The following is a 62,073-nucleotide window of genomic DNA, read 5'->3' on the forward strand; positions in this document are numbered from 1 at the left end:
CTCAGAAAGACAACTTAAAAGAGGAAAAGTTTTTTCAGATCACGATTTTAGAGGCTTCAGTAGCCCAAAGGGTAGATGACCCCATCACTGTGGTCCTGAGACAAGATGGGGAAGATGTGCCAGAGCAGAAGTGTTTACCTCCTGATGATGGCTGCTAAGCAGTGCCCCCCTCCTTGCCCTTCCACCCTCAAGGTGCATGATGGGTAGGGAGGAACAAGATACTCTTATTGCTTCCTCCAACTAGGCTTCATCTCTCACTACCCACTGCAATACTATCAGTAGCTTAGTCCCCAACAAGAACTAGATGGCAAGACCCTGTCGCTGTAGATACCATGTACTTTGGTTGTAAGACATGGTGAAATCAAACTGGAACCGAGTTGGAAGCTTCCTCCCCAACAGCTGCTTCCATAGTGCTGGAAGGTGCTATTCAGGCTGCCGAGGGAGAGAACCCATCTCCCTAGTCTTACGTATCTGCGAGCCCTTTGAACTGTAATGCCAGTCTACCCAGCAAGATGTACCTGTCGGTGTGACGGTGGCATGACTGTTATGAAGATAACCAATTGTTTTCCAATTAGATTTGAGACCTGCCCCACAGAAGGGAGTTCATAACTGGTACTGTAAACCTGGTCAAAAGCCCGTGGATGAGGAGATCACAGGCCCTAGAGGGAACCTACTACTGATGCTTCGCTAAATGGATGTATTATCAAAATGTCTCTTAAGTATTTGAACCTATAGATTAGGAGCTTTTGGCAGTTAATGGTGGCTAAGGAGGGAGAAGTCACTTTTTCTCCAGTGGTAAAGCTACTGGTGAGTTGCCCACGCTCCAGGAAATAACCCCATACCTATGCTCATGGAAGCAACCCTAATTGAAATTAGTGAGTCATTAAAAAAACAACAAAGCATAAAGATAGGAAAAAGACCTTTTGGAAAAAAAAAAGGGGCGGGGGGGGGCGCGGGGGGGGGTGGTGGTCCAGAGGAAATAGGAAGCAGATAAGAGAAGGTAATATGGATGTGTGTAAATATAATTGAAATACATTATATATATATATATATATATATATATATACATGTATGAAATTACCTAATAATAAATAAGTCATTAAAAAAGGTTAATAAATTGATTAGATTAGAGTCATCATGATCCAATCACCTCTCAATGATTGGCTCTACCAGCTGGGGACTAAGTTTTCAACATATGAGTCTTTTTGGAGGGTTTTTCATACTCAAACCATAACAGGCACAGTCATGACTTGCACTCAGGCCGGCAGATGGGCAGTTAGAGGCAGGATAAAGCTTAGTACATCTGTCTTCCTCTTGTATCTGTCTTTTACTTTGAGTCAGATTCCTATTCAACGCTGCATATAGGCATGTTCACCTCTTAAGCAGTGCTTGGATAAAGGCTGGTAATACAGCTTGATTAACCTCCATTATTATTTTTATTTATTTTTCTTGATTAGCCTCAAATTTATCCAATCTGCCTCACCTTTCAAGACTGAAGTGATCAAAATAAAAGGAACTAAGGCATTTTACTGCTAGCTTTTACAAAATCTACTCTAGACCTCTGAAAACGTGTCTGAAAGTTTTTGATGTTGCTCTGAATCCACAGTCGTGTTGGATTCTGGGAACAGTGGCATCTTGGAGGCAGATTACCCCATGATGAGAGTGTTCCCAACAAACTAGGACACGCCCTGTGTCCTGATGAGGAAGCCTCTTTTTAAGGAAAAACTCTGCCTCTCTCCCTCTCCCTTCCTCTCCCTCTGTCTGTCTCTCTCCCCCTCCCTCCGTCCCTCCACTCCCACGAGGTGTACATTTCTCGACCCCCCTCTCTCTCCCCCTCCTTCTCTCTCTTTCCCAACTTCTCTTTGTCTATTATAATAAACCATTTCCATGTGGATGTAGCTTCTGGGATGTGAATGTCCACCCGCTGCCTCACCACCATGGATGGAGTGGCTCCCCTGCCAGCCCGCCACTGCATCTGCCAAACATGCCAGCATGTTTCTCTGCATGCGTGGGATATCCTCAGGGTCCCATGTAACATATCATAACACTGGGATGCTTTGATTTATTTTCTAAATATATTGATAACGTTCCTATTTATTACTTTTTCTTTTTGGCTTCTGGAGTGAGTGGGCAGACCTAATTTGTTGGGATTTCCCGAAGTCAGGCCCTTTATCGCCTAGGACTTTGGTAACAGCTGGAATACATCTTACGTCTACTGTGACCTGACACTTTACACATATGAAACAGAAGGTTATTTCTCCCGTGGAATATACTTTTGGTTCTTCCAAGTCTCCTCCGCTGGGGGCTTTTAACTCTGATATTATAACTCTTATCTGGCTTGCTGTTCTTTAACTGCAGCTCTCTGGATTGAACTCTTCCTAGTCTTCGTGGACTTCCATGGAGTGGCGAGCTTCCAAACTAATTCCACCTAGGAGTGCTTATGCTGATCTGTAAGAACACTAGTGTGTGCCCGTCCTACTGTAGGTGGATGGTCACCCTCTTCTCTGCTCCGTGCTCTCAAGCACATTTGTCTCAGTCTCTCTCCTACTGTCCATACTCGGGGGCCGTGTGCCTCTCTGAAGGATCCACTCATTTTTCCACGGAAGCCTGTCGATTGACTTGACATGATGGGAGTTTCCTTTCCCCTTAGGGAAGAGGAGCAGAACACAATATTCCAATATATCCTGCTAAAGAAATCTTTCTTCACGGCTCCTCAACTTCAGTTCCCGAAGTCGGTGATGTGCTGACAGCCACAACACCAGCTTTGGTTGTATCCTTTAAATAAGTGCCCAAGCTTTGTACTTCAGGGAAAATGTATAGTTGAGAGTTTTGTTTTTGGAGCACCAGTTGAAACGAAATGAAAAAGAATCTCATTTAAAATTTCATTTGCACCTGGACTATCCCATTTAATCATTTAGGTATGTTGGTATTATTTTGCACACAGGGAAGATGAGACTTGTAGAGGTTAGGTGGCTTGTTTGAGATCACATGGATAGTAACGGGCACGAACAGAGCTTGAACCCAGGTCCCTCTGATTTCAGAGTTAGAGCTGCTCTTCTTCTCTTGAGAACCATACATTGATGCCTATGGAGTCCTGGACCTGGAGTCTTGGGTTCATGTTCTAAATTGGCATAAACAGTCTTAAACTGGAGCCTCTGACTCAGTGTTGTCTTCTTAGTCTGTTCACCTCTGTGTCTAAGTTTTCCTTTTTGTAAGATGTGTGGAACATTAGAATAATACTTAAAAAAATCTCTTTCCTAATAGAACTGCATTGATGATGAGGTCTGGGGGTGGGTAAAGAGGAAAAAACTTAGTAAAACTAAAATTAATTGAGCATCTATAATTATGTGTCAGGCAAGCTCTGTGATACATTATTTACATATAAAACTTAATTTATTCAGAGTTAATAACACCTGCAGCTGGCACAGTATAGTCCTTGGCAATTAGGATGGTACTGACCACTAAGGGTAGTGGCCTATCCTAACAGTAGCGCTCTGCTGATGAAAACTGCTGGGATAGGCCAGGTGCCTTACACAAGGCTAGACAGCTAGTGAGGAAGGCCAGCATTTATTCTTAGAGCCATCCCACAACTAAGTCTGCCCTTTTGCTGATTACTTGCACACTTTAGAAAAAGTAGCCACACACAGGCCAGCTATCATTATCCTCAGAGGCAGTAATACTTGTTATAGTTGGATAAGGAGACACCAGGCTAAGAAGTTTCATCTTTATGGTTACCCTTGCAAAAGACCTCTGGTTTTTTTCTTAAAAAAAAAAAAATAAAATAAAAATAAAGACAACACAACTTTATTTCTCAGGCTTCTAGTAGACTAGAGTTCAGTGAGAAGATTCAAAATCTTCATCTTGAAGGTTTATTTTCTGCCAGACTTGGGAGCATACGCCTTTAATCCCAGCACTGGGGATGCAGAGGCAAGTGCATTTCTGAATTCAAGGCCAACCTGGTCTGCACAGGGAGTTCCAGGACAGTCACAACTGTATAGAGAGACCCTGCCTCAAAACAAAACAAAGAAGTTTTACTTCCTGTCTTGGAGATAGCGTTCCTAGTCTAAGTGCCTTTAAATCCATGAAAACAACACTTAAGTAGGAAAGACGGGAGAGAAAAAGAAGATGATTAAGAGGAGAGGAGAGATGGAGGGAGGGAAGTGGGCGGGGGCGAAGAACACACACACACACACACACACACACACACACACACACACACACACACACGAGCAGGGCTGGGTTTGGAACGTGTATCTACCTGTCTAATCGAGTCAGGTTCACCATGCCTGGAAAATTTGCAAATTCAGAAGTCATTTCTGGCTTCCTAACCGTTTTCAACATCAAAGGCTCTGGGGGCCTCGGTAGACTCACCACTCAACAGTTGAGCTGCGAAAATCATGACGGGGAGGGGAGGAAAGGGTGAGAGGCAGGCTCGGCAAGTGCTTGAGGAACAGCCAAGGACAAACAGGAAGCACTGAGAAGGAAATGACTCACAAAGGAGGGGAAGGGGTGCTCTCTCACTTTTATTAACACCCCTCACACACAGAGAGGAGAGTTTCCACTAGCTTTGTTTTCAAAGCTTTCCTTCAACAGGACAAAGCTTCCCAGATCCCTTCTGCGAGGGAGCTTCACCTTTTCCAAAGATGACACACACACACCCACTTCCTGAACTTGTCTTTCAGTTTGACCTCTTGTGAGCCGTCTTCGTTCTGAATGTTTTATTTGGTATTTATTGCTATTGATGAAGACAGCGGATGAGCCAAAGATTTGTTAATAGGTTATTTAGAAACTGATCATAGTTGCTAAACTTTGTTTAAGAAGTAGAAGGCTCTTGACCTTGGGAAAGTCTCAGTGGGCTGCTTTTCTTCAGATGTAGGCCCCAGAGCCTGTTCTGAAATGGGAACAGCTGTTTAATGAAGTGCTGAAATTGGTCCGAATTACAGAGTAATGAGTATGTTTTAGTTTTCCATAGTGGGTAGTGGAGTAATGTGCTGATAAAAAACAAACAAACAAACAAACAAACAACCAAACCCAATTTTGGTTCATAGCAGTTGTCAATTTCTGTGGAAGTATTTGTACTAAGTTACTAGGAAAAGATGTGCACCAGTATATAGTATTTCATTATAAGCCAAGTAGATATGAATAACTTCAAGAACAGCAGTGGGCTCCAAGGAAGGATGCTTTCAGGAGCTTAGAAAAATGATACACAATAAGAATGTCCCTGTGCAGAAATGCAGGAATGACCAAAAACTCTGAAAACAGTGACTTAAAGCACTTAATTTTAATGTTTCCTATTATGTAAAAAAATTGAATCTTCTTCCTTCCTTCCTTCCTTCCTTCCTTCCTTCCTTCCTTCCTTCCTTTCTTCCTTCCTTCCTTCTTTCTTTCTTTTTCTTCCTTCCTTTCTTCTTTCTTTCTTTTTCCTTCCTTCCTTCCTTCCTTCCTCCCTCCCTCCCTCTTTCCCTCCTTCCTTCCTTTCTTTCTTTTTTGGGGCCAGAGGTCAATGTTGGGTGTCTTACTTTATCATACACTTCATTTTTTTTTTAAGATGGGGTTTCTTCCCAAGTCTGGAGCTCAATAACTGATTAGACTGGCTAGCCAATAAGCTCTGGCTACCGGTCTGTCTCCCCTCTGTTCCCAGCATCAGGGTTACAGATGCACCTATGCTATATCCTGCCTGGATGATGGGGCTCTGAGCTCAAGTCCTCATGTTGGTTTGTCAGGAACTTTACCTACTGAGCGATCTCCCCAGCCCTATGCTCCCTATTCTGTATGGTGCTTTAGATTCCTGCCCTTGTCCAGAAATCTTCAAGTGAAAGTGAGGAAGACACACAGACTTGTATTGGTGGTCCTTGGAGGGGCACAGTCCGTGTTTGAGATGGAATAGCATGGTGAGAACACCTGCAGAAGGTAAAATGCCTTCAGGGATTGGAAAGTCTATAGGCACAGACATTTGGCGAGGACACAAAGTGAACATAAGCATCATCTCTTCCCAATGCTTCCGAAATGCAGATTCCCAGTGGAAATGCAGGTTCCCAGTGGAGTACACAAAGGCACTGAGATATTTTATTTAGATGTTAGATGAAAGAATAACCTTAAAAGGCAGAAGACATGGAAACATTTGGCTTATCTATTTAAGAAATATTTTATATTAACATGGCTTAAATAAACAAGTGTGACCTAAAAAGATTTGGGTCATTATTGTCATTGGATGTTAGGAGTTGGTTCTCTCCTTCCACCACGTGGGTTCTAGGGATGGAACTCAGGTCATCCAACTTGGTGGAAGGTGCCTTAACCTACTGAGCCGCCTTACCTATCCTGTCATGATTAGGTAAATGAAGAATTGTGCTAATTTGGAAGTGTGTGTGTATGCCTGTGCCACTTTTCCACTCTGAACTGTAAGGATGGCATGGTGTGTGTATGGACAGGAGGACCCAAAACCTATGCCTGTAAAATTATTGCATAGACACCCTCGGACTTCGAGAAATGTTAAGAAGAGCTTAGCTGTGAAGAAGACTACCATTGTGACTACTCCGTGTTGCATCTCTAGCTAGATATTTCCATTTAATGCTCTGTTCTTATCTCGTTCTCATCTTATTTATAACCAAAGCACAGGAAGACTACTAGAAAAAGACTGCTACTCTGCAGGGGAGGTTCTTGGGTCATCTCTCAGCCCTTCCTTCATGAAGAATCAGTGGTAACTGTGTTCTTAGAACACAGCAAAAATAAAATGGCTGGCTAGAAGGTGGTACTGGAGTTATGAGAGGCTCTTATAAAAGAAGTAATTAGTATTCTCTTGATAGGGCAGGGTCTTCTAGAGAAATCTGATAAAGTGTAGTAATTAATAGCCACAGTGACAAGCATGATTCACCAGGAAATGGTGAAATGATAGTCTATTGAAGGTTTTCATCAAAATGTTTATTACAAGAAGTTGCTTGAAGAGGTTCTGTATGAATCAGTCACATTGTTTCTTAATGGCACTGTATAAAGGCAGACAGGTCTATTCATCTTTACATTTGAGTTCTGAAACACCCCTGTAACCACTCTCTTAATTTTCCAGATTTGTTTATATTATTATCTTTTATATTAACTAAAACATCTCCGTGTTGCATCTCTAGCTAGATATTTCCATTTAATGCTCTGTTCTTATCTCGTTCTCATCTTATTTATAACCAAAGCACAGGAAGTCTACTTCCTGTTTATTATTCTGAGCCTCTGTTTCTGTATCACAGTTCTCAAGTGAGATGTCTTGGATTAATCTTCAAAAGCGTTCCCATTCTCGTGCACAGTCAGTTTAAAGTCCTGCTGAAGGTTCATTGATTGGCTGCTCTGTCCCTTTGTGTTTTCTTCTTTGATTCCTGCTCCCAAACCCTGGTGACTGCCTAATTATACTTTCTGGGCTTTTGAGTTCTATAGACATCTAACTTAAACATGGCCATACACTATCTATCTATCTATCTATCTATCTATCTATCTATCTAAATTAAACAATGTACATCTATGTAGCCCCAGCTGGCTTGGAACTCATGTAATCTAGCTGACTTCACATTCACAGTCTCCTGCCTCAATTTTCTAAGGGCTGGAACCACAGGCATGCACGCAGCATAGTTAGCTATTTATCTTTTTGTGCCTGTGTTAATCCACTCAACAATGTAGCATCTGTATTGTAGCATGCGAAAGAATTCCTTTAATTAGGGCTAGATATGTACTAACTTTCTAATTTCAATGACTACATGCTCATCAATGAACATAAATTTTGTAAATTATTGCTCTTTGTTTTATCTTGTTTCATTTTTTTTTTTTTTGAGACAAAGTTTCTCTGTGTGGCCCTGGCTGTCCTGGAACTCACAGAGATTCCCCTGCCTCTACCTCCTGAGTGCTGGGATTAAAGGCATGCACTACCATGCCTGGCTTTATTTAAATGTTTTTTGTCTGTATGTGTGTGGGTGTGATGTGCCACAGTGTGTGCATGTGGAGGTCAGAGGACAACCTGCAGGAGTCTTTCCTGCTATGCAGATTCTGGGACTTGAGCCCAAGTCATGAGGCTGGAAGCAAGTGCCTTAACCCACTGAGCCACCTTGCTATGTCACAGAGTTTGAGACCCCTAGGAAAAGGCCACAGACTCAATCTGGATTATAATTAGCTAAATTCACTAAAACTGCTAGCAGGATAACAATCTTTGAGCCACACTTGAGACTGCCATGAGAAGGGGGCATTTTTAAAGGTGAAAACCTCAAGAAGACCTTAAAGTCTCTGTATAAGCAAGGTGAGAGCTGCTCTGCTCTGCCAAGGTTAAGTAGTCAAGGCAACCTCAAAACAGCCCTTGAATGTCTGCATAAGCAGGGTACAGAAGCCAAAAGAGCAGTTAGTCATATTGTACCAAGGCAGATGGTCACAGCTGTTCATTTTTGTGTGGAGGTCACTGAGTCAGGGTTACTGGGAACTTATCATCCAGGGGCTGGAGTCGGAGACAAATGGCTAGTGGGGACCAAGAGGGATGCCTAGCACAACATGGAGTTTCTTTAGCCACCACAGCTGGCCCTATTTATGCTTTTAATTTACTTTTTCTTTTCTTTTCTTTTCTTTTCTTTTCTTTTCTTTTCTTTTCTTTTCTTTTCTTTCCTTTTCCCTTCTTTCCTTCCTTCCTTCCTTCCTTCCTTCCTTCCTTCCTTCCTTCTTTTTCATAGGGCCTTGCTATGTACCTGAGGCTGGCTTTGAACTCATGACCCTCTTGCCTCAGCTTTCTAAGTGTTGGGATTGTAGATGTGTACCACCATACCCAGCATATTTAAATAATTTTCACATAAATATTTTATATTTAAGTGAAGGTTGTCAACTTATTATTTTAAGTGCTCAGGGACTTTAGCTTTCCTTTCATTAGTATGCTTTTACTCATCAAGACTTCATATGTGTGCTTTGAAATTTGCTTTGTTTTGTTTTCTTGTGAGACTCTCTGGTGGTCTCAATTTGGGGACTCTCTTTTCTAAGCACGTGAAGCATATGTGAGTGAGTGAGAAAGGAATACCACCAACCAAGGCCAACTCTGGTGTCGGTGTCTTGAGTTGAAGAGGGCTCCAGGGTTGAGTGGTATGAACTTGAACCCTAAACCTAATAGAAGACAGACTTCTGGTTTTTGAATCCTCAGGTTCTCAGACAAGCCTTTGTTTCCTCCACTCACAGTGCAGGCAGACAGACAAACCTCAGCGTCATTCCCTAATTCAGACAGATGGCTTTTCCCTTTAATCTACCAGATCATGCATGGGATGATGCTAACTTTATGGGACTTTCTGTGTTTCATCTCTCGACTTTGAAAGGTTTCAAAACTTAGTTTCCCTTTTGTAAGTGTACATTAAGTCCCAAGACCTGGGTGTGGGTTCCTCAGACTGGCCAAACAATCATTGTTGAGGTTAGGTGTTTACATGGTGAGATAAAGCTCCCAAGTCTGCCCAAGGGTTGTGAGCTCTAAGGAACATGCAAGAATAGAATTGCTGGAGCCTTGAAATAATTGACAGATTTGGAGACTGAAGTCAGGCAGAGACAAGCAGAACTAAGAGATGAAGGTTCTTATTATGTTATTTGAATTGTGGATCCTCCTGGGCTGGAAGCCACTTCTATCTTAGATTTTTTTCCAGCTATGTGAGCCAATCAATCCCCACCTCTTTTTCATTACACTGTTATATTAGCTACCTTCTTGTTGTGATGACCAAATACCAGAGCAACATAAGGAAAAGAAGGTTTTATTTTGGCTTGCAGTTCAATGAAATTCAGTCTATCATGGCATAGGAGTTACTGCTGCAGGTCCACGAGGTAGCTGGTCACATGGGCTCAGCAGCCAGGAAGCTGGGACAGAAAGCAAACAAGAAGTGGGAGGGAGGAAGGAAAGAAGGAAGGAAAGAAAGAAACAAGCTGTGCCCGGTGTCTCAGTTTACTTCCTGTTGCCTGCGGATCAAGATGTAGGACTCTCAGCTCCTTCCCCAGCACCATGTCTGCCTGCATGCCATCATTCCTTCCAGGATGATAATGGACTAAACCTCTGAACTAAAAGCCACCCTAATTAAATGTTTTTCCTTTGTAAGAGTTGTCATGGTCATGGTGTTTCTTCACAGCAACAGAAACCATAAATAAGACAAAAGTTGCTGGGTAGTGGTGGTGCACGCCTGTAATCCCAGCACTTGGGAGGCAGAGGCAGGTGGATCTCTGTGAGTTCGAGGCCAGCCTGGTCTACAGAGCTAGTCCAGGACAGGTTCCAAAGCTACAGAGAAACCCTGTCTCGAAAAACCAAAAAAAAAAAAAAAAAAAAAAAAAAAAAAAAAAGACAAAAGTTGTTACCAGAAAGTAAGGTATTGCTGTGATAGGCCTGGCCATGCTATTGTTTGAAGGTATATAGACCTTGGGACTGTGGATTAGAAAAACAATGGAATGCTTTAATTACTTCTTAAGGGGCATATTAGTAGTAACATGGAAAACAGTGGTGTTGAGTCTGATTTGATGAATTGTGGGGGCCTGGCTCAAGAGGTTTCAGAGAAGAATTTTAGTATGTTACCTAGAGATTGTTATTGTGATATTTGGGTGAAGAGTGTGGCTGTTTTTTGCCCTTGTCTGAGGCTAAAGTGAAGAGTTTTGGATTAATTCCATTGGTAGAGGAAATCTCAAAACAGCGTAATATAGACTTTGTCATGTGGTTATTAATGTTAACTCTAATGAAGATTCATAATGAATAGGAGCAAGCTGAGCTAGGAAAAATGCAAAATGTACAATTTGAGGAGAAAAGGAGCACCAGGAAGTGGAATGGATCTAAGTCCTGTGTTCAAGGAGATAAACAGATTAAGAAATGGAATAAAGAGAGTTGTGACCTCTGGGCAAGATCTCACCCCGCTAAGTTTCCAACTTGTAAAAAGGAATTAAAGAAAAGCTTAGAGCTGGGTGTGGTAGTGCACACCTTTAATCTCAGCACTGGGAAGGCAGAGGCAGGCGGATCTCTGAGTTTGAGACCAGCCTGGTCTACAGAGCAAGTTCCAGAACAGCCAATCTTAGGCAGTGAAGGTAACCATTGAAAACAGAAATCTGGTGAAGATATAACTGAACAAAGGGAGCATGCTCTAGCCCCAGCAAGTAGTAGAACCTGGCATCTTCGGCCACGTGGTTCTGGCTTTAGAGTCAAGGATAGAAGAAAGGGGTTATGGAATCTAATTCCATGACTAAAGAAAGCCAATGAAGCCAGGCATGTGTCAGGGGTGTCCATGCAAGGAGGCCTAGAGAGGCCATTGTATAAAGCTGTGAAGGAGAATCCTGGATTGCCTTGGAGGTCCTAAGATGTTGGAGATGCCAGAGTCATGGGATACCTGCCAAGGAAAGCTGCTAACAAGGAATGGAACCAGTCCAAGAGAAAGAAGTATATTGCAGTCAACAAACCTGAAAAGAGTTGGAGATCTGAAGTGTTTTGACATCAGACATGGAGATGCAGAGTTTGGAGTTTGTCCAGCTGGTTTTTGGTCTTGCTTTGGTCCAGTATTTCCTCACTATGCTTCCTTCCCTATGTTTTGAAATGGTAATGTATATCCTGTGCCATTATATGTTGGATGTACATGATCGGTTTTTTTATTTTGACTTTATAAGGGATTACAGTTAAGAGACTGCATGAATCTCAGTAGAGACTTGACCTTTGGACTTTTAAACATTGTTGAGACTGTGAGATGCTATGGGGGCTTTTGAAGTTGGACTAAATGCATCTTGCATTATGATATTGTTACAAGCTTATGGGGACCAGGGAGTGGAATGTGGTAGTCTGAATGTAATTGGCCTCCATAAGCTCATAGGAAGTGGCACTATTAGGAGGTGTGGCCTTGTTGGAGGAAAATGTGTCTCTGTGGGGGCAGACTTTGAGGTCTCCCTTGCTCAAGTTACGCTCAGTGTCTCAGACCAATTCCTGTTGCCTGTGGGTCAAGATGTAAGAACTCTGAGCTCCTTCTTCAACACCATGTCTGCCTGCCTACATGCTGCCTTGCTTCCTACCGCCCTGGTGGTAATGGACTAAACCTCTGAATTGTAAGTGAGCCACCCCAAAGAAATGTTTTCCTTTATAAGAGTTGCTGTGGTCATGGTGTCTCTTCACAGCAATACAAACCCTAACTAAGATGTTGTTTTTCTGTTGGCTTAGGGGCTGAAGCTGGATCTACTGATATTTTAACTACCAGATGCACCCACAGCCCCACAGTCAGCACCCTGCTGCTCCGACCTCACCCGGTGTGACTTCCAGTCTTGCCAGCTCCGTCGGCTCAGTCACAGCCACCAAATATAGGTTTTAACTAAGTCTCTATCACTCTCTTTACCAATACAGACTTGGGATTCAGATTTGGGGGTGAAAAACTGCTAGATCAGAGAAGCTGAGAAGCAACCAGTTTATCTTCCTTTTTGCTTGGAGACCCAGCAAGAGAAGCGTCTTTTCACACATCCTGTGTGTCTCTCTATTCATATTCCTGGCTTCTCCAAGGCTAATACAGGTCAGCTAGTCACTGGCTCTGTGCCCTGATTCAAGGTTGACACAATCTCAGGGTGTCACAGTGCAATCAAATATCCTGCAACACTAAGACACCAAGATCTAGAAGAATTGTACCAGACTTTGTCGCCCAGGTCTTACAAGCAGGCCTGAAGTGTCTCCTCCAGTATTTCCTCACTCTGCTCCCTTCCTTATGTTTTGGAATGGTAATTCAATCTGTGCCATTATATGTTTGGAGTATGCAATCTGTCTTCTGACTTTGATTTTATAGGGGATTACAGGTAAGAGATTGCATCAATCTCAGAAGAGACTTTGAATTTTTAAACATTGTTGAGACCCTTGAAGTTGGACTGAACACAGTTTTGCATTATGATATTGTTACAAGCATATAGGGGCCAGGGAGTGGAATGTGGTGGTCAGGACAGGGAGGACCTGGCCAGTTTTTTAGGAGTTCTAGTTTTTGAACAGAATGAGTCAAACAACCCATACCTGAGGTCACAATGCTTTGTTTCTTTCTCTTCTCAGTCGGGCTCCAGCGACTATGTAGAGCTTTGCAGGATTAGAAGTCAAGCTGCATCAGGAACATTGAAGAAATAAGAAAGGGAAGATGTGGGGAATAGATGAAGTTTTGAGTGAATGTATATTGTTGACATAGGTACTGACATGTCAAAGACCCCGATGCCTCAGACCATGGAAATGGCAAAGCCTTCCCCTGGTCTGAGCATGCGTGCTGAGAGAGTCTACAGAAAGTATCAACCACAGCTTCCTCCTCCCAGAAAACTACAGCCTGAGACAGCTCACTCCTCTATGGAGTTGGGCTAATCCATCTCCTTATCAGCTGTAATAAACCCACCTCCGTGTTCAGCCATACATACATACATAATAAATCTGCTGAGTTTCCAGGTTGTGGTTGGTGTGTCTCCATTAGAGATGGCATGGCCCACTCAATCCCAGCTTTTGTATATGTGTGTGTGTCTGTTCTTTCTTGGTTCCCTCATTACCCCAGTCAGGTCAGCTTCAATGTACAGCTCCATCAGCTGTGCAGATCATGGGGATTTTCAAACCTATGGTATGTCTTATTGGCTAGAAGCATGTTGTGTGGCTTCTTCCAGCTGCAGAGGAGCTAGGGATGGAATGCTTTAAATTTCATTGTCCCCTTTTTAGAGGTAAGCAAAGGGAAAATGTAGAGATGGAAAAACTCAAGTTAGTAACTTGGATTATATATCACTTCCCCTTCACTTATGAGCCGTCAGGTACCTGTTACTTGTACAGATCTTTCCATATTTTAACGCTGAGTGTTGGATAAAGGGTACAAACTTGGGGACAATGAAGCCTCTACAAATCAGTAGAATTTAATATTATTTAGGCACATAGAACTATTCTAAGCTTTATTGTTTCCTCCTCTTATTTACTTACTGCAAATCTTTTAAAATAATTTAAAATTTTGTTCATTTATTTGTGTGTGTGTGTGTGTGTGTGTGTGTGTGTGTGTGTGTGTGTGTGTGTTTGTGATGTTCATATCCCATAAAATATGTGTGGAGGTCAGAGGACAACTTTCAGGAGTCAGTTCTTTCTTTCTACTGGGTGGATCCTGGGTATAGAACTCAGGTTATCAGGCTTGGCAGCAAGTGTCTTTCCCTGATGAGCCATCTGGATGATCCTATTGTAAATATTTAACCTCAATTATCTTCTGTAATTCTGCTCCTTATAGCCCTTTCACTCTCAATAGACTACAGACTGCTGAGAAAATTGAGACTAGAGTATATGAAATTCCTCAACATCTTCCCTTACTCTCTCTCTGTTTCCCTTGAGTTTAAAGAGTTGGACTCAGTTGTGGTCTTTACCTCATTCCCATTCATTATGCTAAAAGCTGCTTTATGTTGATTTTACTCTTGGTATCTATCATTTGACTTCATGTGGAAGTGGGCATACCATAAGTATTAACTGGACATTTATTGATACCCCTTTGCAGGACTTAGACACATCAGTTATTCCTTCTTCTGAATATTTTTTTTCACCTCCAACTTTTAGTTTATACTTACTCAAACGTGTATTTTTAAAATGTTTATTTATTCATATGTAGGTATGTATGTATGTATGTATGTATGTATGTATGCATGTCCATGTATGCAAGCCACAGCATGCACGTGGAAGTCAGAGGACAACTTGCAGAAGTTGGTTCTCTCTTTCCACTATGAGAGGTCCTAGAGATCAAACATAGGTGCTCAGGCTTGGCGACAAACACCTTTGCCTGCTGAGCTACCTTGCCCATCTTCAAATTTGTATTTTTTTTATTTTTTATTTTTTGAGACAGGGTTTCTCTGTGTAACAGTCCTGGCTATCCTGGAACTCACTTTGTAAACCAGGCTGGCCTTGAACTCACTGAGATCCACCTATCTCTGCTTTCCAAGTGCTGGGATAAAAGGCATGCACCACCACTGCCTGGTTCAAACTTGTATCTTTAAAACAGATTTATTTATTGTGTATAAAAGTGTGTGGGAGAGGGAGAGAGAGAGGGAGAGAGAGAGAGAGAGAGGAGAGAGAGAGAAGAAGAAGGAGGAGGAGGAGGAGGAGGAGGAGGAGAGGGGAAGGAGGGAGTGGGGGAGAAAGAGAGAGAGAGACTGGGTAGTGTGTGTATGGGTGCTTGTAGAGACCAGAAGAGGGTATTGGATCCCCTGGAGCTGGAGTTGCAGAATCATACCTGGGCCCACAAAACTGTCTCCGAAGACCCTCGAATTTGTATTTTTACATGAAACCACAAAAGACAGAAACCCCCCACACAAACCCCTTCCTCATGTGAGTTGAGTTTGCAGTTCTCTTCCTTGCTACCAGCTGCTCTCCCGCTGAGACAGGCAAGTCTTCTCTGCTGAGCTCAGCTTCTGAGAAAACAGTCTCCAGTTTTAGTTTTTACTTCCATTTCTTCCTGATATTTCTCAAGTCCTTACTTTCCAGCTTCGATGCTGACTTCCTCCTGCTCACCAAACTCAGAAGAATTTACTGGCGCATTCCTTGTTCCTTGGAACTCTCTCCTTCCTTGCATTTTGTGAAGCTAGGTTCTTCGGGTTCTTCTATCAACTCCCCTTTTCCACCCTGTTGGGATCCCTGTCACTAAATGCTCTTACCACGGGCTCTGTATGTGATCACCTTTCCACATCTATCCACACACTCCTGGCCCAGTCTCAAGTAGCACCGTGGCTCCAGCTTTCACTCCAATAAACATGGTTCCCAAATGTGTACCTCCCCAACCATATCCCTAAAAGAGGTGAGGAGAAAGAAGAAACCACGTGACTGTCTGGAAGACTATCTAGGGAGCAGGAATGGAGACTTTGGAGGTATGAGTTACTTATTATATGCAAAGAATGACAAGGAAGTCAGTGAGGATGGAGCTGGAAGTTTGGGAGGAAATTAGCAGCAAATGAGGGCAGAGACACAGTCATGAGGGGTCAAGTCATGTAGACCTTATGGAACATTTTAAGGACTCTGACTTCTAGTGAGAAGAAAAAACTTGGAGGGGTGGAGTAGAGAGTGTTACATTCTATTGAAAGCAAAGTATAAAGAGTAAGACAGGAATTAGAGCAGCCCAGTAGAGAACTAGCACAGGAACGGATGGCGTCTGGACCAGGGGAGCAGCTGAGTGCCGTTCTGCTTAGGGAGAGAACTAACAGCAGGTGACCACAGGCTGGATGGGAGAGTGCGAGGGAAGGAGGACACCAAGGTTTTTGTCTAAGCAACTGGAAAGATGGAGTTGCAACTTACTGAGCTGGGTAACACCGTGGCAAAGACAAGTTGTGGGAAGAAAAGGAAGATCTGCCTGGACTGATTCATTCATTCATTCATTCATTCATTCATTCATTCATTCATTCTCTCTCCCTCCCTTTTCTTTCTTTCTTTCTTTCTTTCTTTCTTTCTTTCTTTCTTTCTTTCTTTCTTTCTTTCTTTCTTTCTTTCTTTCTTCCTTTCTTCCTTTCTTCCTTCCTTCCTTCCTTTCTCTTTCCTTCCTTCCTTCCTTCCTTCCTTCCTTCCTTCCTTCCTTCCTTCCTTCCTTCCTTCCTTCTTCCTTCCTTTCTTTCTCTCTGTTGCTGGAGGGCTTCTCTCCAGGTTCCACCAAGCCCCGCAGTCCCACAATCCACGTATAAAATAATCACTCAGACGCTTATATTATTTATAAACTGTATGGCTGTGGCAGGCTTCTTGCTAACTGTTCTTATATCTTAAATTAACCCAATTCTATAAATCTATACCTTGTCACGGGGCTGGTGGCTTACCGGCGTCTTTAAATGCTGCTTGTCCTGGCGGTGGCTGCAGTCTCTCTCCTCCTTCTTCCTGTTTCCCCAATTCTCCTCTCTCTTTGTCCCGCCTATACTTCCTGCCTGGTCACTGGCCATCAGTGTTTTATTTATATAGAACGATATCCACAGCACTCTCTTTCTTTTTTAACTTCTTTATTGACTCTTTGGGAGTTTCACATCATGCACCCCAATTCTGCTCACCTCCCGGTCCCCCATATCTTCCCCTCATCCCTGCTGCATCCTCCACAAAAGAAAACAAAACAAAGTAAGCAAGCAAACAAAGCCAAAAACACCCCCCCCCAAAAAAAACCAAACAAAAACAAAAATCACAACAACAACAGAAGAATTTCTTTGCTTCTCCTTCTCTGCCTCTCCATCACTTCTTCATCCGTCCTGGGGGCAGTGGAGGCTTCGGTGTGTCACACAGTGTACCCCTTTGTCCCATCAGCTTTACTGGCAAATGCTCATTGCAATGAGTCACTGGTCTGGTTCAAGGCCTCTGGTTTCTGGTACATCATCCTCACTCGATCCTCACCAGAACTCTTCTGGGATATCCTGTGGCCACCTAGGGTCTTGGAGATCTTTCAGATATTGTACCACAGGACCAGTCCCTTCACGAGCTCTAGCAAATCCTAGATAGGGTAGATGCTATGGTGGGTCAACCCAAGGCCTGGCTGTGGGCCTGAGTGGTGGCCAAGTTGGTCAGACAGAACCACTGGGGCCATCCACCTCAGGCAAGGAGGCAGAGTCAGCTTCCCTACATAACTGCCCTCAGGGTTGGTTCACCCTCACCTGTGGTAAGGTGTGGGGGCCATCTCTCCTGAATACAAGGGCCACTCTCTTGCTGTAGTGTCCAGTGAGAAGCAAGGCCAGGTTTCCCAGCCGGTTCAGCATGGTCCTCTGATTTCATCTCTCATGGTTCCGAAGGCCTTCTTAGGTGACACAGGTCACAGACCTCAACACAGACCCCAGTTGCAGCTGGACCACGGACCCAGACATGGCCCTTGGCGGCAGCTTGGGCCCGGACGAAGACATCCTGGCTCTGGAAGTGGAAGGAATGGCCACTCAGGTGGGAATGGTTCTGGTGGCTGTGTGGCCGACGGACACCACCAAGGCCTCAGGTTGTGGCCCCACCTTAGACCTCTATGTGACCTTTGGTGGCAATATGGGACTCAGCCTTCAGCAGAGACCCCAGCTGCAGGAGGACCAAGGACCCAGACATGGTCCTCGGCAGCAGCTGGGTCTGAAGGTCACCACTGCCCCAGTGGTAGTATGGCCTTGAGATGCCAACATGGCCCTTGATCTTGGGTGTTTGCCTTTGATGGTAACAGGAGCATCAGTCATCAGCACAGACCCTGGCTGCAGTAGGGCCCAGAACCCTGACATGGCCCTCAGCTGCAGCTCTGGCCCAGACGCCATCACGACATTGAGTAGCAGCTTAGGCCACTCAGATCTAGATGATAGAGGACTACATCCTGGTCCTCCGAGACACCAACCTGGACTCAGGTGGCTGATCTGACCCTGGGCTTCTTCATGGCACTTGGTGGCAACAGAAGTCACATACATCTATCTGGATACTGGCTGCTATAGGGCCACGGACCCAGACAAGGTCCTCAGCAGCAGCCTTGGCCTGGATGACACCATGGCCCTAGGTGGTAGGTAGCACAGGCTACCCATATCTGTATGGCCCCTGCTGTGGTGTGGCCTCCAGACTCCAACCAAGCCACAGGGTTCTGTATGGGCCCTAGTGGCAACCTAGGCTGCAGACTTCAACACAGACCCCAGATGCAGACCCAGACATGGCCTCAGGCAGCGGCTCCTCTTGATCGACATCCTAGTTCCAAGTGGTAGCCTCGGCTACTCAGATCAGGATGACTCTGGCAGCTGCACTGATTAATTTATTAAAGAGATTTAAGTGTAGAAGCCTTGGGGCAGTTGGATAAAGAATGGAGTGTAGGAGGAAAATGATAACCCAAGGGGCATGAAAGAGAATGGATTAAAAAAATGGCTAAAGGGTCACTGGAGGGCAGGGTCACTGGAGGCGAGGCCAAAGAACCATTAGGAAGGCGTGGTAAAGAACATTGAGAGTCAGCCGGGGCTAAACACTTCAATTGATAGGGAGTAGTGGCCACAACAGGAAGAGCAGGGTGGGTCCGTCTGAAACCATTCACCTTAGAGCCATGCATGATTTCCTTCTTACTAAAATTTTATCTCAAGTCTTCTTTAGAATTACTCATCACTTCCCCTTTTCTCTTATTCTTCCTTTTTTCATTCTCTTTTCTTTTCTTCTTGTTCTTGTTTTTGTTCTTTTTCCTTTCTTTTTCTCTGTCTTTTCTTTTCTCTCTCTCTCTCTCTCTCTCTCTCTCTCTCTCTCTCTCTCTCTCTCTTTCTTTCTTTCTTTTTTTTTTTTTGAGACAGGGTTTCTCTGTGTAGCCCTGGCTGTCCTGGAACTCACTCTGTAGCCCAGGCTGGCCTTGAACCCACTGAGATCTGCCTAACTCTGCTTCCCGAGTGTTGGGATTAAAGGTGTGCTCCACCACCACCGGGCTCTTTTCTTTCATTCTTTGCTTTCACCCTTCCTTCTTTTTAATTTCTTCTTAAAAAAATTAAAAATAAGATTTTGTTAGATAGCCCTGGCTGGCCTTGAACTTATAAGTCTTCCTACCTCAGTGAGTGCTGGGATTGTGGGTTGTGTCTGTATGTGACTAATCCTGGATAGCACTTCCACCTTCAATTATTTATATTTTCTTGAAATGTTACAGTCCTGGCAACCATTTGTTCTCCTACCTTTTGGGTCAATTCCTTTTTTTTTTTTTTCATCTTGTAAACTTTTCTGCTCAGTGGGGTTACCCAGTGTTCTCCACATGTTCTCTCTTCTCATTGCATGTGTACTTCCTGGGTGATTTTACGAATCTGATGACTTCAGCTGCTGCCCAAATGCATCTGACCTCCAAATCTTTATCTCTAGCCTCAGCTGAGCTCCTTTGTTCCTGTACTGCATTTCTGAGTCTTGCTTAGCAGCCTTCAGATGTCCTCCTGGCAGCTTAAGTTGGGTCTGAGTTATCTTCTCTAGTTTCCTTCCCTTCATTTTAAAATTTCAGTCATCCACAAAGATGTTTTGACTTACAAGTCTATTCTTTCTTATCTCCCATATATACTCAGCCACCAATTCCTATGGATTTAATTTTTTCTTTGTGTGTGTGTGTGTGTGTGTGTGTGTGTGTGTGTGTTTGCATGTTATGTATGAGTTTGGGTACACATATGACATGTTGAATGTATGGAGGCTAGAAGACAATCGAAGGTGTTGATCCTTGCCTTCCACCTTGTTTTAGACAGGTTCGAGAGATGGCCCAGTGCTTAAGAGTGCTTGCTGCTCTTCCAGAGATCCAAGTTTGATCCCCACATCCGGCAACTCATAACCTCCTATAACTTCAGCTCTAGGAAACCTGATGCCCTCTTCTGGCCTCCATAGGTACTCCCATACACATGCTTGTGCATACACACACACACACACACACACACACACACACACACACACACAAATAAAAAATAAATTTAGATAGGGCCTCACTCGGTGTTATATACATTAGGCTAGGTGGCCCACAAACTTCTGGGGACTCCTCTGCCTTTCCTTCATCTCTCTACAGGATGCTGGGGTGGCAGATGTGCATTCCTGCTCCTGGCTTTGTCTTGGTTTCTGGGGATTTAAACTCAAATCTTTATGCTTGTACAGAAGGTACTTCTCCCAGTAAGCCTTGTGGATTACATTTGAGAAATACAAATTCTATTTCTGAAATGTCAATACTCATTGAATCTAACCCCTTTCCTCCATTAAATCTGTATCAGTAAAAAAAAAAAAAAAAAAAAAAAAAGTCAAAGAAGGTCAGGGAGGCATTTACCTAGCTTCATGGAAATCTAGGAAATACAGTTTGTTCTATTTCTGCAGCACAATGAAATTAGGCATGGTGGCACTTGGGAGGCTGAGACAGGAGGATGTTGAGTTGAGGCTACCTTGAGGCTAGCAAAACCCTGTCTCATAAAATTCAAAATAAGATATAGGTACATAGATATTACATACATGTTGAATATCAACCCTCTATAATCTATGATCCAGATATGTAGCTCCCTAAAAGAGGGCATGTTATAGTTTGAATCCAAATGAGATGAAAAGTTTTAGTTGTAGTTTACCATTGCAAATAAAAAATGGAAACAATAAAAAAGTCACTACCTCAGAGAAGCATTCCCTGATCACTCTATCCCCATAGACTTCTTTGTAGTATTAATTGTGCCTTTATTAGTTTATAGATATTGAGATATCTGTCTTGAATCACATATCCTGTGTTCTAGGAATGTAGCAGTGATAAAAAATTTTGTTTTTCTTGAACTTAGAGAAAAGTGGGTGTATCAGTTACTTATCTTGTTATGGTGACAAAATCTGACAAGAAGCAATTTAAGGAAAGAACAATTTATCCTGGCTTACAGTTTGAGGGGAGACAGTCCACCATGGTGGGAAGGTGTGGTAGTGGGAATAGGAGGCTGGCTCATCACTGCGGCCAGGAAACAGAGGGCATTGCGTGTGTTCAGTTTGCTTTCTCCTCTTTATCAGTCTGGAAATCCAGCCCATGAAATGATGCCACACAGATTTTGGATGAGTCTCCCCTCCTCAATAATCCTAATCTAGACAGTTTCTCACAGACTTGCCCAGAGATTTGTTTCCATGGTGATTTTAGATTCCATCAAGTTGACAATCAGGAATATGCATCACAGTGGGGGAAACAGGTAAGAAGCTCTACAGAAACAAACAGTGTGCCTGAGGATGTAGCTCAATGGTACAGTTCTTGCCCAACATTATGGAAACCCTGAGCTGCTTCCTCTATACCATGTAAACTACATAAATAAAATTCATATCCTTGGAGAAAAAAAATAAACACAATGTATTTTCCAGTAGTGGTCGGAGCTGTGAAAAAAACAAAGGCCAAGAATGAATGGGGTGGGTGAGGTAAGGAATCATTTAAGTTGATATATCATGGCCTTTTTATAAGGATGAAGTTTTTAGTATGTGAGCCATGAAAACTAGCCATAAAAGTAGAGCAGCCAGCAGGAAGGTCCAAGGTAGTGCAACCTTGTCATGGGCAAAGGTATTATCAGTATTGCTGAAGTATTCCTAGGATTTTTTAGGAGTAATTATCTGTTTGCTTTTTGTTTATCTACTTAGAGCTATTACATACTAGTTTTATTTTGTCCTGGAATTCACTGTGTAACCCAGGTTGGCCTCAAATTCATGGCAGTTCTTCTGCCTTAGCCTCCTAAGTACTAGGATTATAGGCATAAGCCACCAAGCATAGTTTGCATATTTGTTTATTGTCTGTTATTCCTAAGATCCCTGATGACTGGGGTCATGTCCATGATATTCGAGGTCACTTTAGTACTTGCTGAATCATAGTGGCAATTAGGTGTTAGCTAAGTCTATAAATAATTATATGACAATGACTTGTTAAACAAAACTTTTGGTAGGGTTAGTTTTTAAAAAAGAGTTATTTATTTATTTTATTTGTATGAGTGTTTTGCCTACATGCTGGGGGACCCTGCAAGTGTCGCAGTCAGCAGGGAAATTCCCAGGAGGTGAAGAGTGAAACTCAAGTCAGCACTACATTTGTAGATGCTGGGTCAGAACTTCCAGAGTTTGACCTCAGGGTTTATTTCTCTTACACATTTAAACATAGTAAAACTTTGGAAAAAGGTTTCCAGGTGACAATTATTACAACAAAGCTTTCGGCATGGCTACCTAGACACCCCCTAGCAGGGTAGCAAAGCACCAGTGACCTTTACAATAAGAATTCATTCTATTGGCTAATAAACAGTGCTCAAGGCAAGGGTCTAGGAAAGAAGGATTTGTAATAAGCACGAGGATAGATTCTAATGATGGAAGATGTAAAGTACATGGGGCCTCTTTCGTAATGATGGGTTCTATTCACCGAGAAACTAAGCTCAGAATAAGGGCCTAAACAATGCTTAGACTATTGAGGGATTCAGGAAGGCTGGCACCATAGAATAACAAAAAGATCACCATTAGACAACATTCCCTCCAGTCTTCTTGGTGACCAGGCGACAGTCATTTTTTTTTTTTCCTTTGAAGAAAATAGACCTCTGTGTTTAACAAGTCTGTTTCCTCCAATGCTTTATTTAAACTGTGCCTCCTACAACTACATGCATTCCTGGTGCTTGCAGAGACCCGAAAAAGGCATCAGATCCCCTGGGACTGGAGTTACAGACAGTTGAATTGCCAGGTGGTTTCTGGGAATCTAACTCAGGTTCTCTGTAAGAGCAGTAAGTGCTTTTAACCATGGATCCATCTCTCTAGCTCCATGGGGATTCATTTTTTTTTTAACAGTTAATTTTTGCATCTTTCTCCTTCACATGGCTTTTTTGAGCCAGAATCTCCTATAATCTAGGCTAGGCTTGGAACTGATACATAACCAAGGCTAGCCTTGAACTTGTGATCTTGTCTACTCTGTCTCCCAAGTTTGGGGATTATAGGTATATGTGCTATTATACCCAGCTAACTTATGTTTTTTTTTAAAGATGAAAAAGATAATACTCTCTTAAAAGCAGTAGAGGGACATTTTACGGAAGGGTAAGGAAAAGACCAGGGAAAAGGAATGTTGAATATGATCAAAATATGATATGTGCCATACATGGAAATGTCACAGTGAAATCCATTGATATGCATTAGCAATTATAATAAAACCTTATACTATGCCCTATCAAATTTTGCTCTATATTATAGGCAGGATTCTTTCTTGCATCCTTTCTCCCATGAAAATCTCTATCCCAAGTAATTCAGTGTTCAAATTATTTTCCTGTCTATCTGAAGGTTCCCCGTGGTTCCAATTGTGGTAAGGTCTGGAGATGTTTTTTTTTTTTTTTTTTTTTTTTGTTTTGTTTTTCGAGACAGGGTTTCTCTGTGTAGCTTTGTGCCTTTTCCTGGAACTCACTTGGTAGCCCAGGCTGGCCTCGAACTCACAGAGATCCGCCTGGCTCTGCCTCCTGAGTGCTGGGATTAAAGGCGTGTGCCACCACCGCCCGGCGTGGAGATGGGTTTTGACATGGACATTTGTCTTCCATTGGTTCACTAAGACTCTTATTTATGAGTTGGTGGTGGTGGCACACACCTTTAGTCCCAGCACTCAGGAGGGCCGGGGCAGGCAGATCTCTGTGAGTCTGAGGCCAGCCTGGTCTACAGAGTGAGTTCCAGGAAAGCGAGAGCTACATAGAGAAACCCTGCCTTAAACAACAAAAAAGACTCATTGTTTTTTGTACACAGACATGGAAGTGAACACAGGGAGAGAGAAAAGCAGGATGTAGGGTGGTAATGGGCTATCTTGGTGGTTGCCCATCAGCAGGACCTAGGGAAACAAGTCCACTTGTGAGACAGGAATTATAAAGGAAGACTAGCGGGGGTGGGGTGGGGTGGGAGGGTGGGGGTAGGGGGGGGAGAGGGAAGGGGAAGGCAGAAGAACAGAAAAAAAATGAGATGTGATTTGATGAGACCTAGGAGGGGAAGTTAAGACCACAGGGTTTTGTCATGTTAAGCACTGCAGAGACTCAGGTGCTGTGGGATGTTGTTCTGTACACTGTGAATATGTGTTGCTCCCATTGGCTAATAAATAAAGTGGCACCGGCCTATGGCAGGGCAGGATGGAGCCAGGCGGGAAAATCTAAGAGAGACAGTGAGAGAAGAAAGGAGAGTGGGGGGAGACGCCAACTTGCCATCCAAGGAGCAACATGTAATGGGACGCAGGTAAAGTCACAGAACATGGGTCGATACATAGATTAATAGTAGTGGGTTGAGTTAAGTTATGCGAGCTAGCTAGCAAGAAGCCTGAGCCATAGGCCACACAGTTTGTAATTAGTATTAAGCCTCTGAGTGATTATTTTATAAGTGGCTGTGGGACCATGGGGCCGGGTGGGACCAGAGAAACTTCCAACTACACACAGAGATGTAGGGGAGAAGCCCACGTATCTTCTGTGAGTGCATCTTCAGAGGGTCTGCAGGCTGGGAGTACGGAAGAAAAAGCCTTGGCCACTGTCACTCATTCTAGAGATCCATTAGGGAAAGGTCAGTGACACGTTCTCCTCCCTTTCCACAGAGAGTGTCTTTGGCTAGTCTCAGGGAAGAGGAAGGTCAGAGGTCACACTTGCTTCATTTACATATGAGAAATCATCTTCCAGCCCATTCTTCTCAACACCTTGAAACCCAAGATGAAATGCCTGTCCTGTGGCCCCAGAACAGGCTATCTTCACTCTGTCCTGCCTTCATCTGGGGCCATTTTCCCCAGTTCAGCATTTATACTTGACCCCAAAGAATGGTAAACAGTTCTTTACCAAAAGCTTCAGGTATAAGTCCTGGAATTACACAGATGTTGGTTTGGCAGTGGAATGGGGAAATGAACAAAGGGGTTAGATATCGCTATTGGAGAGTACCTAGTGTGGTCTTTGGACCTGTCTGAGGGGAGGCAAAGATTCATGGCTTAAGATAGGTGTTGGAAACATAAATGTCTTTTGGGACCAGGTAGATATGACAGGAGTGAAATAGGCCGAAAGGCCGGGGGTGGGGAGGTGTGAGGCAGAGAGACAGAGTCCCATTCAGACGAGGACCCATACTTCTCGGGTAATTGCCACCCTGCAGGAACATGGCTCCAGCGTGACAGGCAGCAACTCAGAACCTCCAGGTGGATCGTTCCAGTTCCTCCTGATGCCGATAACAGAACAACTGGGGAGCTAAACACCAGGATGACAAAACCCACACTTTTTTCTTGCAGTGACCTGATTATGCTGCTGAAATCTCAAATTCGGAATTGTCCCCTCTTCTTCCCACTCTCCCCGCACCCTTGGGTGCCACCCTTAGTCTCCGTCTGACCATCTTTAATTTCTTGTTCACAGACCAACAAAGCCATTATTAATGCTCCACGCACCCTTTAGCTTTTCACTCACTGGACCAATATCCAATGCAAAGAATCCCCCACCCCTGAAGGGCTCTCTAACAAGCCTAAGCATTGCAAACACAGAAGGTCTTGCTCTCCTCCCTTGCTAAGCCGTTAGATTACATTCCTAAAGCTAGCCCCTGAGCTCCATTCCCTTATTTGGCCAATTCCTTATGCCTGACTAAAGCTCCAAGGTCCAACTATCAAACCATCAAGGTCCAGCAACCATAAGTCATTATTTGGCTACACTGGCTAACATGTCCAGTCAGGACTTACTAACTCATCTTAGCACAGACTTCCCCTTTCCTCCTTAAAAATACTCCTGTAAAAACACCTGCTGCTGTCTTTGTCCAATCCAGAGGCAGCCCCCACGCTCCAGCCTGTTTGTCCCTCTGGGGGTTAATAAATCTCCTTTGTGCTGAGAATTTGGTGTCTGGGTGTGTTCTGTGCTGACTCTGAGGCCCCTTCAACTCCCATCCTAAAGAAATCACAGAACTCCGCAGCAAGACGCCAATCTGTCCCACTTCTCTTTGGTCCGTTGTCCCTTTCAATGATACTTTCACTTTCTCCAGACTTTCTCTCTACCTTACACATTACTAATCAAACCACCCTGGTATAATGGCTCTTAGCCCACTGGCGTCTCATCACCTCACCTAAGAGGCTTTTGGAAATGCAAATGACAGCGCTCACTCTCCAGAGACACCGATTTCATTAGTTTAAGCTGGGGCTGAGGTGACAGCATTGTTTAATTCCCCCAAGTGACGATAGCGTTCTTCCTAGGAAAAAAGAGAGCATTCACTTTTGCATACAGAGTAGATGAGGGTAATGTGAGAGCAAATTAATCTTCCCAGTGAGGTGGTGTGTGTCCTCCACTGCCTTAAAAGAAGATGGATAGTGTATTTGTGGATTTGGGAACCTAAACTACAGTCGACGCAGCCACCCTCTTCCCTCACTCACATTCTATAGCATCACCCATCTGCCTACTACCCTCAGAGCCAGGGGATAAGGAGAGAAGAGAAGACAATGATGAATAAGGAAGAAAGGGGGTGAGAAAGTGGGGTGTGGGTATTGTGGGGGCAGGAGGTGAAAGTCATGTAGTAAGAAATGCTGGGTGCGTAGGTCAGTGTGTGTGTGTGTGTGTGTGTGTGTGTGTGTGTGTGTGTGTGTGTTTCCACTGTATTTAATTAGGGTTATTGAATGAGCCGAGGTTGAGACTATCCATGAATGTACACTGAAGGGTAGGACTCCCCCTCCTCCTATGACCTCTGACTGCCAGTAGCTGCTCAGGGAGGGCTGAAAACACTATTTTTCATAGGAACTTAGCGACCAATGAACTTGTCTTCCCTGTTTCCAAATGCATGGTTCGTGTTGTGTGAACCGGACACCTGGGTCTTAAGGTATTTACCTTCAGGACAGTGGGTTAGTTACAGTTCGTTAAAGCCACCTATTTCCTACAAGAAAAGAAAAGGATGGATTATATTCTGAATTCTATGTGGTCTTCAGGCCTAGAAAGGGGATCTAATCAAGTGCTATTGACTGATCTGAAGAAGGACAGAGTTGGAGGAAAAAAATCAAGAGTTTGATTAAGAAATACTTTGATACACATACTAGAATGTAAGTGGAGACGTCAAGAAGGCAGTTGATTTAAGCAGGGAGGCCAGGGGTAAAGACATTATTTTATGATCGGTTAGCATATAAAGTGGAGTTAAGACAATGGGAACAATCACATCAGAAAAGAACAGGGAGATGGAGGTGACCTGAGTGACCTGAGTCTGAGCTCTGGCTCCCAGCTCCCTCTGTGGGTCCTGCAAGGGAAGAGGCAGAAGAGGCAGCTCACCTGGGAAACTGACAAAGGCTGGAGAGGAAGGGAAGCTAAGAGGACGCAGCATCACAGAGGCCAGTAGGAGAGACTTGGCATCCACAAGTGTGCTGAAGGTTCGTAAGAAGGAAAGAAATGCTGGAATTAGGAAGTCTCTCATTTGGTCCACCATGAAACAAAAACTCAGTTTTTCTCACACAGTTTCTTTGCCTGTTAGATACAAGTAGGGATGTTCCTAATTTTTGTTTTGGTTGCCATCCTTGATCCTTGCCAGTGTGGTCTAGACTAGCGTCTGGTCAATTTCCTGGTTCTAGATAGATGGACTGTCCTTTCCAAAACATAGGCCTAAGTCTGTTAGCTGGTTTGGGCACTCAATCTGTAGATGTGGAATGTATTTTTCTTTTTTTTCTTCTCTTCTCTTCTCTTCTCTTCTCTTCTCTTCTCTTCTCTTCTCTTCTTTCTCTTCTCTTCTCTTCTCTCTCCTCTCCTCCTCTCCTCTCCCCTCTCCTCTCCTCTCCTCTCCCCTCCCCTCCCCTGTCCCCTCCCCTGTCCCCTCCCCTCCCCTCCTCTCCTCTCCTCTTCTCTTCTCCTCTTTTCTTCCCTCCCTCCCTCTCTCTCTCTTTCTTTCTTTCTCTTTCCTTCTTTTTTAAATGAATTTATTTATTTATTTACTTTATTACTTTATTACTGGCCAAAGTTTCCCCTTCCTCCTCTCATCCCAGCCCCCCCCCCCCTGTTCCCCCTCCCCAGACCACTCCTCTGTATCTGTTTGGGAATAGGCAGGTCTCTCATGAGTATCAACAAAACATGGCATATCAAGCTGCAGTAAGAATAAGCACCTCCCCATGTATTAAGGTTGGGGACTTAGTATGAGGAACAGGGTCCCAAAAGCCAGTAAAAGAGTCGGATACAGCCCCTGTTCCTGCTATTAGGAGTCCCACAAGAGGCCCAAGCTACACAAGTGTAATATATAAGCCGAGTGCCTAGGTCAGTCCCATGCAGGCTCTCTGTTTGTCAGTTCAGTCTCTATGAGCCACTATGAGCCCAAGTTAGTTAATTCTGTGAGTTTTCTTGAGGTGTCCTTGACCCCTCTGGCTCCTACACTCCTTTCTCCCCTTCTTCTGTAGGATTCCCCAAACTCCACGTAATGCTTGGCTGTGGGTCTGCATCTGTTTCCATCAGCTGCTGGATGAAGCCTCTCTGATGACAATTGGGCTAGGCACCAATCTGGTCACAGGAGATGACCAGTTCAGGCTATGTATCCACTATTGCTGGAATCTTAGCTGGGATCATTCTTGTAGATTCCTGGGAGGTTCCCTTGCATAAGGTTTCCTGACCCCCAAATGCTCTCCTTTCTATTAGTCTCTTTCAGTACTCTTTCCCTCCACCCCCTGTCAATCTGATCCCTCCTGTTCCCATCCCCACCCGCCCTCAGTCCACACACGAAATCTTTTCTATTTCCCCTTCCCAAGGAGATTGGGGCATCCCCCCATGAACCCTCCTTGTTACCTAGTCTCTCTGGGTCTGTGGATTGTAGCATAGTTATCCTTTATTTTACAGCTAATATCCACTTATGAGTGAGTATAAACCAAGTTTGTCTTTCTCAGTCTGGGTTACCTCACTCAGGATGATTTTTTTCCTAGTTCCATCCATTTGCCTTTAAATTTCCTGGTGTCATTGTTTTGGAATGTATTTCTCTACCTTCCTCAACTTCTTCTCCCTCTGTGAGGGTCACTGGACATCTTCCTTACTTATTTTGTTTAATCACTTGATAAATGAAGAACACTTCAAGGGCTGGTGGGAAGGTTAGCAGCTTAAAGCACTGTCAGTTGAGCCCGATGAGCCGAGTTCAATCCTAGGAGCCACATAGTGGAAGGAGAGCTCTCCCTCGAGTTGTCCTCTGTGCGGGATAGTTCTATGTCAACTTGATACAAGCTGAAGTCATCAGAGCGAAGGGAAACTCAGTTAAGAAAATGCCACTGTAAGATAGGGCAGGCCAGTGAATGATGGAGGAGGGCCTGACCCATTGCTGGGTGGTACCACCCCTTGGCTGGTGGTCCTGGGTTCTATAAGAAAGCAGACTGAGCAAGCCATAAGGAGTGAGTTAGTAAGAAGCACCCCTCCATGGCCTCTGCATCAGCTCCTGCCTCCAGGTTCCTGCCCTGTTTGAGTTCCTGTCCTGACTGACTTCCTTTGCTGATGAACAGCGATGTGGAAGTGTAAGTCAAATAAACCCTTTCCTCCCCAACTTGCCTTTTGGTCATGGTGTTTCACCATAGCAATAGATACCCTAACTAAAACATCCCCTGACTCCCACATGCCTGATAAGTACACAAGCACACATATATGTAAAAAAGCAAAGGAGGACACTTTATATTTGTCCAGTGAGTCTTCTTCCATGCTTTAGGACACTATCACTAGGGAGACAGAGATAGGTGGATCTTCATGAGTTTGAGGCCAGTCTGATCTACAAAGAGAGTTCCAGGAAAGCTCGGGCTACACAGAGAAACCCTGTCTCAAAAAATAAACAAACAAACAAACAAAAAGAAAAGAGAGTTGAGGGCCATGGAAGGAGTTTGAAGGTTAGCTAGGAGGCCCTGGAAAAGGAAAGGGAGGAGGAAGTGATGTAATTATATTTCAATTTAAAACATTAAATTTTTTAAATTAAAAAATAAAACATTGATGAGAATTTGGTTTTAAAGACATACAGAATAATACTATGTTTTGTAATGATTTAAGCATTTCATGTATATGTAGAAGAAATTGAAAGTTAGGATGTCTCAGAGTCAAAAAGTCTTAATGGATTGTCTAAGGCAGTAGTTCTCAACCTTCCTAATGTTTGATTCTTTAATACAGTTCTTCATGTGATGGTGACCCTCCCACCATAAAATTTTTCTTGCTACTTCATAACTGTAAATTTGCTACTGTTATGAATCATAATGTAAATCTCTGTGTTTTTTGATGGTCTCAGGTGACCCTGTGGAAGGGTTTCTATGTAGCCCAGGGTGGTCTTGAACTTAGGATTCTTCTGCCTTAGGTGTTGAAGCTGAAGTTGGAAGATTCTGTGACTTCAGGAGAATAAAATTTAATAGTGATGATAAATATAGTGATAAGATCAATTTTGTTTTTGAAACAAGGTTTCATGTAGCCCAGGCTGGCTTTGAACTTTCTGTATAGCTGAGGATGACATTGAATCCTCTTGATTCCACTTCCCAAGCATTGCGGTTCTAGGAGGGCCATACACATGGCACCAGGCAGACCTTGCAGTTAGACCTGATATTTCTTGAGCTTTTTAATGTGCCGGGCCCAATGCCAAGGGCTTCAGGCTTACATCCATCCACTGGTGTTCCTGGGAGATAGTTCTAGGCTATCCCTAGATGCCAATTCTTCATATAAAATGGGATAGTATAGAAACTATGTCTACCTCAAGGGAATAATAAGAAAAAGTATGTATATACTTAGAATAGATACAATTCTTTCTCAAATATTTCAGTTTGCAGTCGATAGAATACACAAAAGCAGACCCACAGTTGCAGAGCCAACTGTATTGTCTTATTTAATTCCCATACAAACCTATTACATACACATTCATTTATTAAAAATGTTGTTTGAACACTTACAATGTACTAGGTATTAACACTTACAATGTAATTAATTAATACAATGTACTAGCAATAAAATAATTATTGTCTCTGATCCCACAAACTTATGCTTTAATGAGGGAAACAGATATTAAAAATAAAAATAAATATTTGGTGACATGTGATAAACAACATGGAAGGGTTAAGAGAATGAAAAGGAAGCCCACTTTAGGGAGATCACTCTGGGAAGGTCTCTTCTAGAAGCTGATGTGTTTAAGCTGAGGCCTAAAGAACAGGAGGAACCCAACAGGCAGAGGGAGGGCTTTGAGGCAGATGTAAATGACTATAATATGGAGAACTTTCTTCCCTCATAGAGGAGCTGAAAGATCACAGAGGCCAAATAGAGAGTGGAGAAAGTGATGCTAACAGTCTGGGATGTGTCAAACCATCCTGGGCCATGGAGACTGGCTTTCACACTGAGTGTAATGAGAAGTCAGCAGGGTTATAAAAAGGCAGGAGAAAGAGCTGGTCTATGCTGGGGACATTGTGCTGGTTGTCTTTCGGACCATGGGTTGCAGGGAGACAAGAGAAAAATTAGAAGAGACGTTTAGAGGTTGTTGGTGTATTCAGGTTCCGGGTGGGGAAGGCTGGAGATAGGATGATGGTCTACAAGTTGGAAAGAGATAAGTTTACTGTATTTTGGAGGTAGAGTCTGCAGGGCTTGGTGATAGAGAGAGGTTGTAATCAGGGATGACTTAAATTCCTGGCTTGAGCAACAGACTCAACGAATTGCTATCCTCCTCTTATTTTTGGCTATGAGATTAAAGCACCAAGAACATAGAAAACATCCCAGGAGGCCTGTCTAGTAAATGATTTGTAGGATATGAGTGTGGGCCCATCCAACGCCAGATGCTCCACACTTAACCAAAACATCATGCTCCCTCTCCAACCAATCACATCCTGCTTGCCTTTTAGGAGAGAAATGATTACCTGCAGAATTATAATCCGTCAGTCAAAACTCTGTTTAGTTATCAAAGAGGAAGCAATATGTAGGTGTGTTATCCAGAGCAGGAATTGTCCTGGAGTGGATTGGAAAGCAGCTTGGGGGTTCCATACTGGAGTTCTTGCTATTCCTCAAGCATCTGACCTATGTATGCAGGATCAAGTCTGACGTGATAACTCTGGATATCCAGATTCCATTGCCAGTAGAGAACCATGCTTCTCTGCTCTCTTCCAAGGGGTTGGCAGATGTGCTTGCTCGGCCTGAATTCCTTTAAAGTCTTCCACCAACTTACTTGATGTCCTTAAGAGTATCCATCCTGGGAGAAATGGGCTTGTTTTATGAGGAGAGAAAGAAGTAGATTAATAGGCAGGCCATAGCCTACCCTTCATGGCTACAGAGAGAACATGAGAGCCCTGCTGGTCAGACAGTAGGGTTATTAATGAATGAGGCAGGATTACATTAAAAAACAAGTAGGTTAATTATAATAGGTGATCCTAATACAAGATAACAAAAGGAGTTATGTGTTTGTGTGTGTGTGTGTGTGTGTGTGTGTGTGTGTGTGTGTGTTTATGTTTCTGTTACAGAGAACAACTTGTAGGAGATGGTTTTCTCCTACAATGTGGGCCCTGGGGATTGAACTCAGGTCATCAGGCTTGGTGAAAACCGCCTTTTACCCACTGAGTAATCTCAACAGTCCCAAGATCACTTTTCATATTTTGGTAATGTCCCAAGACTTTTTCTTTTTTTTTTCTGGTGGTATTTGGATATCTATAAAATGGACCTTTTACTTTCATTTGCAAAATCATAGGTTTGAGAGAGGAGTGAAAATACAAGAACATAGGGCCTGGCAAGATGGCTCAGTGGATAAGAGTGGTTGCTGAGCAAGCATGAGGATCGGAGTTCAAATCCCCAGTCCCTGCGTAAAAAGCTGTGCATGTGCTTGTGATGCTGGCACTTTGGGGGTCAGAGGCAGAAGGATTGTTTGGGTTTTCTGGCCACAGGTTTAGCTTCAGGTTTAGTGAGAGGCACTGTTTAATGGGGGTGAGATAAGAGAGTGGTAGAAGAGGGGACTGGCTGGGGTTGTTCTGATCCTCACACAGATGAACGCAAACCACAGACACACATTACACACATGTTCACACATACAAAATAAAAGAAGATAAAGCAGTCCTGGATTTACCTGTCTGGAATGATTAACTATGGAGTAAATTGTCATGGAATCATTTTTCATGGATTTTGGGATTTCCTTTTCCTGTAAACCACAATGAAAAAGAGTCACATGCATTTTGTGAGACCAAAATGAGCCATCTTAGAAATGTTTTTACCCAAAAACTAAGGCCTAAGATTTCTCCTTTTGGGAATAGGCCATTAGTTACTGAAACCAGTCAGTTCAGATTCCAGAAACCAGGAAGTGTAAAAGTACAGAGTCACAAGATAGTCACGAGGTAATGCCTGCCAGACTATGGAATGTCCTCTCCCTGGTTTCCAGGGTAACTGACCACAGAAATGCCCCCACCCGAGGGCAGCCAATGAGAAATGGTGGCGGGCAACCACTCCCTTAGAAGTAATTTCTAGAAGTCCCTAGAAGCGAGCCAATCAGAATTGTATCCATACTAGCACCTCTAAATGATGTAACCTTGTGACTTTTCCCTTTAAAAACTGAGCTTGCAGACAGGTGGGCACTTCCTCCAGCCTCCACTGCGTTGGATGTATTGGACGAAGTCCCTGCCTAGGCTTGTATTGCTTTTGGATATCCAGAATTAAACCTTGCTTTTGCATTCCGGCATGCTCGTCTTTGGTGGTCTCTCTGGGGGTCACGATCTGGGCACAACACATTTGACTCTCACAGAGACAAGGAGGTCCACGCAGATACATCTTTTGGGGAAAGGCACCGTGAAGAAAGAAGTGGAAAGCCAAGAGGAGGTGGGGACTGAGCTCTACCAGGTCAAGCCTGTGAAGTGTTAGCAACATTTCTTGAGAAGCAGGCAAGCAACCTAAACTGGAGAGCAACATCCGAGCAATCCAAAGGTCCCAACCAGAGAGCAACAAAAAGGTGGCCTTGTGTGAAGGGATAAAAACATTCTTGCCTTGCATCTGATTCTATGTTTGCTCCTCCTGTCTTTACAAACTTACATGTGGACACTTATGGCATCCTGTCTTTTGTCTCAGTCTTTACTAGCTGTAACTGGAGCCGCCCTCTTTGCCTCCTCCATTTATCTCTGTTATTCGAATGGCCCAGTCACCACGTTGTGGTCATGGTTGGGAACAAGATGTATAGAAACTTTTGGTTTTAAGAATGGCTCATTAAGCAGTAGTAACAACAGAAATCCCAGGCCCTAGATGACATGTTGACGTATTTTGATACTTTAAATTAGAGAATAATTAAGAAACTCTCCAAGGTATAATGCTTTTTTTTTTTTTTTTTGAAAAGAAGCTGACAAATGGACTAGTCATTAATGTTTTGGGCTTGTTGGAGAGCTTGCTCCCAGCAGGAGTTGGGAATGACAATTGAGTAAGTGGTATGTGCTGCGGGCCACAGGAATATATCATAAGAACTCAGTTGGTTATGGCAAAGTCACTACCTGGAGGAATCAGGGAATTCCTCCAGAGGAAGCCAAATCCCAAGGAGTTTTTGGTGTTACTTGGCTTGTTATATATCAGCTGTATTCTGTTATGAAAATCATGTGTGCCTTCATAGTTTTTCCAATTGACTTTCCCCTAAAAAGGGCTAACAGTGTAGACTGATCACTCTCTGGACATACACATTTCAGGTATTTGGAGAACAGCCTCAGGAAAGGCTTTCTCTGGAATCAGATTATCTCCCTTAGCCACTTTCAAGGACTACAGGAAACACCACCCAGGTGGGCACCCAACTTCCGAGGATAACAATGATAACAGCCCACCTGCAAGTCTCCTGACTAAAATTCCACAAGGAAACACCGCCCGGGGGGGGGGGGCGCCCAACTTCCGAGGACTAACAATGGTAACAGCCCACATGCAAGTCTCCTGACTTACAGTAAATTCCACAAGGAGACACCGCCTAGGAGAGGTGGACGTTAAGTAATAGCTTTACACAATTTAGCTCGGACCCTCCCTTTATATACTGGGACTTCCAGGGCAAAAAGGGGAGAAAAGAGAATGGAAGAACTAGATAGTTAAGAACTTGAGAGGAACGAACTGAGATGGGGAAGAACTAGATTGAAGGGCTAAAGAGAGGACTAGAGGAACGAGATAGAAGATGAGGAAGAGCCAGATGGAGAAGAACAAGATGAGGAAGAGCCAGATGAGAGAGAAGGAGATGGAAGAGGAGCTGATAGGGGAAAGAACTAGACAGATGAGAACCTAGAAGGGACAGAACTAGATGAAGAAATTAAGATAGAACCTAGAGGGGACCGTAGGTAAATATAGAGAGAAATCAGGCAAGAAAGGAGCTAAACATGAGAGCAGAATAGAAGCTGTGTAGAGAGAGAACTATCACAGAATAATAAAGTGTATGAACTAAGTAGTTTTGTGCACATAGATTCATTTCTTCTCATTAAAGATTAATTATCAGCTGGTTGTAGATTCTTCCTGGACCCTGGGAGTGGACTATCGAGGGGCTGGACTCCCATAGTCCTCGATAGGTATGAATGCCCCTTATTGTCCTCTCTTTTAGGAGCCTACTCTATAAGGCCTGTGATGAGCTTGGCCAGGAGTGTTTGCTTGGGGGAATCCAAGACTTCTAGTTGGGCTGTTGCTTCCATTATTTGAGAATGCCAAGTTTTTTTTTTTTTTTTTTTTTGGCTTATTTTTCAGAAAACTTGAGAACTGGCTCCCCAGTCTGTCTAGTTATTCAGAAAAATGTCCCCACAATTGTCTCATTCATAGGTAGTAGGGACAGAGGATTTCTTGGCACTTGACCAAGGCCATCTTATTATGTTGAAGATCTCTTGCTTTAGTTTTCTTTATTGTGGAGGGGTTGTGATTCTTGCCCCCCTCTTCTCTTGAGAGGCCACTTTAGGCTCTCCTAGTACTCCTCTACCTGGATGACGGCTCCTCCTAGGGTTCAGTCTCCTCTGATCCATTCAAGTGTTCATTGAGTGTCATGCTACATGCCTTGAGGGAAAGGGAGGATATCTAATTTGTGCTTTCAAGCTGGTTGTCCATCCCCAGAAGGGATAAGACCTACTGGAACACTAAGCAGTTAGAGAACACTGGGAAGCAAGCCAGAGTAAACATTCCCTTAGGGGTGATCATCGCAGAAATGGGGATGGTCAGTCCTGTGGTTGCCTTTTCCAGTCATGAATGTTGATAATTACGGTGACAAGTTTGTGAGTATTCATAATAGTAATGGTGGAGGACAGAGTGGAAAGGCCTTACCTTCACTGGAAGAGTGACTTGTGCATACACAGTGTTCCCTGGAGAGCCTGGAGTATCTGTGCTCTGGGAGGAATCTATGGTCAACACAGAAAGGTACAGATGGCTGTCAGTGGTAGGACTGTGGGGCTGCTTCCTACAGGATCTTGGGTCTTTCTGGTCTCCAGAGCACTTTTTATCCCCAAAGCAGGTGTTTCTAGCTTGCTCTTCCCTAAGGACTTCCTTCCCACCTCCCAATCTTTGGAGATGTGGGCTGAACAAGAACTTTCATATGGTCTATTTCTAACCTCATTTCTTGGGTGAGTTGGTGGTGTTCTTATGACTTAGCATCTCAGTGACTCCCTCATGGTCAACACATGAAGGACTAAATGCCGCACCCCACGGGATCTCTGGAGACACTGTTTTCACAGGCAGTTGTGACAGATTTGACTGTTTTAGAGATGAAGAATTGCAGGTTCAAGAGTGTAGCTGAACTTTTCCTGTGTCCTGCCTGGTCCATAGCCGCTCAGACCCAAGTAAACACACAGAGGCTTATATTAATTAAAACTGCTCGGCCATTAGCTCAGGCCTACCACTGACTAGCTCTTACACTTAAACTCAGCCCATTTTTGTTAATCTATATGTTGCCACGTGTGTCGTGGCTTTACCTGTATGCCATTACATGCTGCTCCCTGGATGGTGGGCTGGCATCTCCTGACTCCCAAGAGAGCTCAGTAGACCTGTACAAAGTCACCCAGGAAGCAGTGGGACAGGAACTGGAATGCAAGTGTTCTGACTCCCGACCTTGTGCCCTCTCTTCAAAAATGGTATCTTGAAACTATCATCCATGGGATGAGATTTAGAAAATGAGCCTGCATTCCCATCTCCTTATCACACCTTCTTTTTCAATGGTGTCTATCCACTGGGGTCTAAACCTTGATTGAACATTAACAGTATAGTCACAGAGCCAGGTTTTCAGTGTTTCATGCTCAAGCCTTTTTCTGTCCCCAAACCAGCTGAATGACAGGGGGTGGTCCATGGATCCTTTCACTGGTACTTATTTTCTCCATCAGAAAGGAAGTGATCTTGACTTTGCAGAAAACCATGATGTCCCTCACATGCTTGGGAGAAATTCTATAGGTCTTGCGGTGACCAACCAGGCTCTCTGACACCATGGAGTCCAGCTGAACAGTGATGCTCTGATTTCTCTCCTGTCTCACTGTTTCAGCCCTCTGGACAGTCCCTTTCTCTCCTCTTTTATTTATCTCTTTCTGTGCTTTAAGTTTTGTAGTTAAGAGCATGGATGCTCACCTGGATGTTGGCTAGCCAAAGAAAGAAAACCTGAAAAATAAAAGCAGGAAGTTGAAGTGCATGACTTCCATGAGGGAAGTCGTCCCACCTCCCTGCACCCCCACCCCCCAACAGGTGTCTTTCCAGAGGATGCAGGTGACAGGTCCCAAATGAAGGGCGGGCGAGCAAGTGCATCCTGAGGCTGTGTCCTGCTTTTCTCAGTAAGACACCTCTCTTGAAATCTTAACAGATGTCGGGCCATACCCCAGGGGTCATCCCAATGCATTAACTTACCAGAGGTTGTGTCCACCCTCCCTTGACCCTCGACAACCATGGGCCCCAGACTCTGAACACTTGCAGTCTTAGAGGAGATAGAAAAAGGCAGAAACTTACCTGTTCTTTTCTTCCAAATACATATGCATATGCACACCAAGGCTATAGCCAGCAACAATCCAATTATAAGCAATATTTTATCCTGGTATAGCTTTTCCTTAGTTAAATCACCTAAAAAGAAAAAGGAGGAGGAGGAGGAGGAGGAGGAGGAGGAGGAGGAGGAGGAGAAGAAGAAGAAGAAGAAGAAGAAGAAGAAGAAGAAAGAGAAGTGGAACTTCTTAGGATACATAAAATGAGGGCTCCTTTGAGCTTGTTTTAGGGTCTCTCTTGAGTGTCTTCTGGACTGCCTACAGGAGCTGGGTATGGTCATTTATACTTCCATCTTGGGGCCCTGTTAGGCTTTCTGGGTACCCTTGGGGAAGCAGGACAGGTAGGGCCTGGCTGGAGGAGGGAGAAAGCCATCCTGGCTCCTGAGGCCTTGCTCTTGGAAGAGGATTTGGGGAGGGAAGGAGGGAGGCTAATGAGAGGCACAGAGTTTTAGAGCTGTTGGTCCCCCTCCGCAGGAGTTTGGCTCCTCTCCTTGCCACTGTCCAAGCACTCACACAGGCTGAGAATCCATGCTATAACACTACACCACTGCTTGATGCTCTCAGAAAGACCCAAGGTAGGCGTTACCTGTGCAAAGACTCTGGGCAGAGACAGAGATGGACAGATTGCTGACAGCGTTCTCAGCTTGGCAGGTATAACTCTGGTCACTGGAATTCTTCAGGTCCCAGGAGACAGTGAGATTTGGTTCCCTTAAAGAGGTGCCTCCTGACGCCTGCCATCCAACTGAGACAGTATGATTTGGATTCTTCACAATACAGGTCAGGTGGATCTCACAGGTCCCATTCTCAAACAGGTGAGTACGGTTGGTAACTTCTAGGTTACTTAGCCGTTCTGTGTAAAAAAAAAACCTTAGTTAAGGACACATGACTTGGGCTGGAGAGATGGTTCAGCGGTTAAGAGCACTGACTGCCCTTCCAGAGGGTCCTGGCTCAGTTCCTAGCACTGACATGACAGCTCACAACTCTAGGATCCAACACTCTCATACAGACATACATGCAGGCAAAACGCCAAAGCACACTAAAAAAAAAAAAAAAAAAAAAAAAAAAAGGACACAGGGCTGTTGTGGAGTATAATTTTAACTGGGCAAAGATGTGTTACATTGGTTTAACCTGTGGAATATTACTTTAACTATATGAAGGTGTGTTACATTTGTTTCGGCTGCCTTTATTAACAATGTACAGATGTGTTACATTTGCTTGTGCTGAATCTGTTTAATTATGTAAAGATGTGTTGCATTTGTTTTATCTTGCCTGCCTAAGGCTCCTGATTGGTCTAATAAAAAGTTGAATGGCCAATAGCTAGGCAGGAGAGGGCTAGGTGGGGCTGGTGAGCTGAGAGAATAAGTAGGAGGAGGAATCTAGGCTCAAGAGAGGAGGAGGAGAGAACAAGGGAGAAAGAGAGGGTCACACCCAGGGCAGGAAGCCAGGCAGCCACCAGCCAGTCAGACATGAAAGTAAGATACACAGAAGGGCTGGAGAGATGGTTCAGAGGTTAAGAGCACTGACTGCTCTTCCAGAGGTCCTGAGTTCAATTCCCAGCAACCACATGGTGGCTCACAATCATCTGTAATAAGATCTGGTGCCCCCTTCTGTATACATAATAAATAAATAAATCTTTGAAGATACACAGAAGGAGAGAAAGGTAAAAAGCCCCAAGGCAAAATGTAGTTGAAGAGAAACAGGCTAAGTTATAAGAGTTAGTGGGACAAGCATTAGGTAAGGCCGAGCATTCATAACTGTAATGGCTGGGATGAGGACAGCCCCAAACAGACACCCGCATCTCAGTTCCAGACTTGTGTTATCTTACTTGAATAAAAGGTCTGTGTAACATTTATGTAAACTAGTTGAGGAGGTCATCCCTGATCTTCCAAGGACAAGTGTCTGTCTAACAAATAAGCAAAGGAACATTTGAGACAAACAGAAGATGGGACATGAAGAGGTGGAGAAGGCTGAGGCGAGAATGATGGAGCCATGGCCAAGGAACATGAAGGAATCTATAATAACCAGAAGCAGCGACACAGAGAACAGATGGCCTTCTGTCCATACCTAGAATGTCACCAGAGCTGATTATGCCATGAAACTTGTGAAATTTTTTTTTTGGCTACTTCAGGAAACAAGAAGGTCCTGAGAATACCTGGCCCATTTTCGTGGAATCCTCTGCTCAGAAAATTTCCAGGCACCCTTTTCTCCCAGTCATACTTACTTGTTTTGTGTCATGTTCTTTCAGTGATGTAACTTTAACTAATGTAACAAGGCAAACTCATCAAATATTCAGGGGATATAAAGGTTAAAGTGTAACCGATTTGTGGAGACATTTTATTTTAATGCTGCCTTTTAAAGAATTCCACATCTTAAGCCAAAGGGCTCTAAATGAATTTTAGATCTTGTGGACTCTTCAGTAGCTAGAGATTACAGAATCTCAGTAGTCTTTAAAGTTGTCTAGTATGGAATCCAAGTCACATACTTATTTTTAAAATTGTAATAACATTTAATTTTAATTAATTTATTTTTTTGTTTGTTCTTTTGAGACAGGTTCTCTGTACATAGTAACAGCTGTCCTGGAACTCACTATGTAGACTAGTCTGGCCTTGAACTCACAGAGATCCACCTGCCTCTGCCCTTGGAGTGTTGGGATTAAAGGTGTACACCATCATGACCAGGTAAAATTCAGTTAATTGAACTATTTACTTTTGTGTGTGTATGTGTGTGTGTGTGTGTGTGTGTGTGTCCGTGTCTCTGTGTCTCCGCGTCTCCTCCTCCTCCTCTCTCTCTTTCTCTCTCTCTGTGTCTGTGTACATGAGTGCCATGGTATGCATAAGAGGTCAGAGGACAACTTGTAGGAGCCTGTTCTCTCCTTCCACCTGGGCCCTGGAAATCAGACTCAGGTCGTCAGGCTTGGCAGCAAGCACCTTTGCCTACTGTGCCATCTCAGTGCCTGTGGTAGTTCTCATATAACTGGCCTCCATAGGCTCGTTGGGAGTGGCACTACTAGGAGCCATGGCTTTGTTGGAGTAGGTGTGGCCTTGTTGGAGGAAGTGTGTCACTGTGGGAGTGGACTTTGAGGTCTCCTATGCTCAAGGTATGCTCAGTATTTCAGACCACTCCCATTGCCTGTGGGTCAAGATGTAAGAACTCTCAGCTCCTTCTCCAGTATCATGGCTGCCTACATGCTGCCTTGCTTCCCGCCATGATGATAATGGACTAAACCTCTGAACTGTAAGTGAGCCACCCCAATTAAATGTTTTCCTTTATAAGAGTTGGTGTGGTCATGGTGTCTCTCCACAACAATAGAAACCCTGACTAAGAACACTGCCCCTGGGTAGCCAATTTAGTGCTTGGGTTTCCTGTAAAATATTGCTGCTAAGTGATTGTCCCTAAGCCATCCATGGCATTTCTGAACATCTCTAGTGTGAGACCAAAATGAGCCATCTTAGAAATAAGACCAAAATGCTTTCACCCTAAAACTAAGGCCTAAGATTTCTCCTTTTGGGAATAGGCCATTAGTTACTGAAACCAGTCAGTTCAGATTCCAGAAACCAGGAAGTGTAAAAGTACAGAGTCACAAGATAGTCACGAGGTAATGCCTGCCAGACTATGGAATGTCCTCTCCCTGGTTTCCAGGGTAACTGACCACAGAAATGCCCCCACCTGAGGGCAGCCAATGAGAAATGGTGGCGGGCAACCACTCCCTTAGAAGTAATTTCTAGAAGTCCCTAGAAGCGAGCCAATCAGAATTGTACCCATACTAGCACCCCTAAATGATGTAACCTTGTGACTTTTCCCTTTAAAAACTGAGCTTGCAGACAGGTGGGCACTTCCTCCAGCCTCCACTGCGTTGGATGTATTGGACGAAGTCCCTGCCTAGGCTTGTATTGCTTTTGGATATCCAGAATTAAACCTTGCTTTTGCATTCCGGCATGCTCGTCTTTGGTGGTCTCTCTGGGGGTCACGATCTGGGCACAACATTTAGTAGCTAGATTTTTTCATGGTTTAGATTAATAAAGTATCTCATTTCCATAATTTTATGTTGAAAATACTTTCATTCTTTAATATTAGGAAGGTAGGTTTATTTTTTTTGAGACAGTCTGGCTATGTAGTCTAGGCTGGCCTCAAACTCCTGGTTCTCCTGCTTCAAATTCCCACATGTTGGGTTTATAGATGTATATCATCACTCCAGTTAGAAAGGCAGCTGTTTTTTTTTTTTGATTAATGATCAGTATAAACCATCTTGAGAAATTAAATAACCTTGATAGAAAAAGTTTTCTATTAATTTTTCTATTAGTTTTTCTATGAATCGACTCACCTGTGCAGAGCACTTCCTAAGTAGATAACTCTGCTGGGTCAGCTTGGCCTTTGTGTAATGAGAGACAGTGGGAAATGTTAGCATTTAGGCATCTGTACTGATCTGCTCTTAGGGTCCTGACAGGATACATCCTCAGCTGCAGCCACTAAGAGCACGCCCTGAGCGCATTCTCTGTTTCCTTATAAAAGGAGGGCCTTGTGCACCTCCTGTCTCTTTCTCTTTCTTTGCTCTTGTCCCCAGGGACTGGTCTTTGTCTCCTTCTGTGCTCCTTTACTCCCCTCCCTTAAATAAATCTCCCACGTGGGCCCTGTTGTGTGGTTTGACTTCTTTGTGCCACTTGTAAAATACAACAGGAAGTGCCACCACGTACCATCTCCGAGACTGTGACTAAGCCTATGCTTTGGGCATAGGATTGTGCATACCGTGCAGAACCTTTGTAAGGAGCATGTGATAGAGACCCACTGCTTATGTTAAGAGTATCATCAAGTATTTTGCTTCCATTAACTCTACATTTTTGGTTGAAAGGGGGAATTGAAGTGACTGGTGTAGAGAGCCACAAGACTCAAGCTTCTAACTCAGCTCTGCTGCTGTTTAACTGGGAGTGTTATCGAACTGCTTGACTTCTGGACCTCACGGTGATGCCAAATGCCATCCTCTTTATCACTAGGCTACAGTGCATTTTTTTTCTATTTTTATTTTTTTGGTTTTTTGAGACAGGGTTTCTCTGTGTAGCTTTGGTGACTGTCCTGGATCTCACTCTATAGACCAGGCTGCCCTTGAACTCACAGAGATCCACTTGGCTCTGCCTCCTGAGTGCTGAGATTAAAGGTGTGCGCCAGCACTGCCCAGCTTTACAGTGCATTCTTGTCGGCACATAGGGTTGACATATGTGATTTGTACTTGTTTTTACTTTATATGTGATTAAATGTTGTATTTGGACTCACCAAAGACCCTCAGAGTATAAGTAAAGAAGTCCGGTGGAGAGTCCTCTGTGGTTATCTGGGCAGTGTACAATCCTGTGTCTGCCATTGTGAGGTTGCTGACTTGTAGAGCGTAGGATTGGGTGATGTGCAGTCTCTTTCCCCTCTCTGGATCAGTTTTCAGGATTTGTGGATTTTCAGACTTATTTAGCTGGATGATAAGGATTATAGTGACATGTGATCCTTTTTCTATGTAATTCGATGCTTCGCCTATGTAATGCCAAATGATGGTCTTTGTTCTTGCAGGAAGCTCCAGAGGAAGGGTTGTAGACTCCCCTAGAACACCATTCATCACTGTTCTTCTTGTACTGTTTCGTGAAACTTCATTCCCTGTAAACACAGAAGAAGGTTATAAAGCTGTCCCTGACAGCCCCTTCCATTCCCGTATCCGTTCTCTTACTTCTGCCAGTCTTTTTAAGCTCTTTGGAAGAAAGCCAGAGGTATGATGAGGGAATAAAAAATGTTAGAAGTGTTGTAGTGGACATCACACCCCCAGTAGCTCCACCTCCAGCAAAATATCTAGCAGTCTTGGTCAATAGGCAATTGGTCTAGTTAGATGATCCTGACTCATGGTTTACTTCTACCCTGGCTGGTCATACTTTTGTGACATCAGCCTTTGAACTCTTTTGGCACCAATCTGTGAGAGGGATAAGGAACTTTATTAACCCCTTGACACAAACTTCAACAATCACAAGTCTTTGCTGATGGCGGCATTGTCAGGGCCAGTCATTTACAGTTTACCTAATGTCTGTCTTTGTGTCCCCATAAGATACAGTGCCCCCTCCAGCAGGAAGTAGTGAGGGAAGCTACGTCCAAATTCCCAAATATACCAAGCTGGCTTTGGAGATGGAATTGGCTCACTCCTTCTCTAAACCCAAACATATTGCTTAAAAAAAAAAAAAAAAAAAAAAAAAAAAAAAAAAAGGTTAAGCGATTCTTGTGTCTCAAATCAGAAGAGCCCTCTGGTGTGGGACAGAGAAGAACCAATATTTTTATTTTAAAACTGGTTGATTATAAATGCAATCTCTTTCTAAAGAAGAAAGGGGGATAGTATAGATAATGATAGGATGAAAGGGTAGATTAATGAATCTACTTTTAAAGAGCAATTTGTTTTAAAATGTTTTACATTGCTATGGATTTTAGTTTATTGATACAAATTTAAAGTTAATTTTGTTATACTGTATGTGTATTTTTACTCTTGTTTAAGGTATTATGTTTATACAACTCATTTAAATTGTAATGAAACAATTAGTCTTCTATGATAGTCAAACTTATAGTCATGTCAAGTTTTCTAGGTATACATAGATATATTTCAGTTAGGTAGGTAATCTTCAAATACTTCAAAGACCTACAGAATACAGCATTTAAAATGTTTTAAAAAATTTAGACTTTCGGGACAATGAGACATATCTGGTCATGGCAGCACCGATTTACTTCAGAAAGGAGGATGGGCATCGAAGACACTCCATATAGAGTTTATCTTCTTCTTGGCAAAAATAGCCATTTGGGCAAAAAACTGTTCTTGCCTGGACTGCTTGATCAACTGGACATGCAGGACCCATGGGAAGGTGACCACTGAACTTTGCTTGGCAAAATGGTCCTTCAGGTTCCTGCTTCACAGAGGAAACTGCCAGACATTCTACAGGACTCAGAGAGAAGTGACTGAGAGACTCTAGACCTGTGGGCTGAAGACAGATGCCCCAACTTTACAGAGAAACTTTGGATGACTGTCCAGGCTGTCAGCTGTCTCTGTCTACTCTTACAAGACTCCCGAAAGTTGCTTGCATCCTTCTCCTATTTCTCAGGTAGTATTATATCCTTCTGAGGTCTTTGATGTGGTTGAAGCTAGATACAATTTTCCTTAGTTATGATAAAAGATAAGTTAGATATGAAACCTTAGACTCACAAACATAGGATAGATAGGATATCTTCTTTAATTTTGCCAAATACAAGTAGAATAGATATTATAAATAGACTAGACAGTGTAACTGTAATTCTTGCTTGATAATTGTTTTGTTATCTGTAATTTTACTATGTGAAAGTTAAAACCTTCCTTTTTGAAAAAAAAGAAAAGGAGAAGTGCTGTGGGATGTTCTTTATGTCAAATGTGTTGCTCTGATTGGTTAATAAATAAGACACTGATTGGCCAGGAGCCAGGCAGGAAGTATAAGTGGGACAAGCAGAGAAGAGAATTCTGGGAAGTGGAAGGCTGAGGCAGAGAGACACTGCCAGCCACTGCCATGACAAGGGAGATGTAAGGTACTGGTAAGCCACGAGCCACCAGGCAACTTATAGACTAATAGAAATGGGTTAATTTAAGATAGAAGAAGTAGGTAACAAGAAGCCTGCCACAGCCACACAGTTTGTAAGCAATATAAGTCTCTGTGTGTTTACTTGGTTGGGTCTGAGCGGCTGTGGGACTGGCGGGTGAGAGAGATTTGTCCTGACTGTGGGCAAGGCAGGAAAACTCCAGCTACAGATGTTGATAACTGTCTTTGAGGCAGATTAAAAAATGTCTGTTTATGGATAAAGAGACTGAGATAGAGAGAGGTTAACTAACTTTCCTTGGTTATACGTCTAAAAAATAGCAGAGCCAGGAAAGGGAGTTGGACCCCCTGGAACTGGAGTTACAGACAGTTGTGAGCTGCTGTGTTGGTGTTGAGAATCAAACGAGAGTTCTCTGAGAGAGCAGCCCATGCTCTTAACTGCTGAGTCATCACTCCAGCCCCATGGTTACAACTCTTTTTTTTTTTTTTTCTTCTGTTTTTTCAAGGCTGTCCTGGAACTCACTCTGTAGACCAGGCTGGCACACTCTGTAGACCAGGCTCAGTACTCACAGAGATCTTCCTGTCTCTGCCTCCCAAGTGCTGGGATTAAAAGCATGTGCTACCACCACCCGGCTGGTTACAACTCTTACAGAGGATGCTTCTTTAGAGTCAATGCCAAATTCTTAGCACACGTTACTCTGCTTTCTAGTGCTCTGCTTACTTGTCTACGTGTGAGTATTCTTGTATTCCAACACTTAGCACTTAGTACTCTGCATGGTGTTTGACACATGATCTGTGGAAATGTTTGGCTATCAGTCAACAAATAAACATGATTGTGACAATCCACTTTCTTGGGGGTCTCTTGCTTTCCAGGGATTGGGTTGTGTAACTGTGTGTTTGTGGGATGGTCCAGAGGATCCTGACACTTACTCAGAAGTTTCATGACTTTGCACTTCTGCTTTCTGTCCTGAATTGTCAGATGGTTTCCAGGCACATCTGGATCGCTATCACACATCCCCTTCTGCACCGCATGTTCCCCATCAGCCTTTTGACACATGGCTATTTGTCATCTTGACCTCTCTTTCCTCTCAGAATCACATGAGTGAAATATAACAAACAGAGTCTGGAGTCCAAAAGGCTTCCTCAAGCAGTATTCTATTTATTTAAAACCAAAACCAAGCAAGATGAATCTGTACTGTTAGAAATCACAGGACTCACCAGGAACTCTTCCTCCCATTGCCTAGTATATTCCTTTAAGTTCTCTTGATTTTATAGATCAAAATTATTAGGTTTTTGTGGTTGTGCTTTTGAGACAAGCTCTTATATAGAGCCCAGGCTAGCTTCAAACTGGCAGTCCTCTGCCTTAGACTCCTGAGGTCTAGGATTACAGGCATGTGTCACTATGCCTGGATTATTAGTTTATTCAAAAAGAATAATTGTATTCTACTATTTATTTAGTTTTATGCTAATTTAATGGGTGAAAATTTAGAAGTCATGGCATCCAGATTGGTTCCCCTTTATATATCTACTTCTGGTCTGGATCTGGGGAATATATATGTTGTATCTATGAGTAAGACGGTCCCGATTTGCTGGTTTGCTATCTGACAGAGAAGACTGACAGGTGAATGAGTAGCTATGGTGTGGTGGGTAGGCATTGACTTGAGATTAGGTTTGCCTCTACATTGTCCAAGTACCACTATTATACCATCTATGTTGAGTACTCTTTTTTTCTTTATTACAATTATGATGTTATTTCCTCATTTTCTTGATAAATGAGAGTAGGCATTATGCTTGTTTCCTATGTACTCTTACTGCTTAGCACAGTTTCAAGCCAATAAATAATGAATTGATGGAGGTACCTATGTGCTTTACGGAAGTGCAAATAGTGAATGATGGGCCTGGGACAGTTATGAAAGAACAAGCCACAATATATGATGTAGGAAGATTCTGAGTAACGAGAGGGACTTTCCTGTTGCTCAGTGACTTGAGAATTTCCTGGGTGATTCTGCTGTCTTTACAGTGCCGTCATTTCTGTCTGAAATGCTTGCCCCTTCATTTCTACATGCCAAGTGGTTACTTATCTTTGAAAGATTGCTGAAACACCTGCTTGCCTTTGCTTATATTTGTGGAAGTTTTCACTGGTCCAGGGGGAGAAGGAGGGAGCTGTGTTGAAGACAGAGAGGTACATGGACAGAAGGAATAGCAGGAGTCGTTCCCCACAGGTCTAAAACAAAATAATGACAAAACCAGATTTGAGCCAACCTGCTTATAGTGCATGAAGATCAGAAGTTATGGAGCATGTTCAAAATGACCACCAGGTGATGTGGTTCAGCCCAGAGGAAACACAGAATTTTTTTTTTTTTTTCTGGAGATGCTTTTAATCACTCTGGGCTGACACCTTTGGTGTGGAAACTGTTGTTCTGGGACATCCAAGCGCTCTGCTGGCAGTAAATATGGAAGAATAGAGCAAGAACAGAAGAGTAGAAGTTGGGAAGGTACTTCATGGGGGCCCTGCCTGTGGCAGGCTACTTGGCATTTTGCAGGGAGGCTAGGAAGAAAACATCCCTTTGGCACTCTATAAACCACCGCAGGACCACTGGGACTATGGAGAGGGTGCTGATATTCTCTGGTGATATCAAACCAAGCAACATCATCTCACATCTCATAGTTTTTATGTTCCACCTAATGGATGATGTGTTTCTGGAACATGAATAATGTCTGACTTAGCTTTTTATTTCTCCAGAAGTTGCTTCAGAGTATCCAGTGAAAGCTATACAGACTGAAATTAGAATTTAGAAAGTCTTAAAGGGTCACCTGAATAGCAGGAATTTACTTTGTCAGGTTTTAGTAAATGTGGAGTACTTTGGAGAAGTAGAAAAGTATATGGAAAACAGTGTTTTAGGAAGGATAAGGCATAGGTAGGCATACAATGGTTTTGAAAAGGAATGAAAAGTCCAAGAAACCCTGGTGTTTCTAACCTAGAAGACTTAGGTCTGTTCATATGCGGGGCATTTACCCACCAACCCCACAGTTCCCCAGAGTTTTCTTGAGTGAGAGCAGCAGGAAATATTAGATAGAAGGATTTAGAGTGTAGAGATAACCTGATAGAAAATACAGGATAGCCTTGAGAGGGCCTGGAACCTATTCCAATGAGCCCTGACTGTCTCTGCCCTAAGGTATTTATAGAAACGCCAAGAGGTGGAGCAAAAGACCTTCCCCCAGCACAGTCAAGTGCAGACCATCTCAGACACCTGCACTCAGGCCCATGGTCCTAATCATCCTCACTATGCGGACCTGCTGGGTAAAGCCACAAGGGACCTGAAAATGGGCTCCCACATTCACAGCCAAAGGGGATACAGTGGACTCAGGCAATGAATTCAGAATGAAAGAAAGTGGCACCTGATTAATCAAGCAATTTGACAGAGAAAGGAAGAGAAACAGACCTTTTAGGTAGAGGTGAGATGAAGGAAAGGTAGACATTAGGCTAGTTAGAGCCCTTGGTAAATTTAGAGAAAATGAATCAGTGCATGGAGAAGGGCTTTGAAGATATGGTGGAAAGGAATGTTTAAAACACAGAGTAGTTTCTGAGGAGGAAGCCAAAGTGAGCTCTGGAGCACAAGTGTGGTGTCCGTTTTGAATGGAGGTGGCTCTTTTCTGCCATCAAGGTAAGTAAGAATGAGGCTAAGACTTTAAGGGATTTATAGGTGAAGGGCAATATTTAGACACTTCAAATAGCTTGATCTCAAAGCTGTAAGATGAATTGATCGGATAGGTCCCGAAGGAAGATATTCTTGGATCATTCCCCAAGACAGACTATATGTGAAGGCACAAAGTCAGTTTCAAAGGATTCTAAAAGTCTCAAATAATAGAAAAACTCTTCTTTGACTCCTATGGAATAAAACCAGAAATCAAGAACAGAAAGAAAAATGGAAAATTTGCAAATTTTCAACTGTCTAAAAGACAACTTCACTGTCTAAAAACAGTCAGTGGACTGAAGGGAAAACCACAGTGGGATTAGATTGTATCCTGAGAGACACGAATGTGAAAGCACTGTGTGAACATAGGGAGGCAGCAAAAGCATGGAACGGAGGAGGATTTGTAGCCGTAAATGCTTACATTAACAAAGAAGGAAGATCTCAAGTCAATAATTCAACAACAAGGCCAAAGACACCAGGGAAGAAAAGTAAGGAAAGAGAAGGAAAAAGAAAACAAGCAAGCAAACAAAAATCCTTACTCTCCAGCGATTCTCAACCTGCGGGTTGTGACTTTGGAAAACACATATTTCCGATGGTCTTAGGAACCGAGACACTGTTCAGTAGCAAAATTACAGTTATGAAGTAGCAACAAAAATACATTTATGGGCCGGGCGGTGGTGGCACATGTCTTTAATCCCAGCACTTGGGAGGCAGAGGCAGGCAGATCTCTGTGAATTTGAGGTCAGCCTGGGCTACAAAGTGAGTTCCAGGAAAGGCATAAAGCTACACAGAGAAACCCTGTCTCAAAAAACAAAAACAACAACAAAAAAACCAACAACAACAACAACAAAAATTTATGGTTGGGAGTTTCTAGGACCATTGGAAATATGTGTTTTCCACTGGTTGTAACCGACAGGTTGAGAACCGCTGATAAACTGAATGTGGGAAGATCCTTAACAAAATGTTACCAAACTGATCTGAACAATAACATATATATATATATATATATATATATATATATATATATATATAACATGAAATTATACATCATGAATAAATAAAATTTATCTTAGAAATGTCAGAGTAGTCAAACACACACACACACATACACACACACCAATGCAAATTGGGCAGTGGTAGCACACACCTTTGATTCCAGCACTTGGAATCTCTGTGTTTGAGGCCACCATGATCTACAAATCGAGTTCCAGGACAGTCAAGGCTACACAGAGAAACCCTGTCTCAAAAAAACAAACAAAAACAAAACAACAAAACCAAGACAAAACAAAATAATAACAGAACAACGCAACACATGGATATTAACAAAGCAAAGGAAAAAAGACACATTATTTCCTGTGATATAGAAAAAGATTTGAGAAAACTCAACACTCTTTAAGAGTCAGGGACAAAAGGGAACATCTATAACCTGATAAAAGGCATTTATGAAAACCTGCAGCTAGCATTCTACTTAATATGTGTGCTGGATAGTTGACTTGACAACTTGACACAAGCTGAAGTCACCTGAAAGGAGGAACTCTCAGTTAAGAAAATGCCTCCTCAGAGCCAGATGGATCTTGGTGAGTTCTAGGCCAACCTGGTCTACAGAGCGAGATCCAGTATAGGCACCAAAACTACTCAGAGAAACCCTGTCTTGAAAAGAAACAAACAAACAAACAAACAAAAACCAAACCAAAACAACAATAAAAATGCCTCCTTAAGATAGGGTTGTAGGCAGGCCTGTAGGAATTTTCTTAATTAGTGAATGATGGGAGAGGGCACAGCCTATTGTAGGTGGTGCCACACCTGGGCTGGTGGTCCTGGGTTCTATAAGAAAGAAGGCTGTGCAAGCTATGAGGAGCAAGCCAGTGAGCAGCACTCCTCCATGACCTCTGCATCAGCTCCTGCCTCCAGGTTCCTGCCCTGTTTGAGCTTCAGCCCTGACTTCCTTCAGTGATGAACAGCCATATGGCTCTTTCCTCTCTAACTTGCTTTTTGGTCATGATGCTTCATCACAACAGCAGAAATCCTGACTAAGACAACAAGGAAGACCGAATGTCTTCCAGTTAAGACTGGGAGAAGATGATACCCACTTCCACCACTTCTATTCAGTGTTGTTCTAGAAGTTCCAGCCAGAGAAAATAGGTTAAAAAAAATAAACAAAAAGCATATCATTTTTTTAAAAAAATAAAATGATTCCTGCTCAAGATGCTGTGGTCATATAAACAGAAATTCCTAAAGAATCCACAAAAGTAACCAGAGCTAATAAGTGAATTCAGCAAAGTTGCAGGTTACAAGATCACATATACAAAAACTAGTTTGGCTGAGTGTGGTGGCTCATGCCTTTAATCTCAGCACTTGGGAGGCAAAGGCAAGTGAATTTCTGTGAGTTCAAGGCCAGCCTAGTCTTCATAGTGAGTTCCAGGATTCCCAGGGTTATGACAAGAGAAATTGTCTTAACAAACAAAAACAAAACCCCAACAAAAACTACTTTTTGTATTTGTCTACACTAGCAATGAAGAACTAGAAAAGAAATGAAGAAAACAAATTCCACATACAATAGCATCCAAAAGAACATAGCGAGGGGTATATAGATTAGCACCAACCTTAGCAGAGAATCGTCTTCTGTCATGGGCAACAATGAATGCCATGACTCCTAGTCAAATGGTGAGATTGGGTGACTGTTGAGTGCTCATCCCTAAATAGGACACCTATTTCAACTCCAAAAGGCTCAGAAACATCAGGGAAGATGATGTGGAAAGAATGTAAGAGACTGAGACTGCGGAGGGGAGGCTATGAAGTGCTGTTTTCTAGGCATGACATTAGTTTCACTCCTGAACTCATTGCAGCAATGGTTACTTGCACAAGATCAAGCCAACAAAACCAGCCAGCATTCCAGCAGGCAGCACTAATTGGACTCAGAGGGCTACAGAAACATCACCACCCCACAAAAACAGCTCATTTCCAGGCACAGATACTCCATAGGAGTTATTGGTCAGGGAGGCCCTAGAGAAGCCTCAAACACACCGGCTGTTGCAATTGCTCTTGGTTGCCCACCATAACAACATGGTACGACCCTATTGCTGAAGATACCACTCATTTTGGATATAGGACATAGAGAAATCAACCTCTACCTTACCAGGACACTCTCTTCCAGTTGGCGAACTTACTTAGTGCCAGAAGGTATTGTGCAAGCTGCTAGGGGAGAAAAGCTGTCAATGGCCTCTCCCAGTGCTGGACTTTGTATGCTACAACATTGACATGGAGGCAAGGTATGCCTTCTGGCTCAATCATAGCATGAAAGGTTATGGGGGGGGGGCGTAACCAACTATTTTCTGATCACATATATGGTCTGTTTCACAGGAGAGATTTTGTACCTGGTATGTTAACATGGTTAGAAGACTTTGACAGGGTAAATCATAGGCCCTAGGCAAGGAAGAGGGAACTTCCTATTGTTAGCATTTGCTAAATGTTCATTTGGTCAAACTGAGTTCTAAATGTTTGTGTTTATACTCACAGATTTGTGCTGTTCTCAACTTTGGTCAGGGAAGCTTCTTTTTGCAACAGGTAGTTAATGCAGAGACTCCTAACTGACTGAAGTACTGGGTATAAATAACTCTGGGTGCTCAATTGTGAATGGGTCATTAACATCAACTTCTCACTATTCAAGGCTCAGGGACTTCAAAGGAGAGGGAGAGAAAAGAATGGAAGAGCTGTGAAATACTGACTTCTAGACATGAAGGGAATGTTGTATGTAACAACTCACAGCACCTGTGGTTACCTGCATAAGAGAAGCCAGTCAAAATTTCACACATATCAGAGGGGCTAAGGGCAAGTTGATGGCTGCTGAGGGAGAGAGGTTCACTCTCCTTTGGGATTGTGGCGGATAGTAGGTTGTTCATGCCTCAGTGGATGGCTACACACTCATATGTATATGGGCAGCACTAACTGGACTCAGAGGGTCATTAATGGCAGCCTACATAAAAGAAGAAGAAAAAAGGATAACATGAAGCTGAGAGGGAGGTAAAGGGGAGTGGGAGAGAGGAAGTGGTGAATGGATTGACCAATGTACATTGTATAGATGTGTGGAACTTTCAAAGAAAATAAAAGTTTCCATATAACAAATGAGTCTATTAATCAAATGTCAAAGCAACTTTCATAATGGAAGAATATCTCTACCAGCTATATATCCTAGTAGAGGATTAATATCTAAAATATGCAAAGAACTGAAAAAAATGAACATTAAAAACCAAACAACCTAATCAAAAACGGGCTAGGGAAATGAACAGAGAATTTTCAAAAGGAGAAACACAGAATATTAATAAACATTTTAAAAAGTGTTCAATATTCTCTCCCATGAGGGCAATGAAAATCAAAACTATTTTGAGATTCCATTTCAGGCCATTCAGAATGGCCAACATGAAGAATACAAGTGATTATAAATGATGGTGAAGATATGGGGAAAGAGAAAGCCTCGTCCTCTGTTAGTAGGAATGGAAGTGTGTACTGTGGAGTGAATGTCTCTCAAAATACTAGAAATAGAACTGCCATATGATCTAGCAATACCACTCCTGGGTATATACCCAAAGGGTGTAGGATTCCACATCCTACCACAGTGAACCTACACAACTATGCTCACTGATGCTCTGTTCACAATAGCTAGGAAATAGATTCACCCTAGATGACTGTTAATAGATGAATTATTAAAATGTCATACATATACAAGATAGAATTTTTGTTCAGTTATAAAGAAAAATGAAATTTAAGGAAAATGGGTGGAACTGAAATTTTCCTGAATGAAATAATCAAGACCTAGGAACACAAATGCCACATGTTCTCTCTTATATGCAAGATCCTAGTGTCAAAGTTTTATTATTTTATTTTTAGTTTTTAAGCTGAAAAAAGTGGTACAAAGTAATTGTTCAAGTCCTTTTACCAAACCAAAAATTTCAGTTATAAAACAACCTCAGGCAGTTAAATATTTCCCATTGTGAAAAAATTAAAGAATTAGTTGCTATCCTTATGTATAAATAATAAATAAATAAATAAATAAATAAATAAATAAATAAATAAAAGGGAAAAGATGCTGGGACAAATTGATATCTAGATACAAAAGAATGAAGCAAAGTTTCCATCTCTCACACCAGCTTAAACTACAGCCAGTTGTGGTGGCACATGCCATTGATCTCAACATTTGGAGGCAGAGGCAGGAAGATCTCAACAAGTTCCAGGCCAGCCTGGTCTACATAGTGAGTTTCAGGCCAGCCAAGACTACAAGTGAATCCCTGTCTCAACAAAACAAAAAAACAAAACTCAAACTATGTCAAGTATCTGTAAGAGTTAAATCTATAGAACTTGTAGAAGAAAATGTAAGAGCTGGCCTGGGGATACAGCCAGTGGTGGTGTACTTGCTGAGCACTCATAAAGCTCTGGATTGGAACTACAAACAAACAACCATAGGGGTCAATATTAACGATCTTGAATTTGACAATGGATTCTTAGATAGGATACTGAAAACACAGGCAACAAAAGAAAAAAATAAGTAAATTCTATTATATCAAAATTAAAAAAACATGTATCAAAGGATGTTAGGACACAATGTCTTAGCAGCAGATCCTTAGCATTTGGTTAGATGAGACACAATAGGTCAGCCATTGTATGCTTTCATTTAGTTGCCCAATGGATGCAGGAAACATATTGTGGTTGGCTAGGAGATGAGGACAGGAAGAAATGGGAAAAATGAGAGGCAAGGAACAGCTTTCTCTCCCTCTCTTTCTGTTAGGTTTGATCCAAAGGACTTGAAGTATAAACTCTACCACTGAGCTACATCCTCAGCCTGGAATTTTCTTTTTGAGCGATGGGCATTTTAAAACAGTACAAGTAATGATTGTAGAACACGTGCTATGTGAATTTCATCTTGAAAATTAAAAAAAAAAAAGGCCTTAGCATGAGTAAAGGAAACAACCTGAGCTAGATCTAGAGTGAGGGACCCAAAGTGGAGAGGTGTGAGCCACGGAAGGCTAGAGATCACAAGTGGGGGGAACACAGAGTCCGAGCAATGGAAAGTCATGTGTATTTGAGCATAATAACAAGATGGGAAACAGCACTCTGGCTTTGATGAGGTAAAATAACCACTTGAACGTGCAGATGGTTGTTAAAAAGAAGATAACAGTTCTCGGGGGAGGGGCGTCATAGACAACAAAACAATCTGTTAGCCCTAGAACCATATACGCTTTTGACTCAAAGAATTTCAGAACCAGGGCTGCGGGTGTAGTTCAGTGGCAGAATGATAACATGCTCAAGGCTCTAGGTTGGCTCCTTAGCTGCCAAACAAATGGAAGAAGGAAAGAAGGAAGGGGGAGAGTAGGAGGCAGGGAGATTTCAGAGCCAGCCCCATGTTTTTCCTTGACTTACACATCCAGCCACTGCTCTTCCCTGGGTCCCAGAGTACCTGTATCTGCTTCCTTCAAACTCACCCAAAGGATAGTTCCTATTTTCCTCTTGCACGAGTTCCAGTGTGGCTACATTTCAGAACCTTGCTACTCAAGGTGTGTCCCACGGGCAGGCAACACTGGAGCCCCTGGGAGTTTGTTAGCAATGCCGAGTCATAGCCTCCTCTCAGAGTCTCCATCCTAATAAAATTCTCAAGGTATATATACATTAAAGTTTGGCAAATTCCTATGTAGAAAGAATAAATAGAGAAGTCACTGAGATCCACCAAGTTGCTTGATTTCATTTATAACCATTGTTTTGCTTTTAGTCAAGTTTTTCTATTTTGGTTTGCTGTGTAGCCCAGGTTGCCTCAGTATTCTAAACTGTGGTTAAAAGTGTGGACCATCACACTTGGATGTCGGACTAGTTTCAAAAAAATGTTTTTGTTAGGATCTATTAATTATATGTAGCAATAGATCTCATTGTATTTTCATACATATATATTTTTTGATCATATTTACCCACAGTACCTCTCTGACCCATTCCCACTCCTGTTAATCTCCTTAACTAATCCATCTTCTTCTTCTTTTTTTTTTTTTTTTCCTTCTGATGAGCCAATGAGTTTCTTAGGGTTGCTTACAGGAGCATGGGTAAAGGGTTATGTACAGAGGCCAGGACACCTTACAAGTGGCCACACCACCAAAGAAAATGTCTCTTCCTCCCCAACCAACCATTAACCATTTATAAGTCCCAAGGGAGGGGTGAGCCCGATTGGTCTCCTCCATCTCCTTGACAGGATGTTGTTAGGCCTAATTTTGTGCATGTCTTGTGCTGATTAATCACAGCTGCCATGCACTAAAGAGGACAGCTGTCATGTCACAAGGTAGGTTAGTGTTGCCCCCAAGGAAATGAGTTCAAGGGAACAAAGGGGACTGGAGTGAGGGGTAAATCAGCAAAGTGCTTGCCATGTATGCAGGACCATCTGAGTTCAGATACCCAGGACGCAAGGACAAAGCCCAGGGAATGTAATTAAAGCCAGTGCTGTGTTCTCAGCACTGGGGAAACAGGGAGGAGCTCTGGAGCTCTGCTTTACTGGTCAGGCGGCCTAGCCAAGTGAGCAAGCTTCCGGTTCATTGAGGGCCCCATCTCAAAAAATGAAGGTAGAGAGAGGAGCAGTTGTTGAAGACACTTAATGGATGTCCTCTTCTTGCCCTTACACATGTATAAACACACAAGAATAAGTAGACGCTCATTTATGCACACAAAAGGAAATAAGATTAGATTTCCAATATGGTTCATCTTTGACCTAAGTTTCTTAAATGGAATCAGGATGTGTCTCCGCCTACCTGAAAGCTTATACTGAGTGAGTTATTCTCTCCGTCTTCTCAGAGAGCATCTTTGTCCTACATACTTGCCACAGTGGTCTTGTCTTTCCTCACTCACTCTAAACTCTTTCCCGCTGCGTTTCCCTCTCCCTCCCATGTGTCTTTATTTGATTCCTTCCCTACTAAACTTCTCACCTCATTTCTACTGATTCCAGAAAGTTCTTCCTCACCACCCAGGCCAAAGCAGTTCCCTTGTTTTTGGTGTGCTGCCTAGTTTTACCTTGCAACCAGACTCTCCACTTTCCACCCCAGCAACCACAGTTCTGCTCCACCGAGCGGTTTCTGACCACCTGCATCTGTCTCCTGCAAAGTGCAGTCAACCGTGTTCTTCACTTTACGCCCTCCCCCACAGCTGTGTGGCACTGAGCTGTTACTTAGGCTCTGTACCTTCTTTCCTCATGTACAGATGGGGACTGAGCCCTCATATTCCACAGACTTGTTAGAAGAAGAATCCACAGAGATGTGGAGGAGGGATTTTAATGAGAGCACTTTCAGAAATTTCCAGTTTTACAGAGATAAACATGAGGTTAAAAACCCAAGTCGCTGGTCGGTCCCAGGTCAGGTCAGGAAGGGGCAACATGGACGAGAGTGAAATAATTCTCATTCTTTTTCTGCATCTTGTATGTATTTCCCGAGGTTCTGTCCTGGCTCCCCTGTTCTGCTCAGTCTGACTTAGTCTCTGTTCTCACAGCCTTAGCCTTGGGCCTCAGTTTCCAGCTGCTTTCAGGAACCTCCTCTTGGCTATTGCACTGAAACCATAAAAAAAAAACAGATCCAAAGAGGAGCTGACCTTCTTCCCAGTGGCTACTCCTCGGTCCTCCTTCCTACCTCTTCCCATCTCCGACTGTCCTGTCTGCAATGTGACTTCTCTCTCCATTCTCTCTCTCTCTCTCTCTCTCTCTCTCTCTCTCTCTCTCTCTCTCTCTCTCTCTCTCTCTTATTTCTTCAAAATTATTTGTTGCTAGCCAGTGCACATTTTACTTGTTTAGAGCTTATCTTCCCTGCCAAGATGTTAATTCCATAAGAACAGGAATTTTGCTGACTTAGGTCCTGATGTAGCTCCCAAAACTACTACAGTGCCAGCTATTCAGCAGGTATTTAATGAATGGTTAAATGGTTATCAAATGACTTAATGAATCTTCCTTTCCTCTTATTTCTGTTGTCTACTAATCTAGTTAGTTCTATGTCTGCAGTATGCCTTAATTTTTCTCATGCTACTGACAGGTTGAGTCACTTTTTTGTTTGTTTGTTTGTTTTTCAGCCTATTGCTGGCTAATGAAATTTTGGCAAGTTATTAAAATTATCGTAGTCTCAGTTTCTTGTGTCAACATGAAGAAGCTATTAATAGAATAAATTCACATACATGCCATAAGACTTCTAAACATAATGCATGTTTAATATCTAGCCCATTTCTGGAGCAAAACAAATGCTAGCTATTTTTTCTCAGTGAACTCCCTCCAGGCTAGGTCTGAGTTAGCAGCCTTTTGTTTGCGCTCCTTTCCTAGAACACTATACTTCAGCCCAGATGGACACCCTGTGCCTTGCAAACATGATGTGAGCCTTCCTGCTCTCTCTGTAACACATAGCAGGGAGAAGAAGCAGGCTCAGCCAGTCCCTTCCTAACTGCAGTGCTGGAGTGTCAGTATTTGAAGGAAGAGTGAAGCTCAGAAAGGTTAATGAACCTCCCCCCCCCCCGAAGTTACCCAGTATCACAGCAGTTAAAATGTAGAAGACTTTTTTTCCCCCTTAAACTTATTTTTGTACCACAACATGCTGGTCACCAACAGTCCCCGACTTACAAAGACTCATTTTCCATGCCACAGAAATAGCCCCAGCTGAAATGTTTGCCCTAAAAGGGGGACCCCAGCAGTCTGAGGGAAGCGGTTTGCTATCAATCACCTTGAACTTCCTCGACCTCTGAACAGAGAACCAGGCAGTCAGCCCGATCTAGATGACTTAGACTGAGCAAGTTGTCCCAAAGACGGGACTCATTCATCGATAATATCAGTGTCCACAGACATTTACCTGAGCCAAGGCAGAAGATAAGCGGGAACAGCCAGATCATCATCTGACGGGCGGAATCAGGCACCGGAGCCCTTGAGACAGCCATTCTTCACCAGCTTGTCTCTGAGACTTCCCTTTTCTCTAGTGATGAGAGCTCTTCCTCTACGTTGGCAAACCTCTGGTTATTGATCTTTACTTATAGAAATGCCTTGGATAAGTTAAGACTCCTAGTAATGGTGGATACAGAAACTGAACTGGCCATCTCCTGTAACCAGATAAGACTTCCAGAAGAGGGATTGGGACCACAACCTGGCCACAAAACCTTCGACCTACAGTTTGTCCTTCCTGTCAGCTGTGCTCAAGTAACGGCGGTGCAGAAATTGTGGGAGTGGCCAACTAATGGCTGAACCTGCTTGAGACCCATACCACAAGAACGAGTCCACCCCTGACAGTGCCTGGAGAGTAAAGAACCTGAGGCTGGATAGTCCAGAAACCTAGGATAGAACCAAACACAACCGGAAAAAAAAAAAAAAGACAATGAAATGATTCCTAATGATATTCTGCTATACTCATCGACAGGCACCTAGCATAATCGTCATCAGAGAGGCTTCCACCCAGCAACTGATGGAAACAGTGCAGAGACCCACAGCCAAAGATTAGGCTGAACTCAGGGAATCCCAGGGAAGATGGGAAGGAAGGATTGTAGAAGCCAGAGGGTTTAAGAAGACCTCAAGAAAATCCAGAGTCAACTTACCTGGGCTCATGGGGCTCACAGAGACTGAAGTGGCAATCAGGGAGCCTGCATGGGACTGACCTAGGCCATCTGCATGTATGTTATGGTTGTGTAGCTTTGTGTTTTTGTGGGATTTCTAACAGTGGGAGTGGAGGCTGTTTCTGACTCTTTTGCCAGCTTTTGGGACCCCCTTTCTCTTCCTGGGTTGCCTCGTCCAGTCTTAATATGAGGGGAGGCATCTACTCTTATTGTAACTTGATATACCATGTTTGGTTGACATCCCTGGGAGGCTGCGGGGCGCTACCCACCAACCCCACAGTTCCCCAGAGTTTTCTTGAGTGAGAGCAGCAGGAAATATTAGATAGAAGGATTTAGAGTGTGGAGATAACCTGATAGAAAATTCAGGATAGCCTCAAGAGGGCCTGGAACCTATTTATTCCAATGGGCCCAGACTGTTTCTGCCCTAAGGTATTTATAGAAACTCCAAGGGGTGGAGCAAAAGTTCTCCCCCAAGCACAGCCAAGTGCAGACCATCTCAGCCACCTGCACTCAGGCCCATGGTCCTAATCATCCTCTCTATGAGGACCTGCTGGGTAAAACCACTAGAACCCAAAAATGGGCTCCCACAGGAGGCCTGCCCTTTTCTGAAAGAAAATGGAGAAGGAGTGGGAGGCTGGGAGAAGAGCAGGGAGGGAAACTGTTGTTGGGATGTAATATATAAGAGAAGAATAAATAAATTAAAAAAGAAACACCTTTATAATTTTTACTTAAAAAATTTAGGGAGACTTGTATCATGAGTTGTCTACGCATTTGAGAAAATGTCCACCTCGTCTTCTGGAATGTCTGTCAGATTCTATTGTTTTGTAGTGTTGCTCAGGTCCTGTATTTACACATTTCCTGTAGTTCTGACCCCAGAAAATTCATCTGCTGGAGGCTTGGTGGAGACGCAGAGGGGTGGTGGGATCTCTGAGCGGTGGGTCCTAAGGGGAGACTATTAGGTTACTGAGGGTGCTTTGACAGTGGGTTTTCAGGTGTGCAAATGCCTCTGAACCACCTGTATGCTCACAGATGACCCCTCACTCATGCACCGGTAAGTGAACCCAATGAACTCATCTAAACTTGGTGTGGGCTCCTTTTTTGTTTTGCTGTCAGTATCCTGTCTGGGGTGAATAGAGACACTTCTTCAAATCTCCCCAGGGGGAAAAAAAAATCACAATTGGGACTGGGACAAACAAAACAAAGATGAGTCTAGAGGAGGGATTGCGTGACCTCCCCACCCCCCCGCCATGGGTGAGACACGTGCAATAGTGACTGATCCAGCTACGAGTAGATCATCCGTGGGGAAATCCTGATAGGAAAACTCTTCCCCAGTGGTATGGGACAGTGTGCCTCCTTGCTGGAGTCTCATGTGTCCCCTGATATAAATAAGACATGCAGCTGAAGCCAAGCATCTTTGAGGGGAAACCCAGAGTGGCTATCTTCCTCTGTGTGGTGTGGTTGGCATACCCCTTTTATGAATGTGGTCTGTTGCTCAAGTAAAGGAATGTCCCTAAGCTGGCTGATGGACTAGAGAATCTATTGTAATCCCCCCAAATGATACAGCTGGCATGTGATTATAAGCAGGTCATGGAAATAGACACGTGGTCTCTGCTGGATGCCATAAGAGATGTTACTGAGGCTACGATTTCTGCCCAGAAGGAAGTGCCAGCAGGAGGGGGGGATTACAGTAGAAAAGACACATGGATGCTAGACTCCACACTGCTTTCTGATTTGGCAGGAAAGGAGGGAAAAGAAGGATTGTTTCCCATTCTTCCCACCCGCCTCTTCAGTCAGTTAAAGAGAGCTCATTAGGCCTGGACTAGAGAATTCTTCCTGGAACTCAAAAACCTTGATCCGTGAGAAGAATCAGAAAGTGAGGAGTGAAGAGATGAAGTAGAAGTGTTAGGAGATATCCTTCAGGCCTGACTTTTAATCCATTTCTCAGCCCAGGAAACAATGCTAGTCAGGGGATATTTGGCCCCTAAACTTCCTCAACAGGGA

At 43.2% G+C, this 62,073-nt stretch overlaps 1 protein-coding gene across 6 annotated transcripts; it reads right to left on the reverse strand.

Moving 5' to 3' along the window:
- Nucleotides 1-31,118: 31,118 nt before the first annotated feature.
- Nucleotides 31,119-59,674, reverse strand: Slamf6 (SLAM family member 6). 6 transcript variants are annotated; one of them, XM_037211230.1, is made up of 8 exons: nucleotides 59,322-59,674; nucleotides 43,485-43,850; nucleotides 38,806-39,069; nucleotides 38,191-38,301; nucleotides 37,819-37,848; nucleotides 36,532-36,605; nucleotides 33,353-33,424; nucleotides 31,119-32,488 (listed from the first exon to the last, which is right to left on the reverse strand). In XM_037211230.1, exons 1-8 carry the CDS (start codon nucleotides 59,404-59,406, stop codon nucleotides 32,474-32,476), a joined length of 1,017 nt encoding a protein of 338 aa, XP_037067125.1. In that variant the 5' UTR covers nucleotides 59,407-59,674; the 3' UTR covers nucleotides 31,119-32,473. The 6 variants fall into 6 exon arrangements, 5 of the variants coding, with proteins under 5 accessions (XP_037067125.1, XP_037067124.1, XP_028721470.1 ...); XM_037211229.1 differs by having other exon boundaries at nucleotides 31,119-32,502; nucleotides 33,353-33,429; nucleotides 36,537-36,605; nucleotides 59,322-59,673; XM_028865637.2 differs by having other exon boundaries at nucleotides 31,119-32,502; nucleotides 59,322-59,673.
- Nucleotides 59,675-62,073: the final 2,399 nt, after the last annotated feature.

This window comes from Peromyscus leucopus, chromosome 15 (genome assembly GCF_004664715.2).
Source record: "Peromyscus leucopus breed LL Stock chromosome 15, UCI_PerLeu_2.1, whole genome shotgun sequence".
Classification (NCBI taxonomy): Eukaryota; Metazoa; Chordata; class Mammalia; order Rodentia; family Cricetidae; genus Peromyscus; species Peromyscus leucopus.

Excerpts from the sequence above, each read along its gene's own strand:
- Slamf6 (XM_037211229.1), bottom strand. The coding sequence starts at position 59,406 with ATGGCTGTCTCAAGGGCTCCGGTGCCTGATTCCGCCCGTCAGATGATG. Across the intron at positions 39,070-43,484 it reads TTATACTCTGAGGGTCTTTG|AACGGCTAAGTAACCTAGAA; the intron begins GTGAGTCCAAAT and ends TTTTTTACACAG. Across the intron at positions 36,606-37,818 it reads TTTGGCTAGCCAACATCCAG|ATTCCTCCCAGAGCACAGAT; the intron begins GTGAGCATCCAT and ends TGTTGACCATAG.